The sequence below is a fragment of the Lolium rigidum genome, chromosome 7 (assembly GCF_022539505.1).
Source record: "Lolium rigidum isolate FL_2022 chromosome 7, APGP_CSIRO_Lrig_0.1, whole genome shotgun sequence".
Classification (NCBI taxonomy): domain Eukaryota; kingdom Viridiplantae; phylum Streptophyta; class Magnoliopsida; order Poales; family Poaceae; genus Lolium; species Lolium rigidum.
The window spans coordinates 36,575,718-36,641,667 of NC_061514.1; the positions used below are offsets into that span (position 1 = coordinate 36,575,718).

The window sequence follows — 65,950 nt, forward strand, 5'->3', positions numbered from 1 at the left end:
GTATGAAGAGTTATCAAGGAAAACTTCTTTGGTAGATATGAGTGTGTTATCACCAGAATTTAACCGAGTCAGAGGTGGGCCGCGATCAAGATGGGCTTGGAAGATTACATATGGAAGATCTATGAAGCGGCCTTGCACGGAGAATTTGGGCTAGTTAGCCTGTGTATCTTAGTATAATAGATGGTGTATCAATTTAGAAGTTAGAGTTTATCTCGTGCACGGTTTAGTGCACGCCCACATTAGAAAGTCCCCTGGACTATAAATATGTACCTAGGGTTTATGGAATAAACAACAACTCACGTTCAACCCCCAAAACAAACCAATCTCGGCGCATCGCCAACTCCTTCGTCTCGAGGGTTTCTATCAGGTAAGCGACATGCTGCCTAGATCGCATCTTGCGATCTAGGCAGCACAAGCCCCACGTTGTTCATGCGTTGCTCGTATCGAAGCGCTTTTGATGGCGAGCAACGTAGTTATCATTAGATGTGTTAGGGTTAGCATTGTTCTTCGTTTAAGCATGCTTACGTAGTGCAACCCTTGCATATCTAGCCGCCCTCACGCCTATCTCAGGTGTGGGGCGGCACCCGCTTGATCATTATTTAGTAGATCCGATCCGTTACGATTGCTCCTTGTTCTACAAGGATTAGTTTAATATCCGCAATAGTTAGGCCTTACAAAGGGGGGAGGATCCGGTGGCACGTAGGGTGGCGTTCGCAAGTCCTAAACGGGATGTTCCGAGGATCAACTTCATGTTGGTTTTGTGGCCTTGTTTAGGATCGGCTTACGAGCACCGTGCGTGGCCGCGAGGCCCAACCCGGAGTAGGATGATCCGATTATGCGGTGAAAACCCTAAATCGTCGTAGATCTCATTAGCTCTATCTTGATCAAGCGGGACCACCAAGTATTCGTGCACCCCGTACGAATCATGGGTGGATCGGCTCTTTGAGCCGATTCACGAGAATAACTCCGAGAGCCGATCGAGGCTCGTATTTAATGTTTACATGTATGCCCTGCAGGAAACTAAGCGAGGCATCCCCATTACCTTCCCGACCGGGTATAGGTCAGGTGGCACGCCCTTGCACTTCGCATCGCCGCGTGTGACCGGAAGAGCATTGCGGGCCGTCGCTCGGAGGGGTCTCGGCCAGCCGCAGCTCTAGGCTCTTCCCGGCTCTACGGTGTTGACAAGGCCGCTGCCCGCCGGTGGGTTTTGGCAGTCAACACATTCCGGCACGCCCGGTGGGACGAACGTCAACACCAACCACATCGCCATCTACATCTGAGATGGCGGGCGGCACGCCAGTCACGTGCGATGAGATCAAAGCCATCCTTGAAGCCAAACTCTTCGGCTCTTCCCACCGAACCCACTCCCATGGCGTCAGGGGGAGGGGTTCCACGCCCGAAGGCGCACTCGATGGGATAGATCTCTCCACCCCATCGGAGGAGCGCACCAGGTCTCTGAAGCATGGGGATCTGCCCAAGGAGCGCAGAAGGAAACATGACGGGATCAAGGCAACCCTTGGGACCGAACTCATCGGCTCCGCTGAGAAGACCCGGCCGCACGATATCAAGCTCGGTAGAAACCCACGTCCGGGGCCCGGTGTCGACACGGTGGATCTCAGCCACCCCATAGATCAACCAAAGTTTTCCTTTGGTGTCAATATGGCAGGATCTGCAAGCCGCCATGACAAAGAGGAAACAGAAAGCAGCCACTCCCGTGGCAAGGATGAGGAGGGAGCCGATCCGCGCGACCAACCCCGAGGTGAAGACAGGCGGTACCTGGCAAGGGAGGGAATAAGAAGCATGCGGTATCAGCGCCCACGCTCCAAGCACCCTCTCAACAAATACGAGCAACACCACGACCGACGTCGGCACTACGACGCGGACGATGAAAGTAATTTCCGGTCTGATGCCGAGATCGAAAGGCGCCGCCAACATGGCAGAAGCAACAACGGGTACGATCGTCGCGCCGAAGGGAGGCCAAGGGGGCAGAGTGACATGGATAAGCACTGGGACTGCCCGTTCTTCAAACATTGCTGGGACTCGGGGATGAGCCGATTGCCAACAATCGAGGACCGCCGAGATGCAAACAAAGGAAGAAGGGTGCCGCTAACATGTCCGTGTTCAGCCGGCTAGGGCCTTTCCCGCATCGGAACAAGCGTGCTTGAGTCCCCTCGGATGGAAGATCTCGAGGAGCTAGAGGACGGTGGTGAAGAATACAAATATCATCAGCCCAGATGGTGCCCCGATGGGCTCAGCCGTTCCCAGAAGCAAAGAGTCCAGCGTCTGCGTGGGTTGGAAGAAACTGAAAGATTATACCTGCGCACGCTAAGGAAGGCACGGCCTGATCTGGCCGCCAAAATTCTGCGAACCCTGGACGAGGAGGGTCAGCCACAAATAAAAGAGTGGCGCCCCGAACAGAGAAAAGCCGATGATGAAACATCGGCTGGCACAAATATGGTGTTTATCCTCCCTTCGGAGTTCAGTGCTCCAGGATTAGATGAGACATCCGTGGCACAACTTGATCGCGGCCCACGGCCGGTTATCTTTGAGAAGCCACGAGACGGAGCTACAGGCATCCGAAGGCCCCGTACTTACGAGGGTATATCGATGGGAGGCACTGTAAACGAGGATGCTCGGTGGACACCGGAGCGGCAGTTAACATCATGCCGTACTCTATGCTACGTCGGCTGGGACGCTCGAGTTCGGATCTAATCAAGACCAACGTAACGTTGAGCGACTTCAACGGCCAAGCGTCTGAGGCACAAGGAGTTCTGAACGTGGATCTGACCGTAGGAAGAAAAACCATCCCTACGGCGTTCTTTATCGTTGATAGCACGAGCGGTTATGCTGTTTCTTCTGGGAAGAGATTGGATCCACGCCAACTGCCGCATTCCCTCCACGATGCACCAATGCATAATACGATGGGATGGTGATGAGGTAGAGGTCGTCCAAGCCGACGACTCGGCTGAAGTTTCAACGGCCGGCATGAACGCATGGGAAGCGGCGGGCCAAGAACCCCTCTCGAGCATCAAATTGGACGGCTCGCGAGCGCATCGATGTGACAAAGGGAAGGGTTAAGCTAGTTTTATCCATCGGCCTGACCATGTAGTTGAAGCCAAGCGATGTGCAAGTTGGCAAGGCTGATCCTTGTGATCGGCCCCAAGGGTCTATGAAGGAGCATTACAAAACCTTCACTGAGCAAACAACGTGGAGGCCGATTCCAGTAATCGGCCGTGAATATCCTCACCCACCATTCTGCCTGGGTTCAACATGTTATCCAACAGAGCCGATACCATCAATTCTCTTGACAGAATCGGCTCGGGGGGCACCCAGGTAGATAAAATACGAGGATATGCAACGGAAGCATCTCATCTTCTGTTGATGGGTATTGGAATATGGGGGCCGATACACAAGTCGGCCGGAAAAATTCGAAAATTTTCAAGCATAGCCGATGCACAGACATCGACTAAAGAAGCTCGGGGGGCAGCTCACCTTGAAGGGTTTCCGCTCAGGGAAGCCGATTTGTGTTCAAATCGGCTGACGCTGCATAAGGAACTTCCCCACACACGGTCAAGCCCAGGTCTATGCAGCTCATTTGCGTATCCTCGTCTCTGTTTTGCCTTGGCTGAGACTCGGGGGGCAACAGGCCTGGTAGATGCTCCATTGAAGGACCGATTGAAGTACCGTCGGCTGATCTTCGTTGCAACCTTCTTCACAAAACGATGAGCGCTCGCTAAGGAGTTGAAGAATAGAAGGATGAATGTCGAAGGACCGATGTGTTGTTATCGGCTCATTACACATTGACGAAGGGGATGAATCGGCAAGGTCGTAGGAGAGGTGAATCGGCTCAATTAAAACTCGAAGAAATCGGCAAAATCAAAGTGGGGAACAGTTCTTCATTGATAGGCGGGATTTCTTACATAAAGAGCTAATTGCTCACAAAAGGAAATACTAGGGGATACATTGCCCCATCTACTACTACTCGACCCTATGCTAGAGGTCCTATCTACGGGCCGTCATTGCCCTCATCGTCATCCTCGGAGGCTCTCATCGGCATCGCTGCCGATGGGCTCCTCGTCGCTACTCCCGTAGCCCTCCACGGGGCTTCGTCCCCGTCTTCGTCGTCGCTGCTGTCGTCGTCCCACCACATGCGAAGGCGCTTCGCCGGCGGGTAGCCCTCGAGGGAGTCGTCGTCGTCGTCGTCCTCCTCCTCCTCTTCTTCCTCCACCACCCCTCGGAGGAGGTGAAGTCGTCCCGGGAGAAGCGATCGTCATCGCTCTCCTCCTCCGATTCCCCGTCGGCGAGGAAACGGAGGTCGCTCTCCCCGTCCGTCGAGGACCGGTCGTCCTCGGACCGGATGGAGAAGTCATGGTCCGACTCCTCCCCGGCCGCAATGGCGCGGCGGGTGTTGGCCGCATGGACCGCCGCCGGGTTATGCTCCGGCGTCGGCTCGCGGGACATGGAGGACTGGCTGGAAGGGTCCGATAGGGCAGAGGAGGAAGAAGACATGATGGCGCAGGAGGATTTTTGGACTGCTAATGCGAGGGGGATGCAGAGCAGAACTGTTCATAGCGGTTAAATAAAAGGGGATATGGTGAAAATTCAATGCCACGGCAGTTTCCGAGGAAGTGGTGTTTGAAAGAAAGAGAAAAGACTGCCAAATCACGCGGAGAAGTTGAGAAGGCAAGTCATCATGGTGACGGATACTGCGACGGTTCTGCCACGACATGACCCGACGAAAGAAAGCGTAATGATTTTGGAAATACCATTTCCAAAACCAGGGGGGCATGTGTTATCACCAGAATTTAACCGAGTCAGAGGTGGGCCGCGATCAAGATGGGCTTGGAAGATTACATATGGAAGATCTATGAAGCGGCCTTGCACGGAGAATTTGGGCTAGTTAGCCCGTGTATCTTAGTATAATAGATGGTGTATCAATTTAGAAGTTAGAGTTTATCTCGTGCACGGTTTAGTGCACGCCCACATTAGAAAGTCCCCTGGACTATAAATATGTACCTAGGGTTTATGGAATAAACAACAACTCACGTTCAACCCCCAAAACAAACCAATCTCGGCGCATCGCCAACTCCTTCGTCTCGAGGGTTTCTATCGGAGTAAGCGACATGCTGCCTAGATCGCATCTTGCGATCTAGGCAGCACAAGCCTCACGTTGTTCATGCGTTGCTCGTACTGAAGCGCTTTTGATGGCGAGCAACGTAGTTATCATTAGATGTGTTAGGGTTAGCATTGTTCTTCGTTTAAGCATGCTTACGTAGTGCAACCCTTGCATATCTAGCCGCCCTCACGCCTATCTCAGGTGTGGGGGCGGCACCCGCTTGATCATTATTTAGTAGATCTGATCCGTTACGATTGCTCCTTGTTCTACAAGGATTAGTTTAATATCCGCAATAGTTAGGCCTTACAAAGGGGGGAGGATCCGAGTGGCACGTAGGGTGGCGTTCGCAAGTCCTAAACGGGATGTTCCGAGGATCAACTTCATGTTGGTTTTGTGGCCTTGTTTACGATCGGCTTACGAGCACCGTGCGTGGCCGCGAGGCCCAACCCGGAGTAGGATGATCCGATTATGCGGTGAAAACCCTAAATCGTCGTAGATCTCATTAGCTCTATCTTGATCAAGCGGGACCACCAAGTATTCGTGCACCCCGTACGAATCATGGGTGGATCGGCTCTTTGAGCCGATTCACGAGAATAACCCGAGAGCCGATCGAGGCTCGTATTTAATGTTTACATGTATGCCCTGCAGAAACTAAGCGAGGCATCCCCATCACCTTCCACGACCAGGTATAGGTCAGGTGGCACGCCCTTGCACTTCGCATCGCCGCGTGTGACCAGAAGAGCATTGCGGGCCGTCGCTCGGAGGGGTCTCAGCCAGCCGCAGCTCTAGGCTCTTCCCGGCTCTACGGTGTTGACAAGGCCGCTGCCCGCCGGTGGGTTTTGGCAGTCAACAGAGTGCTTTTGATATAGGGAACTTCTTTGGCTCCCCTTGTGTCGAATCAATAAATTTGGGTTTTACTTCCCTCGAAGACTGTTGCGATCCCCTATACTTGTGGATCATCAAGACTATTTTCCGGCGCCGTTGCCGGGGAGCATAGCTTTATTTACAAGCCCATTTGAAGGTGATATTGTTCGCTGCAATTTATTCATTATGGGGAAAGCTCCTGAATCAAAGTTCCCTATATTGACATCCACTACAAGAAGAGGTACAACTCTGAACACCTCTGTCGCTCTTGATTCGCCATCTATTATGAGTAAGCTTCTTACTCCACCACATGATACTGCTACTTCTGCTGAATCTGATAATGCTCCTGATGATTTTGATGATGTCTCTACTGCGCTTGATAAGAGTGGATCGCTAGGTTCTTTCCTAGATACTACAATTGGTAGAGCTAAACAAATTGAAAATGCTGAAAATATTATTACACCCGTTAGTTCACCTCAAGCTAGGGGAATACTAGCGATGATCTTGATGAAACTTATATTGAACTTGATGATGACTTCATTGAAGAATGTCATGCTACTAGAGATGCAAGTGCTATGAGAAGTCTTCTTGCAAGACAAGCTGTTAGATATAATTTGTCTCCTGATTCTAAGTTTGCCACATCTCCCATAAATATTAGAGATAAGGATTATGATTTCTCTCTGGATTTGTCTTACATATCTATTGTTGAGAAAGAACCTTTTTGTGGTACTGAAAATGAAAGTGCTATGAAACAGATGAATGAACTCTCTACTTTGAGTAATTTATTCTCCGATGATATTAAGATACGCACTTACTTTGTCACTAAAATTTTCCCTTTTTCTCTGAAAGGAGCTGCTAAAATTTGGTATGATAATTTGTCTCCTCGATCTATTGATAGTCATATTGGTCTGGTTAATGCCTTCTTTCAGAAATATTTCCCTGCTAGTGCTCAACATGCTGCTTTGCAGAAAATCTTTGACTTTGTGCAGGTAGAGGGAGAGAAATTGCCTGAATCATGGGCAAGATTTTGTTCTTTAATTAGAGCACTACTTAAACATCCATTAGCTAAAAATGAACTCCTTGATATATTTTATGATGGACTAACCATTGAATCTAGGACATACCTAAATAGTTGTGCTGGTTGTGTTTTCAGGAAAAGAACTGCGGCTGAAAGTCGAGGAATTGTTGGCTAAAATAAGCAACAATTATGATGATTGGACTACACCGGAGCCAATACTAACACCGAAGAAAAGGGGAGTGATTGAATTAAATGATGAAGTGATGAGGGAAGCCAAAAAATCTCTTAAGGAGAAGGGCATTAAATCCGAAGATGTGAAGAATCTACCACCTATAGAAGAATTATGTAAGCCAATCCCTCGCTCTTCCACTATTGAGGTACACTCTCTCCAACGCTTTGATAATAGAGATATTCCCTACTCTAAACCTCTTGATTAATTCTTAGATGAATTTGATAATTATATTTTCTTAAGCAAGATAATTTTAATAAGAGAGTTGAACATCACCTAATGGATAATTCTAGAGCTATCAATAATTTGCATGATATTGTGGAAAGAACCTCTAATGATGTTAAAATGCTTGTTAAACATTTCCAAATGGTTCAAACTCAAATTGACTAGCTCACTAAAGTGCAGAAAGATTTGCTAGTTAATGCTTCTAGAGAAAAACATGCTTATGAAATAAGAACTAGAAGTGGTGTTTCTACTCAGGATCCTTTATATACCGAAGGACATCCAAAGAGAATTGAAGAAGCTAATGATACTAGGACTAAGTCTAAGAAAAAGAATAAAACACATAAAACTGTTGTAGAATCCTCTGAACCTGCTAAGGATCCTAATAGTATATATATTTCTGATGTTGAAACTGAAAGTAATGATAAAAATGATGCTTCCGATAAAGAAGAAACTGATTAAGAACCTGAAAAGCATACTAAGAATACAAAATACACTAAGGAAGATTTCATTGCTACTAAACATGGTAGTGAAAGAGAACCTTGGGTGCAAAACCAATGCCTTTTCCTGACAAGAAACATAAATCGAAGGAGGAAGAACGTTATAATAAGTTATGTGAATGGATAAAACCTTTGTTTTTGCAAATTCCTTTGAATAATGCTATTAAATTGCCTCCTTATTCGAAGTATACGAAAGATATTGTCTCTAATAAGAGGAAGATTCCAAATGAGGAAATTTCCACTATGCTCGCTAATTACCCTTTTAATGGTAAGATTCCAAAGAAGTTTGATGATCCAAGTATACCCACTATTCCATGCTCCATAAAAAACAATTATGTTAGAACTGCTTTATGTGATTTAGGAGCAAGAGTTAGTGTTATGCCATTCTCTCTCTATAAGAGACTTGATTTAGAAAAATTAATACCAACTGATATATCCTTGCAAATGGCTGATAAGTCTACTACTGTTCCTGTTGGTATATGTGAGGATGTTCTTGTTCAAGTTTCTCATCATTGTATAATATTAACTAACTTTGTTGTGTTGGAAATTCCTAAAGATGATAATATGTATATTATTCTTGGGAGACCTTTTCTTAACACTGCATGGGGCTATTATTGATTGCAACCAAGGAAAAGTAATTTTTAATGTTGATGAAAAAGAGCATATGGTTTATTTTACCAACAAGATTGATATTAATTATGGTCTAAACTCAATTATTAATGTTGACACTATCCAAATTGGGGATTTTCATTTGTCGTTGCCTAAGCCAAAGAAAGAGAATAATATTGTCATGGTTGGAACTATTCCTATCGAGATTGAGGTAACGTAATCATTGTGTGAAATGCAAAGTTTTGCTTCATACAAAATTGTTTTGATAACAAGACTTGATCAACCTTGTTAACAAAATAATTTTGAATGAATGAAACTATGTTTTCACCTATGTACTATTGATTGACTTTATATTAGAATGTCTTAGAGTTGTTGTAGATTTCGTTTTGATTTGGTTTTTCATCATTCCATAATTGTTTTCCTGCGATAGAATTATTATTCAAATTCTGAAAATTGCCCAAAAATAAAGTTTCTCGAAAAATTCCAGAAAATGTATAGAAAATTTTTGCGTGAGAAAAGGGGCAGAGAGGCACTCAGGGCAGCCCAGGGGGACCCACAGGCAGGCCACACCATGTGGCCGTACGGGGCACACCCCGGCCGCGCCAAGGCAGTGTGGGCTCCTCGGCCCTCCACTTTCTCCCTCCTCTCGCCATTCCCTTCTCTCTCCCGAGAAAACACACCCCCATTGCTCAAATCCGTTGTTTTGTTGTTCTTCATCGCGATTTTTGATCTCCTTCCTCGAGCCCATATTTCTTGCTGAAATTTGTAGCATTTGCTCTCCGGTATGTAACTCCTCCGATTATTCAAGTAGAATTTTGATTGGTTAAGTATATCTTGAATATTTTGCTTCTGTAGATGACATGATATGTGAGCTTGCATGCTTGTATTATGATGGGATAAGTTGTTTTAATGCATTTTTAGACCTCTTATGAGTCTCCATAGTGTTCTCCTTCATTTTGTTTGTCTTATAATCATTTTTTATGAGGTTTGTTAAAAAATTCAGAGATGGAAGGCAATGCATATCAAATCAAACAACATGAACTAGAGTTGAATGAAGTCATGAAGATTCACCGGGAGGAAGAAGTTTTTCCTTCTCTTTATCCATGTGTGAAATTCATGAGTGTCTGCAGAATTCTACAAGATTTCCGGACTTTGGTTTCCAATGCGGGGTTGGAAATTTTTGTTGATGGTGAACCATACCGACATGTTAAGATAACCATGTCTGTGGTGCAAGACTTCAGATTTAGTTGGAAATTACCTGACCCCATGGTTCATTACAAAATATATAATATAGCTGTCGATTTGCCTCTCGATGATTTCTGTGCAGCTATCACAGTGCCACAATGGGGATCATGCGGAAAAATCAAGGAGAGCCAAGCCATTGCTGGAACTCTATAAAGAGATTTGTCAGGGGAGGAGCTTATCAGAGGAGGATGGAGCGACATGCATAGGACGATTGAGGGGAGGCCGAAGATAACTTCTTCCAGCCCTCTGACACTGCTGGATTCTCATACCAGCAACCTGACTTCTACTATGGGCCTTCAGCTTCTTCTTCCTCACGAGGGCCGGGGTATGATCATGCTAGGGATGACCCACCATCCTGGAGCCACTACTCACCATGGGTTGATCTCCACTTAGTCCAAAAACCTAAGCTTGGGGGAAGGTAGACCGACATCTCACTCATCTACATATTATATTCCATCGGAACTTTGTATATCCATGTTTCGCTTTCTTTTTGTTCTTGTTTGTTTTGTTTAAGTAATTTATCTTTATTTGAAGCTTGGGAGTTGTTGCTACTGTAATAACCCCTCTTTAGTTTATTTGTTTTGTTTTTATACCAAGGATAGCCTCTAATAGAAAGGAGGTAAGAATTTGGGGAGTTGCTGTCTAAAAACAGATTATGTGCTGTCACTATAAAAAATCGTATAAATAGCTAGAATAGAATTTTGAGCTGCCAATTTTTGAGCATATGCCCTAGGTTGTTGTCTAACTTTCGTTAGTTGAGCACTTTTCTAGATGCGCTACAGAACATCTTCATAAAAATAGATCTTTGCCTGTTGTTCTGGGTTGGCAGATTTCTGCCACTTGTTGCATTTGCGTGTTTATTTTAGTTTTTTTTTTTGTTGCTCGCTTTTGTATCTACTTGTCCAAAACACAAAAATAAAAAAATATTTCTGTTTTTCTCTCCATTAGCTTCTTAGTTTGTTTCATATTCTCATTATGGTTTGCTATGAGAAAATCCAAAAAGATTTTGCTTTGTGTGTTGATTAAATATCGAAAACCCAAAAATATTTATTGTTCTTCTTTGATTTTGTAAAGTTGCTGCAGGGTTCAACGGTCTTCCGTGACTTCATTGGAGCTTGGTTATCATTTCATATTATTCAATCAACACAAGTGAAGAGCAATAATGATGGTCATGACAATTCGAATTATGGTGAGAGGCTGGTATGAACTCTATTTGTTTTCATTTTTGTACGTATACTCATTTATGTGAACATGCTTAGTTTCTTTGTGTAAGATGTATTTTACTTAATTATGCTCAGTAGTTTATGCTCTCTCATGATTGGTTCCAAGTTACTAATATAAGGTAACATGTCATATAGATGTTTGCTTGCATTGCTCTATTCATATAACGATATGACATTGTGGTATCCTCCTCTGAATATTTCTTTTGAATCGACTTGGCACATGCTCAAGCATGCATGAGACTAAAACAAAGTCATTTAAGCCTCGATGATTTATCTTGACTCGGAGTTCTTGTATTACTTTTATGCTTCTGTTAATTTTACCCGTCGCAAGCATGATTGTGACAGTTACTGCTTTCTTGATTGTCGCTTCCGAGTCTATTGCTAGCCTTCACTTGTACTGAGTATAAGCTCTACTCGTGCATGCAACTGCTAAAAATTAAAGTGCCAATTGAGACCACTATACATACCTATATGTTGTATTTCGCTGCCACTTCAAAGTGAATTTCTTGTGTGCTATCTTTAAACCTTCAAAAATATCACTTATTCTGTGTAATTTATAGCTCATGGGAAAGTAGTCTAAAAACTATTGTGGTGAGTATTATGTCTTATGCATTTCAGTTCTTATAAGTTGCTTGTTGTGCGATAACCATGCTGTCGTGGGGAACACCATCAACTTGCCTTTGTTGAATATCGTGTGAATTGCTATGCATGCTTATCTTGTTTGAAGTAAGGGATAGTTACCATGAGTTGCAAAGATTGGAGTATGCATATTGTTAGAGAGGAACATTGGGCCGCCAACTTAAGCCATGTTCACATGGTGGAAGTTTCAGCTGGACAAAAGTCCAAATATCTGTTGTCCTTGTTTTCCCGGTATGGATGTCCGAAAAGTTAAGATTTATCAAAATTGAGAAATCAAATGAGATTCATCTCCTAGGACCTTTGTACAGGAGGAAAGGAGGTACCCCTCAGTGACACTTGGTTGAAACATATGTATGCGATGAAAATCCATGAAAATCCAAGCTAATTAGGACAAGGTGTGAGCACTATTAGTATATTATGCATGAGGCCAGCAATTTATAGGAAGTTTTATGCATGAGCCATATTATTTATCACTACCGTTGACATGAGTTGCATTTCTCGAAATATATATTTTCCACACTCCTATTGCATTCGAAATGAAAAGCTCTAGCACATGAGCAATCTTACTTCCCTCTGCGCAGGGCCAATTTTATACTTTTATGTTGAGTCACCATCCGTTCGCCGGGCATTTTCTTGGAAGCATAGTTATCATTCATAGTTTAATGTGCTTGTCCCGGAATAAGATTAATTGTGGTATAATTGTGATGCTTGAATCTTTCGACATTTTTTACTTCTAGTCTTCTCTTGAACTTCAGAGGTGCCCCGACATTCATGTTTTGCTCCACAAATAGGGAAATCGAGATACCACTTTATCATATCATATGATGAACATTGCAATCCTGCAAATACTTATGTTTCATGTTGCTTAGTATTGTGTTGGTATCCTTTCATGACTTGCATAACTATTGAGTATTCTTAGTTGCATGCTTCTTATTATGAATTGCCTGAGCATTTGATCATGTAATGAGAATATATACATCATATGAAGCAAATAGGTTCGTGAAAGTTTCTTTTATCGCACTCAGTTGAATTGCTTGAGGACAAGCAATAAGCTAAACTTGGTGGGAGTTGATACGTCCAAAACGTATCTACTTTCCCGAACACTTTTGCTGTTGTTTGCCCTCTATCTTGTGTGTTTTGAATACAACTAACACGGACTAACGTTGTTTTCAGCAGAATTGCTCTGGTGTCTTGTTTTTGTGTAGAAATCTAACTTTCGGGAAAAATCCTGAAAAATATAGAAAAAACCCATATTTCACCTGAAGACTCCTGGAGCCATAAGACGAGACGGAGGGGGCCACGAGGGGCCCACACCTCCCCTAGGCGCGGGCCAGGGCTTGGCCGCGCCTAGGGGTGGTGTGGCCTTCTCAGCCACCCCTTCGACCTCTCCTTCGCACTATAAGATGCCCCTGGACCTGAAAACCGAGGGGATTCGACATTTTTCCAGAAATAGTTCCGCTGCTCCGCCGCCACCAGAAACCCCAATCCGGGGACCAGAAGTTCCGTTCTGGCACCCTGCCGGGACGGGGATTTGGAGGAGATCATCGCCATCGCCATCACCGATGCCTCTCCATCAACCATCCATGATCCCCCCATCCATGTGTGAGTAATTCCCCGCTGTAGGCTGTTGGGGATGGTAGGGATTGGATGAGATTGGTCATGTAATAGCTATAAGATTGTTATGAGCATAGTGCCTAGTATTTATTGTTAGTATTTTTTACATTGTTGCAACTTGCTATACTTAATGCTTGTCACTTTGGGCCCGAGTGCCATGATCTCAGATCTGAACATGTTATTGATTCATGAGGATAATTATTGTTTTTGATCATATCTGCAAGTTGTATACACATATTGTTGTCCGAAACCGGAGGGGATGGCTATGATGTGAGAGTCACGTGTGTTCACATAGTGTTAATGCTTTGCTCCGGTACTCTATTAAAAGGAGTACCTTAATTGCCAATAGTTTCCCTAGAGGCCCCGCTGCAACGGGCTGGTAGGACAAAAGATATCGTGCAAGTTTCTCATTGCGAGCACGACTAAATAGGATCACACGCCTATGGATATATTATGCTAGGATGCTTTTATCATTATCATTTGCAATGCCTATGTATTGCTATTACATGGACTCTCTCATTCATGCAACACCCATTCATTCATCCCTGAGCTTACAGTATTTTAACAATGTTGTCTACTGCAATCATCGCTACTATTGTTTTTATTTCGCTACTGCTGTTACTTCACTACTCCCACTGCCATAAAACTGTTACTACTGATAAACTGTTGCGAGCAAGTCTATTTTCAGGTGCAGGTGAATTGATAACTCACTTGTTAAAGCTTATAAATATTCTTTGGCTCCCCTTGTGTCGAAGCAATAAATTTGGGTTTTACTTCCCTCGAAGAGTGTTGCGATCCACTATACTTGCGGGTCATCAATGATGTAGAGGCCTCCGATGGTGATAAACCCCTCCAGCAGGGTGCTGGGAAGAGCTTTAGAACCCTCCCGAGCAAGGGTCTACGATGGCGGCCGCGACGGAACTTTTCGTGGATGGAGGCTCGGGTCTTTAGGTTTTCCCGAGATCGTGAATAAATAGGCGGAAGGGCGAGGTCGGTGGAGGCCAGGGGCCCACACCACACCTTGGCGAGAGCCCAGGCATGGCGTGACTGCCCTGTGGCTCGTCTTCGACCCCCCTCTGGACTCTGTCTTTGTTACGAAAAAATATTGACTTCAGCCTTTGTTTCGTCCAATTTCGAGAATATTTCATGTACAACTTTTTTGAAATACAAAACAGCAGAAAACATGGAACTGGCACTGTGGCATCTTGTTAATAGGTTAGTGCCGAAAAATGTATAAAAGTGCAACAAAGTGTGAGCAAAACATATGTGAATTGGTGTAACAAGCATGGAGCATCAAAAATTATAGATATGTTTGAAACGTATGAGCAGTCCATGAACTTTAGATTTGGCATGCATTTTTGGTATTGCAGGAAGAAACAATGATATCAACGTGTTGCAACGCTCTCTGGTATTTGCCAGGCTAGATGAGGGACAAACTCCTGCCGTGAACTTTGAGATAAACGGTCACGCATACAACAAGGGGTACTATCTAGTTGATGGTATCTACCTAACGTATGCTACATTTATGAAGACAATTTCATGTCTAGCAAACGAGATGAACGCTTATTTTACAACATGCTTTCAAAGGGCAACGTCCAGCCCGGTGAGGTGTCGCTCGCCGGAAGCGGGCGCAGCCAGAAACGCAGTTGTCTTCTATTTTTTCCCGTAATTCTGGGCTATCTTTTCCAATCGTTTTCACAACACGTCAGTAAGTAGGCTTTCTCCCGTATCTACTTTCGTAGGTGTAGCATATTACCGGGTCGGCACACGGGTTTATTACCATATCACCTCATTTGACCAATGTGACACGTGCACGTGACCTTCTTCTTCTTCTTCCTTGTTTGTATCTTTCGCACGAGACGCAATGATGTTTCTGTCTTATCCCTCGACGACGACGTTGGCGTGTGCCGGTGCGTGGGACCTGAACGTACGTGACTGAACCCTGTAGAGGCGAAGAAAAACTCCCGACCACGTACATACACACGCACAGTACGTAATGCTAGAATGCCTTGTCGGGTGCCAACGACCATGATTGGGTGGTGCAAGGAACGCACACACGGTTACGCATTCGATCGATGGACGTGACGAGACGAGACGAGAGACGGCATGATACGGGGATCGATGCTTGGCGTTGGCAGCCTGCTGCTGCCTGCTGCGAAGCTAGCAAAAGGACGTAGCCTGCCGCCGCTGGCTCTGTTCATTTCGCAAACTTTGGTGCAGCCATTTGTGTTGATTTGGGGATCAGAAAAATATTGATATTGTGCGATGTTCAGTCCATCCATGGATCTCGAGCATCTGCTGCGCAGGCCCAAAATTCCAACGTCTCGGCTGCATGCATGCCCGACCGTGATTTGCCCACACGACTGCACCGCAATTCCTCCGGCCGACAGCTTCAAGTCAGCTGCGCACAAGTTCCTGCATGCGTGCGTGCGTGGGGGTGCCTCGTTTTCTGCACCGGATTGTTATCAATTCTTGTGATTTACTGAAGCAGTCCAGAAGTATTGAGATTCTTTCTTTGTCATGACTCGTTTTCAAACTTTAGATCATCTTTGCCTCCTCTTAAAACTTTAAAGCTTATACGATCAGACACACCATATTAAATAATTTAATTGAAATGGAGGTCAAGTTACTTTGGTTGGCAAAATCTGTGTTAAAAATGACTTAAGTTAGTAAATTTAGCTATACCAAATGACGTGATCTACATGTTTAGTTATCCAGAGGATCCAAAACTATTCTATCAGAACATCTTTGCAAAAACCAGCCAACCTAAGTAACATGACCTACCTATTTTGGAACAAAAAACAGCTAAATCATTTCAGTCTAGCCAATCCAATTTACGTGTCGTGTCATGTGCTTCACTTAATCAATCTAGCATGACGTAACCAAGAACAGCCATAAGAAATTTTAAGGTGTTTCAAGAGGCTAGAAGCCGCTTTAATGTTTGGCAAAGGGTTAGAGCATCTCCCCCGGCGCCCCCATAGCAGCTTTGATAGATTTGGGGGCCGGGAGCGGCTCACGCTGGCGCGTCCCAAACGACGTCGGCGATTTTTCGAGCCCAATAGAAGCGCCTGCAACCCCGTGCCGACCCCTTGGTCAATGGCGTAAATCGGGCGTGCCAGCGCCTCACGAGGCTGAAAATTTTGAGCGTGGGAGCCGCCTGTCAGCCACACATCCCAAAAGTCGACGCCAATGGGGAGTAGCGGGGCCGACGCGTCAGCGACACATTTAATTTTAAACTAACCGTCGCCTACCTTTGCGATGGGAGTTATTGGGGCGCTGCGGCGGTGCAGTTTCCACATACGCGCAGAAAAACCATCCCACCGCGCCTTTCTCTGCGTGCCGGCGTTAATGAGCGCCATCGCTCCCCCGCCTCCCTCCGGCCTATAAAAATGGCTGCCTCTCATTGTCCATCTCACACACAAACCCTAGCGCCTCTCTCCCCAACCCTACCCGCCACTATCTGAAGAGACGATGTCATGTATGGTCGTGGCCGAGGTCGCGGTCGTGGTCGTGGCCACGGGAGAGCTGCACGCTCGCTGTCGCCTGCGACGGTGCGTCTTCATCGTCGGATCTGCAGGAGGAGGAGCGACGAGTGGTGTTCGAGTTTGTCATCATCCTCAAGGGGGCGACCCACACGGCATCCAGAGGCCGCCGGACACGTCCGCCAACTTCGTCGCCGGTGACCAGCCGAGCTCGCTGCATCTGCGGGAGGCTGCCTGCGGCTGCTGCCGGTGGATCGTCGACGTGATCTACGTCGCGCGCGGCAAGATCTACCTCCACATCGGTTGGGAGAAGTTCGCGCACAACCACCACCTCGAAGCCGGCTTCGTGCTCATGTTCTCCTACCTTGGCGAGGGGGACATGAGCGCCAAGGTGTTCAACGAGACGCGCTGCCGCCGCCACTACAACGGCGACAACGCCGAGAAGGACGACGACTGAGTGTTGTTCTTCTCAGCGAAAATAGGCACGCATGTTTTTGGATGTTCTTCCTCGAAAGAACCAACAGGGGCACCGTCACTAGCTGGATTTTCCAGTTTGGGTGACTGTGTGTGCCTGAGAGTGTTCTTTCTTGGCAGCGAATACACGAAACGTGCGATGACCTGCCTAGTTAGGTTTAGTTATTTTACAATGTTTTATATTTGTGTCAACCATGGTTCAAACTATGTATTAGTTTGTGGAAAACCATGTTCCAAACTATATCTTCGCGTAAACCACGTTCCCAACTATGTATTAGTTTGTGGAATGGAATGTTTCTTCTCTTTATTTGATTTTCTATGCTTTTATTTGTGATTTTAATTCAAAACATCTATCAGGGCCGTCAGTTTGGGGGCGCCGGTGTCGAAACATCTCCCCTAAATAGAGGATGCAGTGCCGGCGTCCCCCACACGAAGGTGTCGTCGCCTCTGCCGACGACTATTTGGGAGGCGCCGGTGGAGATGCTCTTAGGTCAAAGAACTCGCTGCAATCATACAACTTCAAAAATGTAATGGTTAATTTATTTTTCCAAAAGTCTAGATCTATTGATAAATTAACATCCATGGTAGTACAAATAAAGCAATAATTATAAATCAATCTTTAGACCACGTAGCGACGACTATAGACACTGGTACGAGTTGAAAGCACACCACCATCCTTATCCATTTATCACTAGAGCCGAGCAAAGCTTGTCATAACATAACTTATTGTTGTAGATAAACATGAATACATGCTAAGGTCCAAAGGAATAGCATATCAGAGCAGCAACCATCGGTAAAGATGAAATCGGTAGATTGGAAGATGTAGACCTAAAATCACACCAACGAACATGAAAATCGCTAGATAACAGGAGATCCGCGGGGACGCCCGACTCCACCCGCTCTCCTTTGGCACTAGACACCCAACCAAAAAGAGGATAGAGCGGGAAGGATTTTATTTCAACTTCAAAATTCAGCCTCCACCTCCTCATCTTAAAGAAGACACCAGCAAACAACCTACACAAAGAGTAGGATCCCTCCCGTCAGCGACGGTATATGGTCTACCACATCTCCGAAACCCCAACACCACTCAAGAGTCAAGATGGATCGGCAAAGTCAACGGTGTGTGGACGAAAACGTACATGCGTTTCAATATCGCCTGGTCACATCTCTCCTTGAGCTTCACATACGGGTTCAGTGACTTTAGCAAATGTCATGCAGAGTGGTCAAAACTAGAAGGAACGAGAGAAAGTTTAGTTGCAACTAATGTGCAACCAGATAAATCTTAGTTGCAATTTATATGCAACTAGAAAAATCGCAGTTACAATCCATATACAACTTAGAGAATACATGATGAATGGTACGATAGTTGACTGTAGTTAATTCATAGCACAAATGAGCACCATTTCAGATATTGACACGCTACTCACACCGTAATTTTGACCACAAGCTAGTCTTTATCACAGTCCTAGAAAACCCAACTAAATATAATTTTTTGAAAAACATTTTTTTTACTCTAAGCTGAATATTTACGTGATATTGACAGTCAGCACGTAGTTGTGTCCGAAACATCGTTTATTGCTAAACTGGATGAACGTTGAATAAAAACTCCCTCCATTTCATAAGACTAGTCATAGTGGGAAATAACATAGGGTAGTGTCATGCATATGACACTAGTCTATGTTACTACTTTCATAGTGCATAGTAATTTAGATGTAGTACTCCAAAATGTCATCAAAATATCTAGGTGCCATGCCATGTCATCAAAATATCTAGGTGGCAATGCATGTAGTTCTATATTACTACCTTAGTTACTCCCACTATGAGTAGTCTAACACGGAGTAAGCGTCACTGATTTTAATACAGTACAAAATCATCGAAACTTACTATGGATAGGATAAATTATTAAAATCAGTTATTTTTTGATTATGCGAATTCTTGTTTAATTTCATGCATGTAACTATTATCCTTTGTGGAAGAAATGGAACAACATTGCCCCGAAATCAATCTGAAAAATCTACTACTCCCTCCATCTTTAAAAGAAAATCTCCTCAACTTTATATAGGTACGGATACATACAGATATTTTTTGCGGTACAAAGTTTTGGTCAAGCTTGCATGCGTCCATTTCGAACCTGTCGTACGCCGGTACACGGCTAGCTAGCTTGTCTGTTGTGCGCGGCGATAAACTTGCCGGCCGGTACGTACACTGATCATGGCAGATCGACACGGCCGGGCAAGTCGAGGCGCCGTACGATATGGATGCATGGGCACATGGCACGTACATACAGGCAGCTAGCACGGATCGGGTGCGTGCGTGCGTGTGGCGCGCCGACCTCCACAGCGACAGCACAGCCAGGCGGCCATCAATCGTCGCACGTGGTCAATGCACGCCATTAGCGCGCGTGAGTTTCTTCAATTCTACCCACGCGGGGCCGGTGGCGGCCGACGACGGCGCCGTAGGGCCCGGCCGGTTGATGGGCAATTTTTGGAGATGCTGCCGAAATTTTTTCCTATCGATCGGGTCTGTTTAGATGAGTCTTTATAAAAATAAACGAAACATTTTTTAGGCACCAGTGTACATGAAGGTGTCTAAATAAGCATCTGCCAAATTATAAATAAGACCAATATACATAACTAAAAAATGGTTTACTTATCTAAGCATATCTCCTAAGCATATAGTATTATACATGCATTTGGGTTCTCGTTTACCAAATGCACATGCCATTCGCGCTCAAAATGACTGTTGCACACTTCGTGTTGAATATAGATGGACTACTATACAGAACTAGATACTGGTCGCACGTTTAATGAACCAAGACACATTCTATTATACATTTATCCTAAATCTCCGACAACGATTTAGGGGCATACTACTTGACCAAAATCTACACATACTTTATTGCCCAATGTACGACGACCTCGAACCCACCAACACGCATAAATCCTCTATATTGATCTTAAAATTAGTGAAATGTTTATGATTATTCTTCACATATATATTGATGTTTTGTTGAAATAATACTCGAACCAAACTCAATTGTCTGTCGTCCTCGCCATCTTTATGTAATGGAAGCGTCTAAATTTGAATCTTATTTTTGGAAAAAATGCCAAAATATCTTGATAGGATTTGAAAATAAATATCCAATGCAATGTGGATATCGATACCTTCTTCCTCATGTATCCACCGATGGCGTGCTGTGAGAATAGCTCGGTGCAGCATCTGGACCTCCCTCTAAACTCTAAACCCTATAAACCCTGAATTGAAAGGGCTTGAATGATGCCCCAAGTCTGGGCAGACAGAACCTTGGAACACAAACCTCAACACTCTCTAATGAGATTGAGGTAGGAAAACAATCGTGAACTAGATCCGGATGGCTAAGACACACGACCACGCCATTCGCTTGACATTACAACGCACCACTGAGATAAACCTACAACACTTGTAGGAAAAAAAAAACAAGATCCACCACTCCAAGAAAGCACTGTCAAGACGATCCGCCTCCCTCGTCAATGCCATCATCGAGATTATCGACGACAAGGTGGTAAGGAGATGGGGAAACCTTATTATTTTTTCGCACATCACCGCTATATAGCCACCATACGTACCGCCGTTGACGGTTGGCCAAACCCTAACTTTATAGACCTAACTACAACGTCGAGCGCAGGACCGAGGTACCCCTCCCCCTCTCGCAACTAGAACGACAAGCATATATAAGAGGCGAGGACCAACAATTGTCGGACAAAGACAAAGTAGAAGGTGACAACTAGGATTTAAGAGGCGGTTGTTAGGGTTAAGGAGAACAAACTTCTTTTTTTTCGTTTTGCAAAGGAAAACAAACATTAGCATACACGATACACGTATCGATTCGTCCTTTCGTTTGGGATCGGTCGATAGATTCTTCTTCCATGCGTGAATCGTGAGGGATCTGCATGCTAATCCGCACCATAAAATATTGCTTGCTGTTCAGCTAGAGTAGCACTAGTACTACCAGTAGCTTAGCTCATGTGAACAAGTGTCAGCCGATATAATGAATGAAGGATCTGCATGCGATATTGCGGTGATCCCGGTGAATCTTTTCAGATCACGCAGACACAGCAGCGGGCAGGCTAGCTAGAAGCTTTTGCAGCGGTAATAAAAATCGGACAAGAAATGATGCGACATACCGTAGGCTATCGCAGTGAATGGAGTAAAATATGGACAGACCGTAGGCTAAAAATTAGCATCACGCTAGTGGTAATCGGGCATTGGCCACAGTTGCTTTGCCTGCGTTTTTCAGAGTAACCTCGGGAAGGAACGCGCCTACACTACGTCGGAGTGCGTACGTACGTATGCGTGTGTCTTGGATCGCCATGATTGGCTCGTTGAATATATTCACGGACTCCTAGCGCAGCTGATTTTGATGGGTGGCTTTCTGCTGCCTGTCCGTGGAATGAAGCGGCGGAGCTCCTAAAATATTGTCGGCGAAATAATTCAGATGGACGTGTTATTTTGTGGGTAGTGATACTTAAATACCGACTTTATATATCATAAAGTTGTGCTTGTTGTCATGAACACTATGCACGACCATACCAACAACATGAATTATGTCTAGTCTAGTCAGAAAACCAACTCTTTTTTTTTAGAAAAATGCTAATTATCAATCCAAGAAAACCCGGCTCTAAACAATGTACTCCCATCTAAATGTATCCACAAAAAATAATCCACATTTTTATAGAATAATAAATACTCCCCCCATTTCGATGAATAAAGCGTCCTTGTTTTACTTTTTTTTGCTTTGACCAAGAATTACTTGAAGTATATAACGATACTAATTATGTTGGTATAAAATTAACATAATTAGAAAGTGTGTTTAATATGAATCCTACAATATTAATTACGTACAATATAATTAAGATTTTATTGCTCAACTTATATACGTCAAAGATCGTATTTAAATATGTGTGCGCCTTATTAATCGAAACTGAGGTAGCATCAATTTCGATTTTCGAAAAGTAGGGCTCCCTAGAGCTCGGAGAAAAAATGACTAGGCCGCCATTCCTAGAAATCATTGGTTTTATTATGAATACAAGGAGCTCCCTTGTGTGCAATTTGAATATATACTCATAACACAGTTTTTCATCGCTAGATGTGGTTACTTTCCGTCGATATCCTCTCCTGTCATCATTGCCCCACACGCGAGACTATTGGTGAGAAATCAGAGTGGGAAAACAGTAAGGAGACCTACAATTTCGGAAACCTTGAAATACTATAGGGCTTATTTTTCTTGGATGGGAGGGATGTGTACTCTTGGACAGAGCAGAGGCCATGGAAGGTGCCCTAGAACCTTAAGTCGTAATAGAACACTAACTCTTAATATAGTAATATGTCCAAATGTCCAATAAGATAAGGCATGTTTGACTTTTCACAATCTCAAACATAAGACTTTGGTGATATATTTCTGCATACACTATCCGTAAACTTTTACAACATTGATTCTAAGTATTGTAATTCACATTATATTCCTCGATAGAGGAGTACAAAAAATGACTTGATGTTTTTCCGAAAACAAAGTGACAACATTCATTGGCATGAACATACAATTTCAGATCCAAATTTAAGCCACAACTCAAGAAACAAGAATGATAACTTGCACTCTGAACAATCCCAGCATGGTACTGTTCATCTAATAACGTTTGTATCTGTTACAATCCTTGGTCTATTTTTCTCTCTCTTCTCTACCAAATTTTAGATCTCATGCATTTGAAGTCGTAATTTATACTCTATTCGTGATTATTTTTGCGGAATATTTTGCAACTACTACTATTAGATTCGTTTTTTCAGTAGTGGCCAAATACACCCCTTGATGTGGTGCAGTCTACATTATAGCTCTTTGAATAACAATTCTGTAGAAATATATGTGGAGTGAAAGAAAAGTAATTTGACATTATGATACTTCAATTTTTATGACAGATGTAGTGGTACGGTATCATCTGTTTTTTTAACTTTCTTTTTTAATTTTTCTCTTAATTTATGATTGGATGTCAGGTTTGTTTAGTCTCACGTTAAAGTAATTGCCATATACAAATACAAATTTGAGAAAACCAATCAGGCATCAAATTACCCCTTCATATACTACTACTACTTCTCTAGGCAAATGTTTAGGCACCATTCCTTAAGTATGGAACAGATGTTTAGGCACCTCACCTGTCGGCATGTTTGATCCCTAGAGCCGAGGTTTGTGAATACCGTATGTCTTTTTAATGCCAGAGCTCCTAGCCAGCACTATAAAAAAAGAGAGGATCATCTACCTCAGTAAAGCAAGGGTTGCTAGATAGCCATGGATTAATGTACCTTAAACACACTTCAGAAAACAATGTTCGATCTATGCCAACATTTTGTTAGACTGTCTCTTGCTCCAGTTCCAAGCCATAGCAAGAGTTCTAATCAAGTTGGGATTGGTGAAGCCATATTAGCTTTCCTGAAAAATCCTCATGCTCTAACAAATTAAATTCTGAAACCCTTCATAATTTGGACCCAACTTCTGGGATCTTCTCTTGTTCACTCCCACTTCTCTTCACCACAGTAGTACTAGTACTTATCTTGAGTTAACCGATTTGATCCTGCCCTGATATATATAGCATCTGCCGTCTAGCCCTCCCAGTCCCTTTCACTGGTTGCAGTGACCGTTTTGCCTCGCAGCATTCCATGTGGCCACAGAGTTGCTCTCCACTCCTCTCCCTATCATACAAAACAAGAAACACTCGATGGCTCCAACTGAAGTCACACACAAGCTCTTGCCAGGCTCCCCTAAACATTCAATGAAGACAGGGATGTGAGAGAGAGGAATGAGAGAGAGACAAGGGAACAGGGTCTCCAACAGGAAGGACCTATGTTCTTCATGCACAGATAGCCGCAGGGGGTGAGAGAGGGCAAGAGCTCCTCTAGGGTAATCATGCCACTCTTTTCGGTCATATCCCTAGAGAGAGAGATAGAGAATGAAGATCAAAGTTGCATCACTGAGAAGATATCACGAGCTAGCAAGCTAGGGCTGCATGTACATGTTCACCTCTGCGTGGAAGGAACGGCAGCGGCCTGGCCCCTCCATGCGCATGGCTTTTGTCTCTCTCTCATGCAGCTAGCTATGCTGTGGAGTACACAGTACATGCTTGACATGGACACAAAATATTATACTACATGCACTGTTGTGCAAAAGGCTAGCTAGTGTGGCTACGAGAAGGATATCAGTTTGTGATCTGAGCCTAGCTGCGTGCTTCTCTTGACTGACTCGGTGGTTTTTGCCGATTCCGTGGCGATTCTTCATGCCAAAGTTATGTGGCTGATCGATCCATCACATGATCTGCAGAGGAGGAGGAGGTTCCAGTGTGAGTTAATGTGGGAGTAGCCTGGTGGCCTAACTGATCGTGATTGCCATTGTTGCTAGAGCCTGCTACAGTTCATGCGCGGAGTACGGTGCGGGTCACTGTGCGGGGGCGGCGCATATGCTTGCTACCGTGCGCGCTACTACTTCTCTAGGCAAATGGAAGGTAGGATAATAAATAATAATACCTCGAATTCTATTTTCAAGTTGCCATTATCACATAATTTTCGCGCATGGACCAGTAATAGTAATAGTACTACTACTACTACAACTTATCTAGGCAAGTACCAATGGCTTGAATTATAATTTGAAATTACTAGTATCACACATTTTTGTGCATGGACCAGTGATGGAGTCCATATTGTAAAACCATCATTTTCAGAGAAAAACATAAGTATCATAGCACATCAAATACACCCAATTACATAAATCTTAGGGCTTGTTTGGATCAATGGAATTTTGTACGAACCTTCGATAATTCTACTACTCATAAATTGTTCATATAGTGCTTGTTTGGTTTGAAGGATTTGAATTCATATGTTCTACTTTGCATGCAATTACACGGGAAAATTCCCCTTAGGTCCAACCTCATGGAATTTTTCTTTTCTTTCTATGAGATATAGAGATATTCTTTCAAAAAAAATCCTAACTTTAGAGACCTTACTACAATGGTGACCACTTCCAGTCAACGGGATGTTGAGAGAGAGACAGAGAGAGGAGAAAAATGTTTATTTTATTTTTATTGCACTGACAAGTGGGCCCTAGTCCACGTCAGGAATTTGTCTCTGATAGGTGGGCCAAACTGGTCAGAATCAATGTTAATTCATTGTCAATTCACATTTAATGATTTTTGCAAAAAAAAACTTACATAAATGGGAAACTTAAAGTGGTGGTTTTTGGTAAATTTTAGTTTCAAAGTGGTGGTTTTATGCTACTAAGTCGAAGAAAAAAAACATCTAGTGGCCATGACTAATAAGTATATATATTCTCGCATTTCACAAAAAATGATCAAACACGTAATTACATACACAATCGAGAAAGAGTACTACTCCTTAGTTTCATACTCGTATTAGTAGTTGTTGTTGATTTAGCACTAAATGCACATCAACAAATATGAAATAGAGGAATTATAACAAAAAGCTAAATATAGTATTGTACATCCATACCGGTTTATTAAGGTATTGCACACTTAAAAAAACAATCTATTTGTTCAACAAAATATGAGAATATGCCACAAAAATTATAACATTGATTTTTTTCGAAATGTGTAATACTCTAGTACTAATAAATTGTTATGGAGAGAGTATTCGGTATTTATGTGTGCGACGATGGATGGATTAATGCATGGCGTGCACGGAAACTGTGGAGCTAGCTCGTGTGCTACAGTGCATGACACCGTACGTAGGCGCGCGCGCATGCATCGGTAGCGGGACGCGCGCCGACCCTGCCGGTCGGTTCTGTTCGATGCTAGCCGCTGCTGCTACGGCCCCGGCCGCGCGGACGTACGCCACGCTTTTCCCACGGATCAATCACATATCCGTCCTCGTGTTCACTGTACACATACCGTCCCTCCAGAAAAAAGAATATTCGTGTGTACGTACCTACGGTAACCACGAAGTTTGAGCCGATGTAATTTTCTCAAAAAAAAAGCAGAGGTAATTAAATAGCAGCATAGCAGCTACTGGTACTCCGGGATCAACCCCCCCCCCCCCATTGCACGGGTCCGCCTGCTGACACCTGTCTCTTTTTTTTTACCAAATCCACACATTTATACTCGGTATAAAAAATTTAAAAAGTTTGCATCAAAATCAAACCCGGCTCCGCCCCATGGTAGCATCGCCGTTCGCCCATGGTAGCACCCGTCGAAGCCTTTGGCAGCACCACCCAACACGCTAGGAGCATCCACCTTAGCTGCTCAAATCAACTAGCATAATCGGTGGTAGTCAAAGGCCTCGCCGCAGGCCGTCGTTCGCAAGCAATAGGGAGCACGATGGCGCTGGCCGGTAGCACGCACCACGTCGTCCTCGACGTCATCTTGCAGCACGCACGACGGGCGAGGGGAAGCTAGGGTTTCGGGGCGTGGCCATGGTCGTGGTCAGCGACCTGCACGACACTCACTGCGGGCAAGCTTTGCATGGCCATTGCGAAGCAAGCCTGGTGGATATGGGAGGGTTGGCGATGCTTGAGGGGGTGGGCGGAAGGGGGATTTGGCTGCACGCAATGGGGGTGGGCGGGTGAGATCCAACGATCTGCGAATGGGTGGGTGACGGCGGGAATTCAACATTTGGATCGATCAAGATGTGAGCGCACCGAGAGAAGAAACTAGAGGATAGAGAGGATGAGAAGGTGGATGGGACACGCTGCAACATGACCCATCTTTTCCTTTGCCACGATGACCGTGCATGTCAGTAGCTCGACCCAGAGGATCATCCTTCGGGGAAGAACAAGTGTTTTCCTTTGATGAATGTGGTCATTGCAGAGCACACACAAGGTATTTCTCTGCACAGCAGATCCCTTGTATAGAGTCTGTAAAAAACAATAACATCACCTAACTTATAATTATAACTTGTTGGATTACATCATGATTTGTGCTAGTCATGGGTTGCAACCGAGAAAAATGCACCTAAAACAATAACATTGCTTAACTTAATTGCTTCGTGATTCAATAACATCACCTATCTTATAATTATTCTCACGAGAGTTATTCACTGCCTTGTGTTTCAATCCATATATCCAAAATTCTTCAGTCAGTCAACCTGACCAAAACAAACAAATTAGAAGCGGCAGACAAGAAATCACGCACACACGTCAACCTTCACATCACATTTACTCTTGTTTGTCCCTCAAACAAAAAATAAACGAAAATGGCGCAACTTGAACTCGATCAGTCCATCCATGTATGAACACCACGATACATCGATCAATGCCTTTCCCCGTCTCTATCTCCGTGTGTGAGAGAGAGAGAGAGAGAGGGAGGGAATGCAACCTATGTTAGGCTAGGCGAGGAGGAAGCAGTTGCCAAATGCAGGCGTCTGCGTCCCATGCCCTGTTCATAGTCCCCACATGCCTTGCTCCCCTCCATCTCCATGATCGATGCTCGATGCTCCATGGGGTTTTCTTCTCCGAGAGAGAAAGAGCTGGTACGAGCTACGTACGTGTGTCAACTTCACTTGTCCCTCTCCAAAAGATACCGCCATGATTCTCTCCAACCCTATATCACCCTACCTCTGCCCAGGCTACACTCCTATTTACCTAGCTCCTGCTGCCTCCATATATACCCTCTCATGTGATCCATCCATGTCTCCCCCAACCCTTCTTGCCACTGCTCGTCGGAGTAGTACTAGTTCTAGCAGCACGATCCTCTCGCCATGGACAGGGCGAGCGTCTGGAGACAAGTGCAGCAGCAGCAGCAGTCCAGCGGCGGCGGTGGAGGCGCGGGTACCGCTGGCCATGCCGTCGTGCCTGCCGGGGCCGGTGCGGCGTCAACGCCGCCGTGCCGGCCGACCGGGGCGCGGTGGACGCCGACGCAGGAGCAGGTCAAGATCCTCAAGGAGCTCTACTACGGCTGCGGCATCCGGTCGCCCAACACGGAGCAGATCCAGCGGATCGCCGCGCGGCTGCGGCAGTTCGGCAGGATCGAGGGCAAGAACGTCTTCTACTGGTTCCAGAACCACAAGGCCCGCGAGCGCCACAAGAAGCGCCTCGGCGTCGTCACCACCTCCCCCGGCGACGCCAACGCCGGCTACCTCGGCGTCCTCTCCCCTGGTTCCGGTACGTGCGCACGTCTTTCTCGCGCTGCTACATTTTCTTTGCTTCATGCACTTCCGACATCAAGCTAATGGTTGTGTGCGTAGCGTGTTCAGGTGCAGCGGCGGCTGCCTCCTATGGCGGCATGTACGGGTCAGGCAACGGCGGTGGCGGCTCGGCCGTGCAGATGGATGGGAGCACTACTACTACTTGTTGGGAGGACAGCAGCGCCGCCGACAGAAGCTTCGTGCACCTGCAGGTAATTAACGCCGATGACTCGTGCTCGATCGATCGAACATCTAGATGTACGCCGATGAAACTCAACCATTCGCACACTAACCTATCTGCTTGTTGCATGCAGGACTACATGGGAGTGATGAAGAGCTCGGGGGCGGGCAACCACGGCTCCACCGCGCCGACGCGTTGGCCGGCATGCTTCTCCTTCTCCGCCGACCAGATGCCGACGAGGGAGCCCGAGACTCTCCCTCTCTTCCCGACGGGCGGCGGCGGCAACGGCAGCTACCTGCAGTCCAGCTCCAGCTCCAACTTCCACTCGTGGGGACCTGCCACCACCACCGCCAATACCATGACATTCCAGCAGCAACACCATCATCAGCTGCAAGATCAGCACTACAGCTTTTACAACAGCAACCAGCAGCTGGTGACGATGCCCAGCCAAGACGCAGGCACCTCCCTGGAGCTCACTCTCAGCTCCCCGTACCCTGCAGGGTTCATGTGAGAGCCCTGCAGCTTGCTCACCTACTGATCCAAAGAGCACTGGTGTCACTGTCCTAGCTATATCTACTTACTTGCAACAGTTATTAGAAGCATATATGGAAGCATGTCTGGAAGTTGGTTACAGTCCTAGTATTAACCGGTAGTGTGGTCCTCAGCCTCAACTGGTAGTGGTAGTGCACTCCATGCCAACATCTACAATTAGGTGCAAGGCATGGCGCAGTGTGAGTTTTAGTAGAGTCTTGTGCTGGTTGGTTGTGTAGCCAGCCAAAGTGTGCCTGTGGCTGGGAGACTAGAAAGCAATAGTGTGTTTGGGATTGGGACAGGAGGTACCACAGCTGTGCCAAGCTCCCTTTGGTGCTTGTCTCTCCCTTTGGTGCCTTCCAGATGAAGGAAAAAGTTATCCCCCTCTCTCTTGTTCTCGTATCTCTCTCTCTCTCTCTCTCTCTCTCAGCCTGGTTGATCACCTGTTGCGATTTCTCCATGTTTTTTTCTTCAGCCAAAGAGCATGTATCCATGCATTCATGCCAGCTTTATCTTCTCAGCATTCCAGGTATGCTTGTGGACTAGTTTGAATTCTTGGGGATTTTTTTTCAAGGCAAGTTCTTGGGGAATGTTGGTTCTAAGAGAAGAATCAGTTTCAAGTAAACAACATTTTGCTTTTTTGGACTAACTAAAGTCAGGTTGGCCTGTTGGTTTTGATCATATAGAAAAGTAACTATGTCTTTAATCAATAAATTTGGTTCTGCTTAATTGCCTGGTTTAAACAGTAGAGACATCAGTTACTTCTTAACAGGTGCATGACATAAGTATAACATGGTAGACTTGATTCTCTGAACCTGAATTGAGCCAGTAGTTTACCAATGCTAGCTGATTTGCAAAAGCACATACTACCTCCATCCCAAAGCTTAGGTTTTTTTTTTAAGTCAAAGCAAAGTAAAGTTTGACCAAACTTTTAGAACAATCTATCAACAAATATAATATTTTGTAGATACCATACGAAAATATATTTTATTATCTATTTAATGATATTAATTTTGTATTTTGCGTGTTAATGATTTTTGGTAAAAACTTAGTCAAACTTGGCATAGTTTAATTTTCTAAAAGTAATATAAGTTTTAAGCTTTGGGATGGAGGTAGTACTAGTTAAACTAGCTTTGGTTGGCTTGTAGCCAGCCAGAGTGCCTGTGGCTGGGAAACTAGAAAGCAATAGTGCGTTTGGGATTGGGACAGGAGGTACCACAGCCGTGCCAAGCTCCCTTTGGTGCCCTTCCAGATGAAGAAAAAGTTACAGTCCTCTTTGCCTGTTCCTCTCAGCCTTCTTGATCACCTGTTGAGATTTCTCCATGCTTTTTCTTCAGCCAAGAGCATATAATTTCTGTCTGTACATGCCACTGCATGCATGCCAGTTCTATCATTTCAGCATTTCAGGTATGGCATGGCCTATGTGCCTGGGGACCACACTGGATGAATTGTTGGGAATGTTGGTTCTAAGAAAAGAATCAGTTTCCAGTCAACACCTTTTGCTTTTGGACCAAAGTCACGTTGGTCTGTTGGTTCTGGGCACAAGGCTTGAGGTTTGATCTTGCATGAAGTCAGAAACTATATTTTGAATCAATACATTTGGTTTTTGCTTAATTGGCTGGTTTAAACAGTAGAGAGGAGCAATCTATCACTTTGTGTAACATGTGCAAGAGTTGAATATAACAAGCCAAACTTTGATTATCTGAACAAAAAAATAAAGCTAGATGACTTGTTTTACCATATAGTTAAGCTGAAGTGCATTGTTATAGAATGCACTTCCCACTGGCAGATACATGACTAGACTAGATTCAACAAAAGAACATATATTAGCTACGTACTGCTCTTCCCAAGCATACACAATCTTCTGCAACTTCTGCCTCTTTTCTTCGTTCCGCAAATACACTATTGGTTTCGAGTTTCCCATTTCATTGACGTAGCTAAATCTTGTAGCATTCTTCGTGTTGGAAATGAACTCTCCACTGCCATTAAGGGCTTCTCTTTGTCAGAAATCATGAGGTGAAATCGCATTTCCTGCAAGACCATGGAAGAAACGGTGTTTTCTTCTCCTAGAATGCTTCTGACGGGCTTCTCTTGCTCAGAAATCATTAGGTGAAATCACATTTTCCTGCTAAGACCATGGAAGAAACGGTGTTTTCTTCTCCTAGAATGCTTCTGATGAACTCTGGACATGACGTGCGGTGAGAAACAAACCTGGTTAACAGAGTCAATGACTTTAATCAGTTAAAGCTCCGGTTACTACCTGCCATATCTAACAACATTATCTCTATGATATATCTGTGGTCAAACTATCTTATTTGGTCATACGGATTCCACTGCCATCTTAAGAAAGAAGTAAATATAAACATTATCCGAAAAGATAAGTATCTATATATACCATAAGAGATGTGTAGTTCCCCAAACAGGTTCCATTTGCTACTATGCATACTGATAATTCCAGAAAATTGAAATGAAGGAATTCTGTTACTCTTTAACAGGAGGAAGTATACCTTTGAGTTATTACGAACGCCCTGAGAAGAAAGTACAGAATTTTCATCTATCAACTTCTCACTCTGATGTGTCAGACAGTAGTTCTCCCAAATATGCTTCCTGGGACAAACATAAATAAATACTTAACAGAAAACTTTGGACATGCCAGTACCGTTATCAACGGAAATATGTCAAACAAAAGGTTGAGATATGCCACCAAAAGTATGCCAGTTCTCCTTATCCTTAATAGAGAAATGGACGAAAGGATTGATATTTACAGCTAAAATAATAGAGCTGAGTGATAAAATTCAGCAAAAAAGCATTGCACAGGTTGCTTACATATACAACTTATGCTACGAACCACATAAGTCATGCTGCTTTTGAACTACATAATTCAGGAAGAAATGGATACCAGGGTGACACTTTTTGGGACTTCAATACTAGCCTGTCAGCTATTATATAGTTAAGTTAACATTAGAACAGAAGGCTGTATTATCAAGCCTAGCAAACATCAGTAAAGTAGGATCTCTAACTAGTTGTAAGCTTTCATGGCTGGAGCTTTTGAATTGCAGAACTCTTATATGGGCTTGAACTTATTGTTGGTAGATGCTGAACATTATTATGAACTTGTAATTGTTTTTTGCAGCATTAGTAACGTTCTATCTGTACATCAATCAAACAGTTCAGCTTTCACAACATATAGTGTAATATAACAGCACTACAATCCTCATATGACATATTATAATTTCTCTGGCAAATAGGCATAATACATTCTAAAATTTAGTGGCAAAAAATGCTGATGCCAAGAACTCTTTGTATTGAGTGCTACTGTTATATCAGACATGCAAACAAAAAAAGTGTACTGTTTTAGACAAACTTATAACCATGTAGCTGAAGCTTCATGGAGTCAAGCAAATGGGTCATAGTTTAGAGTTTAGAATCCCCATGGAATATCTCGAGAGCAGTTTCTTTCAGAGTCGAGCTCTTCAGAAGACAATCTTTTAACATTATACTCTCCTATGTTTCAACTGAAAGAGATTAGTCAGGATAGGGACCTTAATTAAAATGGGTTGGACTACCCTTATTCACACATGCAGCTAGCCAATACCAAACATGTCCTTGTTCAGTGGAAAATCAAACCAAAAATCACAATAAGTTTCAGCTTGGATTCTCAACGTCTCGAGCTAATGCCACAAAGTGTTTGCAGGGAGTGCTACTGTCATATCTGGCAGTCAAACAGTGTGCTGTCCAAGACAGACTTATAACGGCATAACCACATAGCAGAAGCTTGGAATCAAGGAAATGGCGTCTCAATTTTAGAGTTTAGAAATTTCCTTATTTTCTCTGGAGAGGAGAGAAGGATCAGAATAGCACGAGCATAAGATCGAAACAGTGTACAAAGAAAGGACTCATCCGTTCCCAAAATAGTCGTAAGAAATATTCAGTCAGCAGTCTATATTGAGCTTCAACTACTTCTACAAGTCAATCTTGGAACATCAGTTTTCCCAAGTATCAACTGAAAGATATTAATACAGAAAACGTAATTCAGATGACCTTGACAAACCCTATGTACACACATTCAGTTATTTACTACGCCCTCTGTTTGACAACTAATATGAAACGGAGGGAGCACCAAACAGGTCCAAGTTCAGTGCAAAATCAAACTAATCACAATAGACTTCAGCTTGCATTCTCAACTGTCTCGAGCTAATTCAGAATTCAAATCAGCCTCATATATCTTGTGACTCTAAACCTCATATTTAGATCAGCACGCACATCTAAACTAGTACATTTGATAGACCAACAGCCTGTTGTGCCCATCATTCATGGGCTTAATTAGAAAGTGAATATACACGCGCAACATCTGGAAGAACATCAAGTAACTAGATCAACCCCATGTCAACATGAATCAACTAGACACACATGATCCACAATAGCAATAATAAATCTTATGCCATTCGCCCTTACCATGAGATATGACGATGGCCCATCTGGCCTTGCTCTATCTCAGTTATCTTCTTCCTGACAGCCAGCTTCAAATCCTTCACCGTAGCAGTGTTCAGCACCACGACATCTTTTTCACCACAAGCGCAAGCGTGGTAACGAATTGAGGTGGGTTAGCACACGGCACATGATCGATTCTGACGAAGATGTGGGGTTGGGAGAGGAAGGTATACCGAACTGGGTGCTGTCCAACTTGACGACGGTGACTCGCATGGCGCTGCCGAGCTCGAGGTTGATGAGCGTGTCCACGTCCCCCAGCGACGGCTTCCTCGGGACGTCCGCGAGTATGGGGTCGTCGAGCAGCGCGGCGAGCATCGACTGCAGCCTCGCCTGCTTCGCCTCGCTGCTCTGGTACGCGGCGACCTCCTCGAGTTTCGACGCTCCTTCCGAGTCCATCGCCTCCTCCTCCGTAGAGCGCGATTTTGTCGCCACTAACCGCGGATTTTCGCTGCGGCGGCGCTCAACGGCGGCGGCGGCGGCGGCCGGAACTGACACGGAGAAGTGGGGGTGAAGAGGACGGGGGAGTAGAGAGGCCGACAGGTGGGACCCACCTACAAGAGCAAAATATGTTGGACCGCACGGGCTACTGCCAGCCGTTCGATCGTGCGTCCTGTCTTTTATCTGCAAGTTTCTAGTCGCATCGGCCGCCGCCGCCAAATCTGCTCCGCCTTCGTCGTCGCCGTCGTCTCGGGTCTCGGCGCGTCGCCTGCGGGGAGCGAGGAGCAAGCGTCGCCGCAGCTCGAGCTCCTCCTTACGAAGGTGCGCGCAACTCGAACCCTAGGGCTTCTGATGTGTGATGTGGGGCAAGCACCCCCTAGGTTATCTTGTCTGAATACGACGGGTGCACTCGCTAGCTTCCTCTGCCGTGCGTTCGTGCCACCGCTCCGGCGATCTTTGCTCGGAGTTTTGGTAGTACTACTACCTAGTCCCCTGTTTCTCGCGTTATCCCTTAGGTCAGCCGCCGGAGCTTGGGGGTGGGGCGAGCCCTTCTGTACCAAACCCTAGCCCTCTAAGCACCGCAAGTAGGCGTTTTCCAAGTCATGTTCTCTAGATCCACTAAACTTCAAGTGGTTTGAATGACTACAAGTTGAAACACGTTCATGAGAGCAAGGATAGAGGTGGCAACTCTAATCCTTGTGATTGAGATGCAGTCGCTATTGTTATAATCATGCGGTAATACACTTACATTATGTTGGATATATCTTAACATAGGAGTTTGGAACAAATGCTATTTGATTTGTACACTATGAGGCTGGAACATATACTGTAAATTTTATTTTGTGGGGCTGAATTAGTGATTCGTGAAGTAATTAGTATCGTAACAGGTATCTCCTACATGTGATGTGATGCATTTATGTTGCTGCTAGTGGCCTGAAACAAATGTATATTGTGAATTTTCATATGGGCATTGGAAAGTGATGTCAAGCTCGTGATATATAATTTGTTTTACAGGAATTTTGGTTAAAGCCGTAGGTTGTTTGTGTCAATCGAACTGACAAGATATTCACTTAAATCTGTGTTGTTTAGTCTTCACAACATTTGGTTGTATTTCAGAGTTTTTTTTTATGTGTAGTGTGTTCAAAATATATGGATATAGTGTTCAAAATATATGGATATATAGTTATAGTACGGCACTGTCTCGTACTTCCAAGTCGTGAACAAGATTCTTTCTGTAACTAGGTGACTGATCTGGTCAGAAAATGTTATGAATCAGCTTTATATCGAAGAGTTAGAACTTAGAAGTTAGAACCTCTGAACCACATTGTACTGTGGTAAGATACCTTGCCTAATCATTGTGTGGTGGCATTCAGGATTTTATTTATTCTGCTGTGATTACATTTCTAGCTTGCAGTGTGTACTATGATGTGGCTTCTGCGGACATATGCCTACATGTCTGTATGCTTTTATGAGGAAACGTTTGATGTTTGATGGGACTGTCATGATATTAAATAATTATATTTGAAATATGTCCGGTGGAATTTGAAATAATGCCCATTGTCTTTGTGTACGTTTATCCATGTAAGGAAGGAAATAAGTTAGCTCTTGTTTTCTTCTATTCCCAGAGGGGTTATTACATCTTAGTTTCCATTGATTGTAAGTGCAGCAAACATATTTCGTTAACAGTTTGTTTCTGGTAATGTTTTTCTTTTTGGAGAAGATATCCCATTGAAATATATTTGGCGGAATCCTAATCACACAGTATTTGTGTGAATTATCCCATGGAAATATGTCTGAAGGGACCCTAGTGACACTAAATGAATAGATCTTCAACATTGTGTTTGTAATTTGGAATCATACCTACTGTATTTGTGTCAATGGTTATTATGGATTCTAGTACTCCCTCCGGTTCATATTAATTGACTCTAATATGGATATATCTAGACGCATTTTAGTTCTAGATACATCCATATTGAAGTCAGTTAATATGAATCGGAGGGAGTAGTAAACTTCCTTCTCCTATAGGTCAATCTGTTCTTGTATTAACTATTGTTACACCTAAGTGTCGTCGGTTGCAAGTGCAACAGATAAATTGCATTAACAGTTTGCTTCTCCTCTAGATGCTACATTTCCAAAGCTGCACTAACTGAATTAACAGTTTGTTTCTCTCGGGATGCTTCAACATTTTATTTCGTTTGCAGAGATGACTAGGTGATTGATCTGGTCGGAAAATGTTATGGTCGATCAGCTTTATACCAAAGAGTTAGAACTTAGAGCCTCTGAACAACATTGTACTGTGGCAAGATACCTTACCTAATCATTAAAAAAAGATACTGTACCAAAAGGGTGTAATGTGCGGTGGAATTCAGGATTTTATTTCTCCTGCTGTGACTACATTTCTCCCAGTGTGTACTATGATGTGGCTTCTGTGTACATATCCCTACATGTTTGTATGCTTTTATGAGGAAACATTTGATGTTTGATGGGACTGTAATGGCATTAAATAAGTATATCATTGCAAATATGTTGGTGGATTTTGAAACTATACCCATTTTATTTGTGTGAATTTATCCATGTAAATATGTTCGATGGGGCCTAATGACACTAAATGAATAAATTTGAACATTGGGACTGAATTTAGAACCATACTTCTCCTTAAGGGGAAACTGTCCTTGTGTTGATTATTTCACTTTGACGATGTAGGGCTTGATGAATTACTAGTTCTAAACATAATTTCAGTGTCAGGGATGAAATAAGTTAGCTCTTGTTTTCTTCTATGCCGATAGGGGGTATTATATCTTAGTTTTCCATTATTGCAAGGGCAGCAAACATATTTCGTTAACAGTTTGTTTCTGGTAATGTTTTTCTTTTTGGAAAAGATATCCCATTGAAATATATTTGGCGGAATCCTAATCACACTAATGAATATATCAGGGAAATTTGGAACCATACCCACAGTATTTGTGTGAATCATCCCATGGAAATATGTCTGAAGGGACCCTGGTGACACTAAATGAATAGATCTTCGACATTGTGTTTGTAATTTGGAACCATACCTACTATATTTGTGTGAATGATTATTATGCATTCTAGTAGTAAACTTCCTTCTCCTATAGGCCAATCTGTTCTTGTGTTAACTATTGTTACAGCTTTGTCATCGGTTGCAAGTGCAACAGATAAATTGCATTAACAGTTTGCTTCTCCTCTAGATGCTACATTTCCAAAGCTGCACTAACTGAATTAACAGTTTGTTTCTCTAGGGATGCTTCAACATTTTATTTCGTTTGCAGACAGCCTGCTGACAAGTATTACTTTCAACTATGATTTCGCAGGTTAGCATCTGTCAGCCATGGCGAAACATCACCCCGATCTCATCATGTGCCGGAAGCAGCCCGGCATCGCGATCGGCCGCTTGTGTGAGAAGTGCGACGGCAAGTGCGTCGTCTGCGACTCGTACGTGCGCCCGTGCACGCTCGTCCGCGTCTGCGACGAGTGCAACTACGGCTCGTTCCAGGGAAGGTGCGTCATCTGCGGAGGGGTCGGGATCTCAGACGCCTACTACTGCAAGGAGTGCACGCAGCAGGAGAAGGACCGAGACGGATGCCCCAAGATTGTGAACCTCGGGAGCGCCAAGACCGACCTCTTCTACGAGCGTAAGAAGTATGGTTTTAAGAAGAGATGAGTGGGGTGGATTTTCCGGTCCCAGGTCGTTTCGGCGTGAGCCTGTGCTGTGGCGTTGATTCCGAGATAAGTAGGTTGCTGAGGCTACGGCAATGTATTCGTGTTATGGTTTGGTACTAATGCGAGGATATGCATTCCTGATATGATCTGTATTAACTATTTATGTTGTATGGTCGAAAACTCTGGACTGGTGATGTGCATCCATGGATGTTGACTTGAGATGTGAAGTGGCATGGCCTCCTCTGTCACGTAATTTCTCTTGGCTGTTCCAACATAGTATTGCATGGTTGTCATCCAAAAAACAAGCTGGTACTCCCTCCGTTCTTTTTTAATTGACTCGGATTTAGTACAAGTTTGTACTAAATTTGAGTCAATTAAAAAGGAACGGAGGGAGTACTTATCAGTGTCTGCCTTTTTTTTTATCAAAGGATCAGTGACTGTCTTGCTGAGCATATGGACATGCCGTGTACTATGCATTTTCGATATTTTGGGTGCTTGTAGGTAATAACTTAGCATGTATGCAGCTTTTGAATTCTGATCGGGCTTTGAAGATATTATCTTCGTCAATGATAAGCGCATGACACAGCAGGCAATTCCTGTGAGCTGATTCATTGTTAAGTACCTGCACTGCACCTACTCAATGCTGTGCAAATTCATTCCGTGTCGAACTCACAGATTAGGACCTGGGTCAGTTAGCTCTGGCACCAGTAGACTAAAACAAATTAGTCAGGCATAAAGTTAGGGACATAATAAGATTACTTTTTAAAATAGGATGATCTTAGGTACCTAAACAATATGTTCTTTTTTTTAAAATCATAAAGGTCCCTGTCAATGAAATAATGGAGTCAGTACTGGATGGAGTGTTCCTGTCTGGCACGTATACCCTCCTAAAAACACTAACCTTCGACTAATATATTTCTGTCAAGCAAGTACAGTACGAGAACGTCTGATGAACCTGCTCGACGAGCTAATACCTGACCAACTAATCCCGATAATTACGTGCCAGTGACGGACTGCGACGGCGCAATTACGAATCTACCCTCGGGCAACTTCGGTGCCGAGTCCGAACAGGACAGGGGCATCCCGGTAAATTCACACCGACTCGGCTCGGACAGGCTGGCTGGGTTTATATTTGGAACCGTATTAATCAAATCGTGTGAAACCGCAAACCGAAAAAAGGGGCAATAATAAACAACAACCCAAACGCAATCGACGATAGATAACAAAACAAAGGGGCAGGGCAGGGCAGAGCCGCCGACGCCAGCACATCCTCGCCTCTCCACCACCTCCCGTCCCCCATCCACCCGCCGCCGCCGCCGCCCGCGGGGTCCCGGCGCCGAGAAACGAAACCCTAAGCGACCCTCTTCCCCGTCCGTCCGTCCGTTCCCTTGGATCGCCCCCCTTGCGGCGGCGGCAGCGTAGGGTTTCCTCGCGCGTTCCCGTCCCGCCCACTAGATCGGACTCGATTCGGTTGCCGGGGGGTTAGGCGATGGGGTCGAGGCGGCAGAGGCGCGTCTCGTGGGCCGCCGCACCCAACCTCTGCAAGGTATTGCCATCGACAAACACACACTCGGGAGACGGATTCGCGCTGCCGGTCCCCCATTCGAGGATTTTCCCAGATTTTGATTCCGCTTCGTTTGCGTGTGATGCTTTTGTTTTGCTCGATTGTTATTAAGTTGTTGTCAACGAAACCCGGCGCGAACTACGATCTTATTGCGTGCTTGTGCTTCTGCCTGGAGGTGCGAGAGTTTTGAATCTCGCCAGCAGCGGAAGAGAATGAGCTGTGGGTTTCATTCCGCCAATGGGCAGAAAAAACCCAGCGCCTACGCAAAAACAATCGATTAATCGGGCAGCCTCTGGGCTCTGCGTATATATCTAATAATCTGTATGGAGCAATGAAACAACACAAGGATACAGATGACGTGTGGGGGAAACTAAGGAAAAGGGAACTTGGGTGCGAGCAATGAATTTATTCATCAAGCCAAACAATTAAAGAGAAGTGCAATATTGCATCTAGTAACTGCTGAAAAATCTGGCTACAAAATTATATCCTATAGATCGCCTACTTTAGACAAAGTATATCTTATCTTCATCATCAACAAACTTCAGCCCTTTGATGCTTTACTGGGAAGATTTAAGTGGCGATTCAAGTTTAACCACGTTTTCTAGCAGTATTAACATGTAATGCGGAATTTTGCTACCAACAAGAGTAACAATATGACATGTGGTCTTTGTAAGTATGTAGATTAAGTATAATTTGGGCATATGCAGTTATATTTTTCGTGCTGAATAAGTCTGGTGCAACCAACTTCAGTTTACTAACCCAAATGATCAATCAGGCTGAAAATTTTGGTTATAAAATTATATCCTATAGATAGCCTACTTTAGACAAAGTATATTTTATCTTCATCATTAACAAACTTCAGCCCTTTGATGCTTCACTGGGAAGAGGGAATATCTTTAGTTTCTGCATTATCAGGAGTCCATGATTACATTGTTTAAGTGTCGATTCAAGTTTAGCGACATTTTGTAGCAGTGTTAACATGTAATGCTGAATTTCCCTACCAACAAGAGTAACAGTATACATGTGGTCTTTGCAAGTATGTAGATTAAGTATAATTTGGGCATATGCAGTTATATTTTTCTTGCTGAATACGTCTGTTCAAATTACAGCATCAACCGTGCAACCAACTTCAGTTTACTAAACCCAAATGGTCAATCAGGCTGCTGCGTTTTAATACGTGCAGTGTAGCCTTTTATCCTATCATCTTATATTTTACACTACATGATCTGCACCAGTGGCTCAGTTCTTGAATAAATATTTTAGTGTTCTTCAAGTTGAAGAGCTTACTCTTAAAATTTGAAATACATCTGATCCCATAGTACAAAGTATCGCATACTCTGCTTTAAAAAAAAGTATCGCATACTCTTAAAAGTCAAAGAGCTTACTCCTAAAATCTTTGCTGGGGACTTGTTAATATACTGAGCTTAATGATTGGACTATAATAGGATTGCTTGCTGAATTGAAATATGCAAAAACAAACAAAGTGCAATGGAACCCATGGTAAAAATGTGCAGAAAATTCAGCCAGCATTGTTCTGTTGCATTCTTGGCCATTTTCTTGTCATCAATGAATGTGATGAAGTGTGTATGATTTAATTCAAGTTCATAATAAAACTTAGTGACACACTAGATTCTCTCTTTTTTTCTTGGTATATAACATTGTAACCATATTTGACCTATTAAGCCATGTGCTCTTGCCACTTAACTCATTGGTCTTTGAGAACCAGACACATTTGATGGCCATTTATGTGAGAAATATGGTTTGGCAAAACCCTCTTTTTATGTACCACCAGCGAATTTATTTTATTAATCTATTCATTGATTGGGTAAAGCATTTATTAACTGGTGCCAGGGAGCAACATATACACTTTTCAAGCTTGTCTTGTCATTTAACATCCCTAAGTTGATTGCATTTTTGTTCTCTAAAACCACGAAGGAATACATCACACTCATGCTTGTCATTACAAGATTTTATGCGGATAGCCTTGTCCATGTTTGCTAAGCACTCTGGTCCTGATTCCTGGTTGATACGTCCAGTCATTGGCTCCAAGGATCATGCATGTCTTTTTTGGCTCAATACCATGACTGATTTACAGCGTATGATTGCAATGGTAACAGGAGAACAGTGCATCCATGTATTTTTGTTCCAATAACATCACTCCATTTACCGCTGAGCGTTTGATGCGATGTTCTTTATTTATTGTTTATAGCCTGTATCTATAGCATCACTGCTTTCTTATAAATGGAGGTCGCAAGCCATGTCCTGACTCTAGCGTTGTACTGATCTATCACAAACCATTTGTCAAAGTCTCCTTTCTTTTCCTTGGGGACTTCGTTAATTGATCTACTCCGTACTTATATTTTTTATCATAGATCGTACATAGTCCTGAACATAGATTCTGGTATGAGAAAGAAGAAAGCAACAAGGTTTAAACTGCTCTAATATGTCACAGAACTGCCTTGAATCTCATATTTTTGTTTGTAGCAGAGTGCCTTGATTGCGCTGCTTTTTACCATGGATAGAAGTCCTGAATATTATTTCTGGTCATATTCAGAAGGAACCATCTTCTGTGTTACCTCGTTCCTGTTAAAAGTTGACTGTTCATCCACCTTATAGACACCATTCATCACGGCTACGCAATGAAGGAATCCTTATGTGGTTCTCTAAAATATACAGCCAATTAGCATACACAATTTTGATGGGCAGTGCTAAATCAAGCCATTTTTTTTGTGCTATAGCATGTGCCAGTGCTGAATAAAATTAGCTTTGTTAATTAGGTTCAAGGTGTGCTTTATATCAGTTCACGTGTAGTAATCATCTTGTTGCTAAAGTACATTATCTCTGAGTTCAATGAATTGCAGTGTAATTTTTTGTTCAAGGTAGGTTAAACATTGTAAATGTTTATATTAGGAGCCTCATCTCTTGCATTTGTAAATCTTCCAGGTAAGGCTTTTTATATCCGAGGATTCCCCATCTCAAGCTGGATTAAGACCACAAGACAATCTCCAAGCAAAAGGCTCATGTTTTATGCATGCAGCTGGATCGAGTTCAGATGATTCCCTGCCTCCAGGCTTTGAGTCACCACAGCCAACCAATGACCTTAAAATTGACATATCTCAGATTCCCCTTATTAGGTGGAAATTCCCGTCACATGTAAGACTCGTGATTTTAGACTGCTCTTTTGCACAAAATTCCTAGAGAAACTCGATATCACTAAATTCCCAACATCACCTTACTGCAGATATTATTAGACCCAGATTGGCACGTTGCCTCTGGAGAAGAAAGCAAGGAGATAGCTATACAAAATGAAAGAATGTTTGGAGCTCTTGAGGCTATGTATCCACGTGCATCGAACATTCCTCCAAAGTAAGCAAGCTTAATATTGGTTTATTGATTCTTCAGATGTGACACTTTGTTCGTTATTCATTAATTTTTTTCTGCCACTCCAGCCCCTTTGTTTCCCCTGATGTGAAAGACTCTCGTTATGATGATTCCCAAACCCTATCGGTTCCTTTGATCCCTGTTGAAGATGATGATGCTTCAGATCAGCCAGAAGCACCATTGCTCGATATGCCAAACAATCACCATCAGTCAGGAGAGTATGACCCTGAGAGAATCAATGTGCCACAAATTTCACATACTTTAATTAGTGCTGCACAACAGCAGCACTATGGATCCAATGGTGCAACAAGTTATGATCTCTCTGTGGAGCCTGATGTGTTGGCTGCAGCCTCTGCTGCATTCACTGCAATAATGCAAAGCAACCAAAAGGGAAATATGGTTGACCAAGATCTACTTGTCAAAATACTAAGTGATCCTGCACAAGTTGAGAGGTTAACGCAAGAATATAACCAAATTAGACATCAACAATCTAGAAGTAGTTCTGTTGTTGCCCCAGTGCCACCAGGTCCACCACCCCAAAAGACAGTGAGTGCTTCCGCCCCATTTTCAGATCACATGACAACCTTCCATAACACAAATTGTACACTCCCTCCACCACGAATGGCAGTGAGTGCTCCAGTGAGTGCTTCTGCCTCTTTTTCAGATCATATGACAACCTTCCAGAACACAAATTCTATGCACCCCCCACCTCGAATGGCCCTTCCACCACCAATGGCTCCAGCGCCAATGATGAATAGACCACCTCAAGGATTTCCTCCGGTTGCCATGAATCGTCCACTAGGTTCAAGTCCCGCTATGAATTCCATGAATTTTCTACCAGGTTCTAGCCCGGCTATGAATTCCATGAATCTTCCCCCAGGTCCTACTCCGGCTATGAATTCCATGAATCTTGCACGAGGTCCTAGTCCGGCTATGAATGCCATGAGTCTTCCACCAAGTTCAAATTCAGCTATGAATGCCATGAATATTCCCCCAGGATCAAGTCCAGCTATGAATCTTCCACCAGGATCAAGTCAGGCTATGAACTTTTCAAGTGCCCCAGCAAGGGGCATTCCTTACTACAAAACCCTGATCCATCAGCATGGAGGGGAGAGGCAGGAGCCGCCTGAACAACAGCGATTGCAGTATGGAATGTATCACCAACCTGCTCCTCCGCAAACTGATGCTATGAACGGTGCTTCTATGGTTAACAGAGATACCAAATTGAGGCCAATGAAACTATGTGCTTACTTTAATGGTCCGAGGGGTTGTCGCAACGGAGCCAACTGCACTTTTCTACATGACACGTCAGCCAGGCAGGATGACTCAAAAGGCTCAAAAAGGATTAAGTTAGACAGCAGAATAGCTGGTCGAAATTGAGCTGTTGGTAGCTGCTACTCAAGTTTTGACAGTTCTTTGGTTCAATGTCTTTTCACATGCATGGTTCAGTAAATATTACGCCTGCCTGCCAGCTCACTGTTCGTTCGACTTGCAGTAGCCTTTGAGGAAAAGATGCTCTGGAAGAAAGGGAAATATTCCATGATCGATTGGAGCTCAGATTTTTACTGAATCATATACTCAGTTCTCTGTTGAAGCACTTTAACCGTGGCTACTTAATTGCCACGTAAACAGTGGTCGTTCTTGTTTTAATTATTTGAAAACTTAAGCAGACAAACAAAAGCCAAAGATTGATATACTTGCTTACCTTAGAGACTATAATCACTTTATATACTCCCGCAACATATAATTAAGTGGGCACTAGTCTGCTAAAGCAAATGATTATGCATTCGCTACTGCCACATATAATTTGTGTTGCGTAATTTCAGAAATACTCGTTTTTTCAGAGATTTTTTCTTTTTATTTCAATTTAAGAAAGTGAAATATTTCATGATTAATTGGAGTTGTTGAAGCACTTAATGGTGGCTAGTTTAATTGTTTCTGTTGTCACTTTAATTATTACTATTTGAAAAAAACTTGAAGTAGACAATCAAAGATCGGCATAGAGAGGTATTTTGTTACCTCGTTAACTACCACTTTATATGCGAGGTAACTAATGGGTTAAATGAAAGGCTTCTCGTAGTGCATTTTTTTGGTGTTTAAGCAAGCACATGCATTCAAAAAGAAAAAAAATCTGAGTGCTAGTTATTTTATAAACCACTACTATCGCAAATTATATCGAGTGGCATGAAATCCTGTGGCACTGGTCGTTATATATGGCGGTTTAATGAGTCACTTATACTGTAGTCATGCCATCACGATGACAGCTTATTGTATATACTCCCTCCAGTCTGAGATTTGTAAAAATATAGACACATCTAAATTTTGATAAATTTAAGATCTTCATTGAACGGAGTAAGTATTATATTGGACTCTCTGTATATAAGCTCGATACAACAGCTCGTAAGAGCACCAGAAAACGTATGGACGTGCATCACATCAGTACAGCTGATTATTATATAACCTAAATACACAAATAGCCTTTTTTTGAGCGAAATTACACAAATTAAACAAATAGTTAGTGGTCAGTGTGCACTCTGGATCGATGAGCCAACTTACTGACTGATAGTGTGCCCGTACGTGCTAAGCTAGGGGTCGGCTAATGACTTATCCGGTGGCGGCCCGTCCCGTATGTCTCTTTGTCCGCTCGCTCGTTCCAGAAAACCACTTGGCCCGCAGCTAGCTAACACGTACGTACCGGCTGCCTGCGACGTCGCTCTCTGCACGTACACATAGTACCGTACAGGGTAGCTTTCTCCACGTAGCTTCACTTAGCAAGCGTAGCTAAGCTAAGCCCTCTGGATCTCCATCACCAGCTCCAGTGATTTTAGTTGGAACTTGGCACGGCTACTGTACTGCTGCCCTCGCGTGAAGCGCTAGACGGTGCCCATCCATGCATGTGAGTATGTGACCGATAGAGCCGACCACATGTCGATGTGGGCAGTTGGTACACACATGCATGCAGTCCACGGATGAAGCTAGCCCGAGCCGTGGGCCAGTCCGTCTCCAGCTATCGACGAGATCATCACATTAACAAACCATGCATAAGCCCATGCATTCCGACGAACCAAATCGCAGATGGGCCTGGCTAGCCCATGCATTCCGACGGCTCTTTCTTTTCATAGCGGGAAAACAAAAACTCGTACTTCTTTCCAGAAACTCAATTCGGCTCACGGGTGCGTATGATCCCTCTACCATAAAAACATATTTTCAAGTGTTAAAAAAATTTGAAAAAAATATTTACATGTACATCACCATAATATATGTGTATTCGTCAAGTTTCACGAAAAAATGATATTTTTTGTAGTCTCAGCAAAAAAGAAAATTTTTATCTTGTGACAAGTCTTTGTTTCAGCACTGAATTTTGTCTTTTTTACACACGCCACATGACATGTCGATTTTTCATGAAACGACTTTGTGAGCGCATAGCACATGAAGATGTACGTGCGGAATTTTTATTTCAAATTTTTTAACATTTTAAAATGTGTCTAACATGTATTTCAAAATAAAGGGAGCATACGCTCCCATGTGCCAAAACATCACTCCCCTTTCTTTCCTTCTATCTTGTCGGAGGTTTATTAAAATTTAAAATGTATGTTTTACGAGATGGATGGAGTAACAGGTGAAAACAATAATCCGGAGGTTTATTAAATTGATACTTTGAATTTAAACAAATCCTAAATATGGTTTATGAGATGGATGGAGTAACAGGTGGATGTTTTTTCTGCTGGTAGGCAACTCCTAGTAAAGTTTATTTTGAAGAGAGTTCATTAGCCCCACTTGATTATTCATCATTTGCAATGCTTAACAGTCATTTTAATACACAAGAAATTACCCTTTTATGAAAGACTTTAATTTTATGAGAGTTCTCTATTATATCGCTTTCAATATCATGGTCAAAAGCTTTTTGATGATAAGTAGAGTCATTTTTGAGACCACCTCACGGCGGAGGAGCGAAATGAACCCCAGTGGTCGCCGGACAACGGCAACGCATGGGACGACTTCTTCGTCCGGCAGCGCGTAGATCGCCTCGCCGCCTACGACGGCAACGGCGACCCGCCATCCAACTACAGTATCACTGGCCGGAGGCGGTGGTGGAGCGCACCAGGGAGGACCCTCGCATGGGTCCTCCACTACATCGCCGAAGGGAACAACCCGCCCCTGTAGATGCCACCACGGCACCCCCAGCTGGCGGCGCCGCAGGGCAACGACGGCCAGTGGGCGGCACCAATCGTCCACCTTGTCGTCGCGCTCCTCCTCCACCTCCGCGCGAGGGCCCTCGGCGCGCGGGTCGTCGTCGAGGTACTCGCCCTACAACACACCGTCGCCCAAGTTCCTTGCGACGGTGAAGGACGACCCGATGGAGGCTGCTCCATCTCGCAGCCGCCGCCATGGCAGTCGCGGCGGCGCCATCGTGTCATCCACGAGGCCTCTCCGCCGCGCTAGCGCGAGTGGACGCCACCACCGGAGTACAAGGCGGTGGCCTCCATCGTCAAGGCGGAGGATGACACAGAGGAGTTCCCTCGGCTGCGCCAAGCCTAGCTGGAGTCCTTCGCGGTGACAGGAGCGTTCGCTGAGGTGTGGAGCGCGGTGGACTACCGCTCCGAGGAGGAGGAGGAGGAGCGCCACCGTCGCCTCGGCCTCGTCATCAACCTCGACGATGACGACAAGGGGCTTGGCCTGTCTAGTAGGCCGCACGGGAGGCGCGGCGACGCCGGCCACGGCTGCAGCAGCAGCTACCTCCCGCAGCCGAAGAAGGAGGACGATGGCGAGAACTACGCGACGGCGATGTACCGCTGAAGGGATTCGTTGCATAGAAAACAAAAAATTTCCTACCGCGAACACGCAATCCAAGCGAAGATGCAATCTAGAAGACGGTAGCAACGAGGGGATTATCGAGTCTCACCCTTGAAGAGATTCCAAAGCCTACAAGATGAGGCTCTTGTTGCTGCGGTAGACGTTCACTTGCCGCTTGCAAAAGCGCGTAGAAGATCTTGATCACGGCGCCACGAACGGGCAGCACCTCCGTACTTGGTCACACGTTCGATTGTTGATGAAGACGACGTCCACCTCCCCGTTCCAGCGGGCAGCGGAAGTAGTAGCTCCTCTTGAATCCGACAGCACGACGGCGTGGTGTCGGTGGTGGTGGAGAAACCCGGCGGAGCTTCGCTAAGCGTGCGGGATGTGATGGAGGAGAGAGGGCCGCTAGGGTTTGGGAGAGGGGGGCGCCGGCCACTAAGGGGTGCGGCCACCTTGTGGTCTTGGGGTGGCCGGCCCCTCCCCTTGGCCCCTCATTATATAGGTGGAAGCCCCAAGTGTTGGACTACAAGTCTCCGAATAAGACCCGAACCAAAAACCTTCCATGTGATAGGGAAACCTACCCAAGGTGGGAATCCCACTTGGGGTGGGATTCCCCCTTCCATGTGGGGGGGTGGCCGGCCCCCTTTGGGGAGTCCACTTGGGACTCCTCCCCCTTAGGGTTGGCCGGCCATGGGAGGTGGAGTCCCTTCGGGACTCCGCCTTCCTTAGTGGTTTCTTCCGGATTTTCTAGAACCTTCTAGAACCTTCCATAGAACCTTCCATATAACCTTCCGGATCATTTTAAATCTTATAAAATGACTTCCTATATATGAATCTTATTCTCCGGACCATTCCGGAACTCCTCGTGATGTCCGGGATCTCATCCGGGACTCCGAATAAATATTCAAACTCCATTCCATATTCAAGTTCTACCATTTCAACATCCAACTTTAAGTGTGTCACCCTACGGTTCGTGAACTATGCGGACATGGTTGAGTACTCACTCCGACCAATAACCAATAGCGGGATCTGGAGATCCATAATGGCTCCCACATATACAACGATGACTTTAGTGATCGAATGAACCATACACATACGATACCAATTCCCTTTGTCACGCGATATTTTACTTGTCCGAGGTTTGATCATTCGGTATCACTCTATACCTTTTTCAACCTCGTCTCCCGACAAGTACTCTTTACTCGTACCGTGGTATGTGGTCTCTTATGAACTTATTCATATTCTTGCAAGACATTAGACGACATTCCACCGAGAGGGCCCGCAGGATATCTATCCGTCATCGGGATGGACAAATCCCATCGTTGATCCATATGCCTCAACTCATACTTTCCGGATACTTAATCCCACCTTTATAACCACCCATTTACGCAGTGGCGTTTGATGTAATCAAAGTACCTTTCCGGTACAAGTGATTTACATGATCTCATGGTCATAAGGACTAGGTAACTATGTATCGAAAGCTTATAGCAAATAACTTAATGACGTGATCTTATGCTACGCTTAATTGGGTGTGTCCATTACATCATTCATATAATGATATAACCTTGTTATTAATAACATCCAATGTTCATGATTATGAAACTAATCATCTATTAATCAACAAGCTAGTTAAGAGGCATACTAGGGACTCTTTGTAGGATAACGTTGCATAGAAAACAAAAATTTTCCTATCGCGAACACGCAATCCAAGCCAAGATGCAATCTAGAAGACGGTAGCAACGAGGGGGTATCGAGTCTCACCCTTGAAGAGATTCCAAAGCCTACAAGATGAGGCTCTTGTTGCCGCGGTAGACGTTCACTTGCCGCTTGCAAAAGCGCGTAGAAGATCTTGATCACGATCGGTTCCGGCGCCACGAACGGGCAGCACCTCCGTACTCGGTCACACGTTCGGTTGTTGATGAAGACGACGTCCACCTCCCCGTTCCAGCGGGCAGCGGAAGTAGTAGCTCCTCTTGAATCCGACGACGACGACGGCGTGGTGTCGGTGGCGGTGGAGAATCCCGGCGGAGCTTCGCTAAGCGTGCGGGGAAGAAGGAGGAGTGGGGCGGCTAGGGTTTGGGGAGAGGGGTGGCCGGCCTCCAAGGGGTGCGGCCAAGGTGGTGGCTTTGGTGTGGCCGGCCCCCTCCCCTATGCCCCTCATTATATAGGTGGAACCCAAGTGTTGGTGTCCAAGTCTTCGAATAAGACCCGAAACCAAAACCTTCCATAGGAGGGGGCAATCCTAGCCCAACTAGGACTCCCACCCAAAGGTGGGATTCCCACCTCCCATGTGGGGTGGCCGGCCCCCTATGGTGGAGTCCACTTGGGACTCCACCCCATCTAGGGCTGGCCGGCCATGGAGGTGGAGTCCCTTGTGGACTCCACCTTCCTTGGTGGTTTCTTCCGGACTTTTCTAGAATCTTCTAGAACCTTCCATAGAACCTTCCGCGACATTTTATTTCACATAAAATGACATCCTATATATGAATCTTATTCTCCGGACCATTCCGAACTCCTCGTGATGTCCGGGATCTCATCCGGGACTCCGAACAAATATTCGAACTCCATTCCATAATTCAAGTACTACCATTTCAACATCCAACTTTAAGTGTGTCACCCTACGGTTCGAGAACTATGCGGACATGGTTGAGTACTCACTCCGACCAATAACCAATAGCGGGATCCGGGAGATCCATAATGGCTCCCACATATTCAACGATGACTTTAGTGATCGAATGAACCATTCACATACATTACCAATTCCCTTTGTCTCGCGATATTTTACTTGTCCGAGGTTTGATCTTCGGTATTACTCTATACCTTGTTCAACCTCGTCTCCTGACAAGTACTCTTTACTCGTACCGTGGTATGTGGTCTCTTATGAACTTATTCATATGCTTGCAAGACATTTAGACGACATTCCACCGAGAGGGCCCGAGTATATCTATCCGTCATCGGGATGGACAAATCCCACCGTTGATCCATATGCCTCAACTCATACTTTCCGGATACTTAATCCCACCTTTATAGCCACCCATTTACGCGAGTGGTGTTTGGTGTAATCAAAGTACCTTTCCGGTATAAGTGATTTACATGATCTCATGGTCATAAGGACTAGGTAACTATGTATCGAAAGCTTATAGCAAATAACTTAATGACGAGATCTTATGCTACGCTTAATTGGGTGTGTCCATTATATCATTCACATAATGATATAACCTTGTTATTAATAACATCCAATGTTCATGATTATGAAACTAATCATCCATTAATCAACAAGCTAGTTTAAGAGGCATACTAGGGACTTCTTGTTTGTCTATATATCACACATGTACTAATGTTTCGGTTAATACAATTCTAGCATGATATATAAACATTTATCATAAACATAAAGATATAAATAATAACCACTTTATTATTGCCTCTAGGGCATATCTCCTTCGAGTCTCCCACTTGCACTAGAGTCAATAATCTAGATTACATTGTAATATACCTAACACCCATGGCATTCTGGTGTTGGTCATGTTTTGCCCTAGGGAGAGCTTTAGTCAACGGATCCGCTACATTCGGATCGGTGTGTACTTTGCAAATCTTTACTTCTCCATCTTCGATGTACTCGCGAATCGAGTGGTAACGCAGCTTGATATGCTTCAGCCTCTTGTGTGACCTTGGCTCTTGTGCATTGGCGATGGCACCCATGTTATCACAGTAAATGATTAATGGGTCCAATGCACTAGGAACCACACCGAGCTCTACAATGAACCTCTTCATCCATACCGCTTCTGATGAAGCCTCCGAAGCCGCTATGTACTCCGATTCCGTTGAAGACTTCGCCACCGTGCACCGTTTCCGAGCTTGCCCAGCTCTATCGTGAAGCACCATTCAATATAAACACGTACCCGGATTGTGACTTAGAGTCATCAGGAGCAGTGTTCCAACTTGCATCGGTGTAACTTGTTACAACGGGCTCTTGGTCACCTCCATAACAAAGAAACATATCCTTAGTTCTTTTCAAGTACTTCGAGATATTCTTGACCGCCGTCCAGATGTTCCATTCCCGGATCACTTTGATATCTCGCTAGTCAAACTAACAAGCATGCGCTATATCCGGTCTTGTACATAGCATGGCATACATAATAGAGCCTATCGCCGAAGCATAGGGGATTTGATTCATCCTTTCTCTTTCTTCTGCCGTAGCCGGTCCTTGAGTCTTACTCAAGACCTTGCCCAGTAACATAGGTAAAAACCCTTTCTTACTTTCGTCCATTCTAAACTTCTTTAGAATCTTGTCCAGTATGTACTCGTGATAGCCCTATTAGGCGTCTTGATCTATCTCTATAAATCTTGATGCCTAATATATACGATGCTTCACCAAGGTCTTTCATTGAAAAACTGTTATTCAAATAACCTTTTACACTTGCTTAATAGTTCTATATCATTCCCGATCAATAATATGTCATCTACATATAATATCAGGAATGCTACGGAGCTCCCACTCACTTTCTTGTAAATACGAGCCTCTCCATGACACCGTATAAACCCGAAGTCTTTGATCACCTTATCAAAGCGTCGGTTCCAACTTCTCGATGCTTGCTTCGATCCATAGATTGAACGCCGAAGTTTGCATACTTTGTCGGCATTTTTAGGATCGACAAAACCTTTGGGTTGTACCATATACAACTCTTCCTCAATGTCTCCATTAAGGAACGCCGTTTTGACATCCATCTGCCAAATCTCATAATCGAAAAATGCAGCTATTGCTAACAAAATCCTCACAGATTTTAGCTTCGCTACGGGTGAGAAAGTCTCATTGTAGTCAACACCTTGAATTTGTCGGAAACCCTTTGCGACAAGTCGAGCTTTATAGACAAGTAATATTACCATCAAGCATCTGTTTTTCTCTTGAAGATCCATTTATTCTCGACGAGCCTTACGGCTATCAGGTAATTCTACCAAAGTCCACACTTTGTTATCATACATGGATCCCATTTCGGATTTCATGGCTTCTTGCCATTTTTTGGAATCTGGGCTCATCATCGCTTCTTCATACGTCGCAGGTCCTCATCATTGTTATCCACAATCATGACATTTAGACAAGGATCATACCAATCGGGAGTGGCACGTTCCCTTGTCGATCTGCGAGGTTCGATAGTTTCCTCGTTCGAAGTTTCATGATCATTATCATTAGCTTCCTCTCGTTGCCGGTGTAGGCGGTACAGGTACATCTTCCGATACTGCGCTACTCGATCAACGAGTATAGATTCATTAATCTCATCGAGTTCTACTTTTCTTCCAGTCACTTCTTTAGTGAGAAATTCTTTCTCAAGAAAGGTTCCGTTCTTAGCAACAAAGATTTTGCCTTCGGATCAGTGATAGAAAGTGTACCCTATAGTTTCCTTAGGGTATCCTATGAAGACGCATTTCTCCGCTTTGGGTTCTAGCTTGTCCGGTTGTAACTTTTTTACATAGGCTTCGCAACCCCAAACTTTAAGGAACGACAAGCTTAGGTTTCTTATTAAACCATAATTCATACGGTGTCGTTTCTACGGATTTTGATGGTGCTCTATTTAAAGTGAATGCAGCTGTCTCTAATGCATAACTCCAAAATGATAACGGCAAATCAGTAAGAGACATCATAGAACGAACCATATCTAAGAGAGTTCGATTACGACGTTCGGACACACCGTTTCGTTGTGGTGTTCCCGGCGGTGTCAATTGTGAAAGTATTCCGCATTTCTTTAAATGCATGCCAAACTCATAACTTAGATATTCACCTCCGCGATCGGATCGTAGAAATTTAATCTTCTTGTTACGTTGATTTTCTACTTCACTTTGGAATTCCTTAAACTTCTCAAAAGTTTCGGATTTATGTTTCATGAAATAGATATACCCATATCTACTCGGATCATCCGTGAAGGTTAGAACATAACGATAACCACCGCGCGATGCTACACTCATTGGTCCGCACACATCGGTATGTATGATTTCCAATAAGTCAGTAGCTCGCTCCATCATACCGTGAAAATGGAGTCTTAGTCATTTTTCCCATTAGACATGCTTCGCATCTATCAAGTGACTCAAAGTCAAGTGATTCAAGTAATCCATGAGTATGGAGTTTCTTCATGCGTTTCACTCCAATATGACCAAGACGACAGTGCCACATATAAGTAGAATTATCATTCAATTTAATTCGCTTAGCATCAATGTTATGTATATGCGTATCACTACTATCGAGATCTAACGAAATAAGCCATTGTTTTCGTGTGCTCGACCATAAAAGATATTATTCATAAAAATAGAACAACCATTATTCTCAGACTTGAATGAATAACCGTCTTGCATTAAACAAGATCCAGATATAATGTTCATGCTCAACGCGGGTACAAAATAACAATTATTTAGGCTTAAAACTAATCCCGAAGGTAGATGTAGAGGAAGTGTGCCGACAGCGATCACATCGACTTTGGATCCGTTTCCAACGCGCATCGTCACTTCATCTTTCAGTAGTCTTCATTTATTCTTTAGTTCCTGTTTCGAGTTACAAATATGAGCAACCGAACCAGTATCAAATACCTGTGTACTAGAACGAGAACCGATGAGATAAACATCTATAACATGTATATCGGATATACCTTCTTTCTTCTTCTTGACAAGGCCGCTCTTCGGATCCGCCAAATACTTGGAGCAATTATGCTTCCGGTGTCCCTTCTCCTTGCAGTAATAGCACTCAGCATCGGGCTTAGGGCCGTTCTTAGGTTTCATAGGAGGCGTGGCAGCTTTCTTGCCACCCTTCTTGAATTTTCCCTTAGACTTGCCTCGTTTCTTGAAACTCGGTGGTCTTGTTGACCATCAACACTTGGTGCTCTTTCTTGATCTCAATCTCAGACAGCTTTTAGCATGCCAAAGAGTTCAGGTAACTCCTTGTTCATGTTCTGCATATTGTAGTTCATCACAAAGTTCTTGTAACTTGGTGGCAGTGATTGAAGGACACGATTAATCCCCAATCTGTTAGGAATCACTATTCCCAAGTCACTGAGTTTCTTCGCATACCCGGTCATGGCGAGCATGTGCTCACTAATGGAGCTGCCTTCTTCCATCATACGACTCGAAGAAATATTTCGATGCTTCATAGCATTCCACGGCCGCATGAGTCTCAAATATAGCTTTCAGCTCATTCATCAACTCATGAGGATCGTGGTGCTCAAAACGTTTTTGAAGATCGGATTCCAGACTGCATAGGATGGCACACTGAACTTGAGAGTACCGAGTTTTCCGAGTCTCGTAAACAGCTTTTACGTCATCGGTTTCGGTCTGCAGGAGGGTCACCTAGCGGTGCATCAAGCACATATTGCGATTTCCGCCGCAGAGGAAGATCCTCACATGACGGAACCGATCGGTGAAGTTGCTACCGTTGCTCTTAAGCTTTTCTTTCTCTAGGAACTGGTTAAAATTGATTGGGGACGCCATCTCTACAACATATATTTGCAATAGTTTAGACTAAGTTTATGACAAATTGAGTTCAAATTTTAATTCAACATAATTAAAAATCTAGGTGAACTCCCACTCAAAACAATATCCCTCGCATTGTCTTAGTGATCACACGAACCAAATCCACCACACCTAAGTCCGATCATCACGAGACAAGGTGTAATTTCAATGCGAACACTCAAAGTGTTCATCATATCAATCATATGATTCATGCTCTACCTTTCGGTATCACGTGTTCCGAGACCATGTCTGTACATGCTAGGCTCGTCAAGGCCACCTTAGTATCTGCATGTGCAAAGCCGGCTTGCACCCGTTGTATGCACTTGTTGATTCTATCACACCCGATCATCACGAGATGCTTCGAAACGACAAGTCTTGGCAACGGTGCTACTAAGGATGAACACTTTATTATCTTGAGATTTTAGTGAGGGATCATCTTATAATGCTACCGTCGCGATCTAAGCAAAATAAGATGCATAAAAGGATTAACATCACATGCAGTTCATATGTGATATGATATGGCCCTTTTGTCTTTGCGCCTTTGATCTTCATCTCCAAAGCACGGACATGATCTCCATCATCAACGGGCATGATCTCCATCATCGTCGGCGTAGCGTCAAGGTCAATGGCGCCGTCTTCATGATTGTCCTCCATGTAGCAACTATTACAACTACTTTGAAATACTACTCAACATGAAATTTAAAGACAACCATAAGGCTCCTGTCGGTTGCCACAATACAATAATGATCATCTCATACATATTCATCATCACATTATGGCCATATCACATCACCAAACCCTCGCAAAAACAAGTTAGACGTCTCTAATTTGGTTTGCATATTTTACGTGGTTTAGGGTTTTCGAGAGAGATCTAATCTACCTACGAACATGAACCACAACGTTGATACTAATGTTGTCAATAGAAGAGTAAATTGAATCTTCACTATAGTAGGAGAGACGAGACACCCGCAAAGCCTCTTATGCAATACAAGTTGCATGTCGAACGAGGAACAAGTCTCATGAACGCGGTCATGTAAAGTTAGTCCGAGCCGCTTCATCCTACTATGCCACAAAGATGCAAAGTACTCAAACTAAAGATAACAAGAGCATCAACGCCCACAAAACCATTGTGTTCTACTCGTGCAACCATCTATGCATAGACACGGTTCTGATACCACTGAAGGGATTCGTTGCATAGAAAACAAAAAAATTCCTACCGCGAACACGCAATCCAAGCCAAGATGCAATCTAGAAGACGGTAGCAACGAGGGGATTATCGAGTCTCACCCTTGAAGAGATTCCAAAGCCTACAAGATGAGGCTCTTGTTGCTGCGGTAGACGTTCACTTGCCGCTTGCAAAAGCGCGTAGAAGATCTTGATCACGGCGCCACGAACGGGCAGCACCTCCGTACTCGGTCACACGTTCGGTTGTTGATGAAGACGACGTCCACCTCCCCGTTCTAGCGGGCAGCGGAAGTAGTAGCTCCTCTTGAGTCCGATAGCACGACGGCGTGGTGTCGGTGGTGGTGGAGAAACCCAGCGGAGCTTCGCTAAGCGTGCGGGATGTGGTGGCGGAGAGAGGGCCGCTAGGGTTTGGGAGAGGGGGGCGCCGACCACTAAGGGGTGCGGCCACCTTGTGGTCTTGGGGTGGCCCGGCCCCCTCCCCTTGGCCCCTCATTATATAGGTGGAAGCCCCAAGTGTTGGACTACAAGTCTCCGAATAAGACCCGAACCAAAAACCTTCCATGTGATAGGGAAACCTACCCAAGGTGGGAATCCCACTTGGGGTGGGATTCCCCCTTCCATGTGGGGGGGTGGCCGGCCCCCTTTGGGGAGTCCACTTGGGACTCCTCCCCCTTAGGGTTGGCCAGCTATGGGAGGTGGAGTCCCTCCGGGACTCCGCCTTCCTTAGTGGTTTCTTCCAGATTTTTCTAGAACCTTCTAGAACCTTCCATAGAACATTCCGGATCATTTTAAATCTTATAAAATGACTTCCTATATATGAATCTTATTCTCCGGACCATTCCGGAACTCCTCGTGATGTCCGGGATCTCATCCGGGACTCCGAACAAATATTCGAACTCCATTCCATATTCAAGTTCTACCATTTCAACATCCAACTTTAAGTGTGTCACCCTACGGTTCGTGAACTATGCGGACATGGTTGAGTACTCACTCCGACCAATAACCAATAGCGGGATCTGGAGATCCATAATGGCTCCCACATATACAACGATGACTTTAGTGATCGAATGAACCATACACATACGATACCAATTCCCTTTGTCACGCGATATTTTACTTGTCCGAGGTTTGATCATCGGTATCACTCTATACCTTGTTCAACCTCGTCTCCGACAAGTACTCTTTACTCGTACCGTGGTATGTGGTCTCTTATGAACTTATTCATATGCTTGCAAGACATTAGACGACATTCCACCGAGAGGGCCCAGAGTATATCTATCCGTCATCGGGATGGACAAATCCCACTCGTTGATCCATATGCCTCAACTCATACTTTCCGGATACTTAATCCCACCTTTATAACCACCCATTTACGCAGTGGCGTTTGATGTAATCAAAGTACCTTTCCGGTATAAGTGATTTACATGATCTCATGGTCATAAGGACTAGGTAACTATGTATCGAAAGCTTATAGCAAATAACTTAATGACGTGATCTTATGCTACGCTTAATTGGGTGTGTCCATTACATCATTCATATAATGATATAACCTTGTTATTAATAACATCCAATGTTCATGATTATGAAACTAATCATCTATTAATCAACAAGCTAGTTAAGAGGCATACTAGGGACTCTTTGTTGTTTACATATCACACATGTATCAATGTTTCGGTTAATACAATTATCATGGTATATAAACATTTATCATAAACATAAAGATATATAATAACCACTTTTATTATTGCCTCTTGGGCATATCTCCAACAACCACCGCCTAGGGCTAGGGCGAGGCAACGTTGGCAGTAGCTAGTTTTTTTTAATCTATGTTTTTAAATTTGTACAAACATTAGCCAAATATGGCTGAACTATCAATAAATTTAATTTTTCATCAAATTTTGTTATGTTTTTAAATTTTAATATTTTTAGTATAAAGGCCGCGACTGGCAGCCAGCCGACCCCCATATAGGTCCTAAAACATCTACACCCAATCCCATATAGGGGAGCCGAGTGTTAGAGCATCTCCAGCCGTCTCCCCGATGAGGCCCCCAGGATGTTTTTTTTCATCCGGATGGACGAAAACGGCCCAGTAGCGCCCCGGCTCCTCGTTTTCGTCCGGAGAGCCCAGGCCATCCCCGGCCCCCGGGGAGCGCTCAGTGACTCCGGACGAGAGAAAAGCGGGGACATGCCCGCTCTGTCGGCGAGAGAACAGACGAACCCCACCACTTTGTCGACGCAAATCTCTCCTCCCCTCCCGTTGCTCTGTCGCCGCCGGCACCACCCCTTGCCAATGTGCCGGCCGGTTGCCTCAACTCCGCCGTTCCTCCACCCAGCAGCCTATATTCCGCCGCCCGCCATGCCCTCTGCCTATTTTCCTGCACCGGGCAGCTCCCTCGCGTCGCTCTGATGGCGTGTAAGACACACGTCCGTTGGGAACCCCAAGAGGAAGGTGTGATGCGTACAGCAGCAAGTTTCCCCTCAGTAAGAAACCAAGGTTATCGAACCAGTAGGAGTCAAGAAACACGTGAAGGTTGTTGGTGGCGGAGTGTAGTGCGACGCAACACCAGGGATTCCGGCGCCAACGTGGAACCTGCACAACACAATCAAAGTACTTTGCCCCAACGTAACAGTGAGGTTGCCAATCTCACCGGCTTGCTGTAAACAAAGGATTAAATGTATAGTGTGGAAGATGATGTTTGTTTGCGAAGAACAGTAAAGAACAGAGTTTGCAGTAGATTGTATTTTAGATGTAAAGAATGGACCGGGGTCCACAGTTCACTAGTGGTGTCTCTCCGATAAGAAATAGCATGTTGGGTGAACAAGTTACAGTTGGGCAATTGACAAATAGAGAAGGCATAACAATGCACATACATATATCACGATGACTACAATGAGATTTAATCAGGGCATTACGACAAAGTACATAGACCGCTATCCAGCATGCATCTATGCCTAAAAATTCCACCTTCAGAGTTATCATCCGAACCCCTTCCAGTATTAAGTTGCAAACAACAGACAATTGCATTAAGTATGGTGCGTAATGTAATCAACACAAATATCCTTAGATAAAGCATTGATGTTTTATCCCTAGTGGCAACAACACATCCACAACCTTAGAACTTTTTGTCACTGTCCTAGATTCAATGGAGGCATGAACCCACTATCGAGCATAAATACTCCCTCTTGGAGTTACAAGTATCAACTTGGCCAGAGCCTCTACTAGCAAAGGAGAGCATGCAAGAACATAAACAACACATATATGATAGATTGATAATCAACTTGACATAGTATTCCATATTCATCGGATCCCAACAAACACAACATGTAGCATTACAAATAGATGATCTTGATCATGATAGGCAGCTCACAGGATCTAACATGATAGGACAAGAGGAGAAGACAACCATCTAGCTACTGCTATGGACCCATAGTCCAAAGATGAACTACTCACACATCAATTCGGAGGCGATCATGGTGATGAAGAGTCCTCCGGGAGATGATTCCCCTCTCCGGCAGGGCGCCGGAGGCGATCTTCTGAATCCCCCGAGATGGGATTGGCGGCGGCGGCGTCTGTCAACACCCGGATTTTTAAGTCCAGATGCCTATTATGCCATTCCTCGCAATCCCAGGAATATTGTTTTTGCGAGACATAATAGATTGATATCACATTACAACACATAATCGTCTTACATATAAAGGATCACACGATCCAGTCTCATTACAATAATAGAAGTTCTATTTATTCATTACATAACACATAGCGGAAGCGAAAGTAGCGTAGTAGTAGTCCATCTATTCCACAGGCAACTGTTGACGTCAGGAGTGATCCTAGTTGTCGTAGACGTCCTGCTGTCCTTCTTCCGGGTTCTGGTACTCGTCTTCATAGTCTAGCCATTTGAATAGCCAGGGACACAGCCGTGAGTACTTCAAAGTACTCGCAAACTAATACTAAGACAAATACTATCAACTATAAAAAGGGGGTTCTAAGCTCTAGTTTCATTTGCATAAAGCCAGTTTTATTTCATAAACACTTTAATAATCAAAGCCTCTTCATTTGCTCAACTAACTCAAGTGGGAACATTAGTGTCATTCCCACAACTCAGTGGTGATTCAAAGTCAAAGTCACCTTTCAATTCAAATCACAAGTCACCATTCATATTTTTAGAAAAGTTCTGATGACGGAACAGTATGGCCTTTCCAACTATCCATAACCGAGGACGCGGCTATTCGAATAGTTTTAACTCTGCAGAGGGTGTACACTTGTGCCACAACAATTGCAATAGTTCGTCGTGGGTAACCGGCCCCGATTTATCGTACGCGAGTACGCGAACTACCAATCCTAACCTTTCATTTACATATTCTAGTATAGGCACCTCTCCCCATGAGCTTGGCCTCCCAGTGAAGACAGACGAGTCGACTCAGGAACCGCACGAGGCTTGGGCCGAACATTCACCTCATTTCACGTCATTTCACATCATTCCTTTTGTAGAGGCAGCCTCCAAGCATAACCCCGATGACGCTTGTTCAGAGGGAACCCATACTAAAATACATAAGTTTCCAGCTAAGCCTTACCCAGATTCAGGTATTGTGGGGGTACTTGTAAAATTGGAATGGTATCCCATCCGAACCCAACCATCAGTGTTTTTTGTAAAATTCACCAAGTCATTCACCAGTCATATTCACCTTCAAAATCTTTTAATAGAATGACTCATCATTCCAAGGTTTTCAAAGTCATTTCAATTCACAAGTTCCCAAATAGAGTAGTCACTTTTAATATTGAGCACTAGCCACTAGTTATGAGGGGTGCTAAGTATCTTGGAGCTTGCTAGGCTAAGTGTGATTCTCTTGTACTACTCTATAACTCAACTAAGTGAATCATAAATCAAAAAGTAACTTTGATAAATAAAATCAAATAAAGTTTGTAAGGTAAAAACTTGGGATAGGTTCATAAGGTAAAAATGTAATGGTGCCTTGCTCTTGTAGAGCTTTGCACTTTGCAGGAATATAAACTTGCAACCAAAAGAGTTTGCATTAGTCTAGCTTGCATTGGTAATAGCTTGCCTTGGTTGGTGATGTGATCAAAGTTCTCTTGCTCTTCCTCTTGGTAGAAGACCTCTTCCTCTTGATAGTCCCCGGTACTAGCGTCTATAAACGAATACGAGGATACAATCACCAAACAACACTTAAGTAATCTTAGTTAGCCTTAATGGCTCACCCAAATGATCTAGCCTCACTACTTAACATTTATTCACAACTTATGCTAGGGTTTCTTTATTTAACATTTGGAAAATAATTTCCTCTAATTAAAAGTTGAATTTGGGGTTTCTCTTTGGTTTGGAGAAATAATTTCCTCTCATTGAATCTTCTTAAGATTTAATCTTCTCAAATAACCAGGGATGGTCCCATGTTGACCAAGGTCAACACTTCACACTTAGTATTTGAGAAAAGTGATTTAAATGAGATTCATCATCTCATGTGATTTAAGTAACTAGTGTAATTTAAATACTATGTTGATTTAAAATCTACAAGTGAGCAAGTATGAGCCTAAGCATTTAAAGGTCAACACATTACTTCATATCACTTGTGATAATGATTTAAATGAGGTGCTACACCTCATAGGTTTAAATTCCTAAAATTTGAAATAGTTTAAATGGGCTAGTATTGACTACATAGCCAATATTCTGCTTCTAGCCCATGATCATGTACAGAACATATATCATATTTTTACATAGTAAATTAGAGTTTGTGAAATGTGAATTATTGCAATTGGATTCACTTCAAAATTCACATTGGTTGATTTTTAAGATTTATTTCAATATAGAAAAGTATCTGTTTTTTTATTTTTGCTATTCAAAAACTACACAACATTTGGGGTTGAATCCAGTGGGGTTAGCTAGATAATTTCATAAGCTTTCTGAATATATAAAATTGACTAAATTTGGTTCAGTAGATTTTAAACTTCAAATTATAATTCAGCATCAGCAGGGAATTTGTATTAACAGAAATTCGATTTTTGAATTTAGTGGGCTTGGCGGGAAATGTAAACGGGCCGAAACGAGCGAAAAGACTTGGGCCGGCCCAGCAGTGTGACTCGCACACGCGGGCCGCCCGACGAAGTGGGGCCTGCGCGTCAGTGGGTTAATTCACCGAAACGGTATCCACTCACCTGAGCCGTGCGATCAGAAGCTGATCCTACGGTTGATCGTCGTCGTCGTTGACGGGGGAGGAGAGCTCGCTGCGCCGGCGAGGTAGGGGGTCGGCGGCGCGACGGAGGCTCCCGCGGGGTTCTCGCTGGGTGCTGGTCGACGTTGGCGTGGACGAGGAAGCGGCCGGGTACCGTCGGCCGAGGCTCGAGGTGGTCTAATTGGACGACGGCGAGGAGCTACTGCGTGGCGGCGGGTTCCGGTCAAATTCCGGCGAGAGGCGAGGCTAATTGAGGAGGGGAAGGTGTTGAGGAGGATCGGAGGGATGAGGTGTCAAATTTTACTAAACTTGTAAATGGTTGATCTTTTCTTACTTAGACATGGGTTAGGTCAATTTAGTGTTATATTAGTTGAGAGAAGGTTTCACATCATTTGGTCAAGGGTTTAGAGTCATAGGGCAAAATTTGGGTGAAATGGTTATGTGCCACATATGCCTCTATGCATATGTTGCATTTGAATTTTTAATTTTACTTGGCTTCTGGACCTAAATGAGGTTGTGGAGTGTTGGAGATGGTAAATAGGGGTGATCCAAACCATTCACCACATGTATTAGGGCCAATATTCTTAAGTTCACATTTTTACTATTTTACTCTCATATGCCTCTATGGCATTTTTAGTTTCTTTTTAATTTCTTTGGAAACCACTTGGGTTTGGTTTGATAAGTACTAGGTAAGGTGTATGATGGTTTTCCAAACCTCTAAACAAAGTAAGAGGAGCTTAGGGTAAAGTTTCACAAAAATAGCCATAGGCACATATGCCTTTTCTTATTTAATTTCCTTTTATTTTATTTTAACTTGGGTGAAAAGAGTTAAAACACGTGTTTAGGGTTTTCGTGGGATGGAGCAACGTGCTCCCCACCTCTTCTATTTATATACTTGGCAGGTTATAATACAAGGCACATACGATACAAATACACACGTATGTGGACCGACATCTCTAACACTCCCTCAATCTAAACTACTACTACATACAAGGTTTAGATTGTTCGAAACCGGTCTAGCATCCGCCGTGTCGCCGGCTTAGTATGAAGATGTCACCACTGATCATTAGAAGAGATAAACCTACCACCTCGTAGCCATCGCCCACCTCGCTCGCACAAAATGGAAATCAATCTCACGTGCTTGGTCCTGCATGGAAGATCGGATTCGGCCACTAGGTAGGTAGCACCCAAATTATCACACCATAAAATCGGAGCTTGCCGGGTAACACCAAGTTCTCGAAGCAATGAACAAACTCCACATAGCTTCAGGTTGCTCCATTTGCAAGAGCCTTATACTCGCCTCGCCAGATCCGGAAACCGGGTGGGCTGCTTCAACTCCATGAAATAAGGCTCGACCCACTAACACCGCAAACCACCGAGCGTCGATCATCAACATCTCCACCCACCCGCATCAACAAGAAAATACTAACACTCGCAAAGGACTTCCTAATGCGAAGCCCGTATCCAATGTTCCCTTGACATAACGGGCGATTACTGCCATGTACTCCTCCCAATGTACTTCAGCGGGTTGAGACAAGAACCGACAAGCCTTGTTGACAGCAAAAGAGAGATATCTGGGCGTGTGAGAGTCAAACACCTGTAGACTACCAACCACACTGTCGACGCATATCGGAAAGAATCCTGCGGACCAAGAAGTGCTGCCGTAATCTCGAGCAAGCCGCTCGTTGGAGCACCATCGGAGTGGAAGTGGGGTTACGCTCTCCATATTAACCCGATGCAACAAGTCTAGGCGCATACTTGCGCTGCATAAGTGTCATGCCCCTGAATTGTACGACGCTTCCAATCCAAGGAAATATTCCAACTCCAAGATCCTTGATAGGAAAAGTGGCGGTGCAGAGCGAACAAGACCTCAACAATAGCAAAGAGGGAACCAGCAATGACAATGTCGTCAACATAAACCAACATGAAGACTTGAACACCACGCTGATTAAAGATGAACAAGGATGTATCGCCCGGGAAGGAAGAAACCCCAGCTGAAAAAGGCGAGTACTCAAGCGAGCATACCAAGCACGAGGGGACCGCCTGCACCATAGATAGCACGCTGCAACTTGCATACATGAGAGGGAAACGGACATCCTCAAAACCAGGGGCTGCTGCATATAGACATCTTCCGTCGAAAACCATGGAGAAAAGCATTGGCCGACATCAACCCGACGAAGGGTCCAGCCTCGAGAAATGCCTAGAGAGAGAACCAAGGCGAATGGTGGTCACGGTTTGACAACAGGGACCGAAAGTATCACCATAGTCAATGCCGTGTCGTTGAGTGAACCCGCGAAGCAACCGAACGAGCTTTGTGCTGCTAACCGAACCATCCGGACGATGCTTGGTTTGAACACCCACTTGTTGCCAACAATATTAGTGCCAGTGGTCGAGGAACTAGCAGTCCAGGTCCTCGTCCGAGCGAGAGCGGTGAATTCATCCATCATTGCGGCGCGCCACGCCGGTTCACGAACGAGCAACATGGTGAGACACCGGCGGCTGCAAAGAGAGCACGGCGACGAGTATCGTACCGCACGGTGCCGCCGGTGTAGTGCTTCTCACGACGTGTGTTGTCGCGCAGACGCAGTGACCATGCCATGGCCAGGCCGTGAGGCCGCGGGCCGGCCTGCTCAGCCGACGGCCCGCCGGTGCGATGGAGCTGAATGCGGTGGCGTGGGCGCGCCACACGCTGTGCGATCCGGGAGACGATGCGGCGGAGACGAGGAGGGCACGCCGAAGACGTGACCGCATCCGCAAGTGCGGTGCGGCCGGAGGCGACGCGGCAACATCCGCGCCGTGAGAACCCGACGGTGACGTGGCAGCATCCGAGTGGGGCGCGGTTCCTGATGGCGTGTATTTCACACGTTCGTTGGGCAACCCCAAGAGGAAGGTATGATGCGCACAGCAGCAAGTTTTCCCTCAGAAAGAAACCAAGGTTTATCGAACCAGGAGGAGCCAAGAAGCACGTTGAAGGTTGATGGCGGCGGATGTAGTGCGGCGCAACACCGCAGATTCCGCGCCAACGTGAACCCGCACAACACAACCAAAGTACTTTGCCCCAACGAAACAAAGTGAGGTTGTCAATCTCACCGGCTTGTCAGAATAAAGGATTAACCGTATTGTGTGGAAGATGATTGTTTGCAGAGAAAACAGTAAGAAACAAGTATTGCAGTGAGATTGTATTTCAAGTAAAGAGAATTGGACCGGGGTCCACAGCTCACTAGAGGTGTCTCTCCCATAAGACGAACAAGCATGTTGGGTGAACAAATTACGCTTGGGCAATTGACAAATAAAGAGAGCATGACAATGCACATACATATCATGATGAGTATAGTGAGATTTAATTGGGCATTACGACAAAGTACATAGACCGCCATCCAACCGCATCTATGCCTAAAAAGTCCACCTTCAAAGTTATCATCCGAACCCCTCCAAAGTATTAAGTTGCAAAGCAACTGTACAATTGCATTAAGTATGGTGCGTAATGTAATCAACAACTACATCCTTAGACATAGCATCAATGTTTTATCCCTAGTGGCAACAAAGACAACACAACCTTAGAACTTTCTCATCACGCCCTGTGTGTCAATGCGGTGCATGAACCCACTATCGAGCATAAGTACTCCCTCTTGGAGTTAAAAGCA

General features: G+C 44.3%; 3 protein-coding genes across 3 annotated transcripts; 2 read left to right on the forward strand and 1 right to left on the reverse strand.

The window, feature by feature from the left end:
- Window positions 1–30,933: 30,933 nt before the first annotated feature.
- Window positions 30,934–33,992, reverse strand: LOC124678063 (U11/U12 small nuclear ribonucleoprotein 25 kDa protein-like). Its single transcript, XM_047214000.1, has 4 exons — window positions 33,763–33,992; window positions 33,554–33,659; window positions 31,606–31,705; window positions 30,934–31,309 (listed from the first exon to the last, which is right to left on the reverse strand). The coding sequence occupies exons 1-4, from the start codon at window positions 33,983–33,985 to the stop codon at window positions 31,214–31,216; spliced, it is 525 nt and encodes a 174-aa protein (XP_047069956.1). The 5' UTR covers window positions 33,986–33,992; the 3' UTR covers window positions 30,934–31,213.
- A 271-nt stretch (window positions 33,993–34,263) lies between these two features.
- Window positions 34,264–37,961, forward strand: LOC124672517 (PHD finger-like domain-containing protein 5A). Its single transcript, XM_047208735.1, has 2 exons — window positions 34,264–34,348; window positions 37,360–37,961. The coding sequence occupies exon 2, from the start codon at window positions 37,377–37,379 to the stop codon at window positions 37,707–37,709; it is 333 nt and encodes a 110-aa protein (XP_047064691.1). The 5' UTR covers window positions 34,264–34,348; window positions 37,360–37,376; the 3' UTR covers window positions 37,710–37,961.
- Window positions 37,962–39,131: 1,170 nt separating this feature from the next.
- Window positions 39,132–44,357, forward strand: LOC124672516 (zinc finger CCCH domain-containing protein 30-like). Its single transcript, XM_047208734.1, has 4 exons — window positions 39,132–39,254; window positions 42,216–42,425; window positions 42,514–42,638; window positions 42,722–44,357. Exons 1-4 carry the CDS (start codon window positions 39,198–39,200, stop codon window positions 44,031–44,033), a joined length of 1,704 nt encoding a protein of 567 aa, XP_047064690.1. The 5' UTR covers window positions 39,132–39,197; the 3' UTR covers window positions 44,034–44,357.
- The last annotated feature ends 21,593 nt before the right edge of the window (window positions 44,358–65,950 follow it).

What these genes read in the sequence shown, in the direction of transcription:
- LOC124678063 (XM_047214000.1), bottom strand. Translation starts at nt 33,985, where the DNA reads ATGGACTCGGAAGGAGCGTCGAAACTCGAGGAGGTCGCCGCGTACCAG. An exon ending in GTTGGACAGCACCCAGTTCG is followed by an intron (nt 33,660 to 33,762) that starts GTATACCTTCCT and finishes GTGGTGAAAAAG; the next exon opens with ATGTCGTGGTGCTGAACACT. An exon ending in GGCCATCGTCATATCTCATG is followed by an intron (nt 31,706 to 33,553) that starts GTAAGGGCGAAT and finishes TGTTTGTCCCAG; the next exon opens with GAAGCATATTTGGGAGAACT.
- LOC124672517 (XM_047208735.1), top strand. Translation starts at nt 37,377, where the DNA reads ATGGCGAAACATCACCCCGATCTCATCATGTGCCGGAAGCAGCCCGGC.
- LOC124672516 (XM_047208734.1), top strand. Translation starts at nt 39,198, where the DNA reads ATGGGGTCGAGGCGGCAGAGGCGCGTCTCGTGGGCCGCCGCACCCAAC. An exon ending in CCGCACCCAACCTCTGCAAG is followed by an intron (nt 39,255 to 42,215) that starts GTATTGCCATCG and finishes TAAATCTTCCAG; the next exon opens with GTAAGGCTTTTTATATCCGA. An exon ending in GCATCGAACATTCCTCCAAA is followed by an intron (nt 42,639 to 42,721) that starts GTAAGCAAGCTT and finishes CTGCCACTCCAG; the next exon opens with CCCCTTTGTTTCCCCTGATG.